The sequence below is a fragment of the Thunnus thynnus genome, chromosome 20 (genome assembly GCF_963924715.1).
Source record: "Thunnus thynnus chromosome 20, fThuThy2.1, whole genome shotgun sequence".
NCBI lineage: Eukaryota > Metazoa > Chordata > Actinopteri > Scombriformes > Scombridae > Thunnus > Thunnus thynnus.
The window spans coordinates 20,398,470-20,458,461 of NC_089536.1; the positions used below are offsets into that span (position 1 = coordinate 20,398,470).

General features: G+C 40.3%; 4 protein-coding genes across 7 annotated transcripts; 2 read left to right on the top strand and 2 right to left on the bottom strand.

The window, feature by feature from the left end:
- Positions 1-1,217: 1,217 nt before the first annotated feature.
- vps35l (VPS35 endosomal protein sorting factor like) lies at positions 1,218-12,104 on the bottom strand. 2 transcript variants are annotated; one of them, XM_067576567.1, is made up of 30 exons: positions 11,862-12,104; positions 11,078-11,177; positions 10,375-10,557; positions 9,987-10,109; positions 9,839-9,863; positions 9,411-9,490; positions 9,056-9,184; positions 8,805-8,889; positions 8,660-8,716; positions 8,440-8,536; positions 8,122-8,169; positions 7,728-7,821; positions 7,323-7,523; positions 7,139-7,185; positions 6,899-7,010; positions 6,565-6,681; positions 6,418-6,471; positions 6,227-6,307; positions 6,070-6,132; positions 5,873-5,958; positions 5,686-5,766; positions 5,463-5,526; positions 5,131-5,229; positions 4,959-5,036; positions 4,723-4,837; positions 4,340-4,479; positions 4,025-4,190; positions 3,793-3,911; positions 2,675-2,821; positions 1,218-2,482 (listed from the first exon to the last, which is right to left on the bottom strand). In XM_067576567.1, exons 1-30 carry the CDS (start codon positions 11,876-11,878, stop codon positions 2,384-2,386), a joined length of 2,907 nt encoding a protein of 968 aa, XP_067432668.1. In that variant the 5' UTR covers positions 11,879-12,104; the 3' UTR covers positions 1,218-2,383. The 2 variants fall into 2 exon arrangements, with proteins under 2 accessions (XP_067432668.1, XP_067432667.1); XM_067576566.1 differs by having other exon boundaries at positions 1,561-2,482; positions 2,675-2,824; positions 11,862-12,103.
- Positions 12,105-12,205: 101 nt separating this feature from the next.
- On the top strand, positions 12,206-22,998 carry zdhhc16b (zinc finger DHHC-type palmitoyltransferase 16b). Of its 2 annotated transcripts, none has more exons than XM_067576568.1 (10): positions 12,206-12,519; positions 16,380-16,696; positions 16,768-16,962; positions 18,214-18,302; positions 18,476-18,504; positions 18,662-18,795; positions 19,161-19,246; positions 19,346-19,469; positions 19,675-19,745; positions 20,539-22,998. In XM_067576568.1, exons 2-10 carry the CDS (start codon positions 16,427-16,429, stop codon positions 20,639-20,641), a joined length of 1,101 nt encoding a protein of 366 aa, XP_067432669.1. In that variant the 5' UTR covers positions 12,206-12,519; positions 16,380-16,426; the 3' UTR covers positions 20,642-22,998. The 2 variants fall into 2 exon arrangements, with proteins under 2 accessions (XP_067432669.1, XP_067432670.1); XM_067576569.1 differs by having other exon boundaries at positions 16,384-16,696.
- A 68-nt stretch (positions 22,999-23,066) lies between these two features.
- On the bottom strand, positions 23,067-38,590 carry mms19 (MMS19 homolog, cytosolic iron-sulfur assembly component). Its single transcript, XM_067576565.1, has 31 exons — positions 38,370-38,590; positions 37,746-37,794; positions 36,694-36,794; positions 36,266-36,351; positions 35,921-35,995; positions 35,422-35,491; positions 34,083-34,211; positions 33,849-33,910; positions 33,322-33,408; positions 33,153-33,227; positions 32,762-32,839; positions 32,021-32,159; positions 31,085-31,239; positions 30,785-30,863; positions 30,087-30,212; positions 29,914-29,995; positions 29,629-29,726; positions 29,286-29,441; positions 28,735-28,890; positions 28,454-28,553; positions 27,919-28,021; positions 27,681-27,758; positions 27,464-27,590; positions 27,246-27,352; positions 26,126-26,182; positions 25,745-25,931; positions 25,525-25,607; positions 25,247-25,411; positions 25,013-25,072; positions 24,630-24,730; positions 23,067-24,466 (listed from the first exon to the last, which is right to left on the bottom strand). Exons 1-31 carry the CDS (start codon positions 38,458-38,460, stop codon positions 24,436-24,438), a joined length of 3,093 nt encoding a protein of 1,030 aa, XP_067432666.1. The 5' UTR covers positions 38,461-38,590; the 3' UTR covers positions 23,067-24,435.
- Positions 38,591-39,000: 410 nt separating this feature from the next.
- Positions 39,001-50,374, top strand: ubtd1b (ubiquitin domain containing 1b). 2 transcript variants are annotated; one of them, XM_067576573.1, is made up of 5 exons: positions 39,001-39,330; positions 39,520-39,712; positions 46,574-46,801; positions 46,922-47,079; positions 47,657-50,374. In XM_067576573.1, the coding sequence occupies exons 2-5, from the start codon at positions 39,631-39,633 to the stop codon at positions 47,945-47,947; spliced, it is 759 nt and encodes a 252-aa protein (XP_067432674.1). In that variant the 5' UTR covers positions 39,001-39,330; positions 39,520-39,630; the 3' UTR covers positions 47,948-50,374. The 2 variants fall into 2 exon arrangements, with proteins under 2 accessions (XP_067432674.1, XP_067432673.1); XM_067576572.1 differs by having other exon boundaries at positions 39,001-39,712.
- The last annotated feature ends 9,618 nt before the right edge of the window (positions 50,375-59,992 follow it).

Sequence of the window (59,992 nt, forward strand, 5' to 3'; positions counted from 1 at the left end):
TCTGTTAAAAATGCTAATACCTAAACCAGCTGGTTGCACCACTATTTCTAGTTTAGTCTTTTGCCCCCTTTCCTGTTTTTTTTTTTTGTTTTACTTTTATATTTCTGTTAAACGATTCCTCTTGGAGGTGGATAAAAAGTCAGCATCAGCTCAGCCAACGCACAACAAGAAGTGTGATTTACATAATAGCTGCAGTACATCAGTGTTAAACTCCTCGGCCTGCTGACAACACTCATAATGCTTCTTCCTCTCGACTGCTTTCTTTTCTCACATCTTTCAATCTTCAGCGTCTTTTTGTCCTTGTGGTGACATTCGATCAGTTCGGGTCTTGTCAGTCTGCTGTTTTAGGATTTAAAAAAATAAATTAAAAAAAAAAAGCCCTAAATGTGCTTCAGATAATCTTAAGGGGTCAAATCCCCCCCAGTGAAGTCAGATTTTTCATTAAATTCTAGGAAAGTCCAGAGGTCTTCCAATGTAGAGTAATGTTTATTTACTTCTATGTAATTATCTGTGCGGGGCTATGGAACAGCAAAATGGCCAAAATTAAATAAGACATTATGAGTCAATAGAGTAAAAAAATATAAATATGAACCAATATATTGTGAAATCATTCAATACATTGTTTAAAACTCAACTCATTTCTGGGAAATGTTACTTCAACATTTTCAAGAAGAGACAAAAACAACAATGATGAATGATGTTTTAAAACTGATGTTGTTGGTTTGTGCAAATACTTTATCATTATTTGGTAATATTATTGATTTAATATTGGCCATTTTGGTCTTCCATAAGGGACTGATTGGCTTAATGTGGTAGTGCTACAGAGGGACAGATAGAATAGCGTTGAGGTGTCTGTGTACATGCTCTGCTGTGATTGCATCTGTCTAATGTCGGTGTTGAAGATACAGAGAGAGACCAGTGACAGCAGCAGTCATCAGAGTGCACATGAAGATGCATTATTTAGAAGCAAAGCTACCAAATCTCCTCTGAAAGAAAACTACAAGTAAATATTTAAAGATGACTCATAACTTTTAACAGTTTTCTAATGTCTCTGATGAGCGGCTCCTCCTGCAGGCCTCTGTTACACCACTGACGTCCAACATCTGAAGGGAAAACGGGCCAAATGGACTTTTATGATCCTTGAGAAAAGAACCCATTTTCCAAAGAGAAATGCAGTTATATGGTCACACAACTACATACTCTAGTACCCCACACTGCACAGTTGTGTTTTTTTATTCAGTGTTACTCATCATAACTTCATTTAGGCAAAGAAACATGTAAAAGAGGAGGCAGCGATGAAAACTTTAGGGCATTTTGTTTTTGCTAACCTGAATGTCACTTCTGTTAGAATTCTTGTTTTAATAATCTGGCAGTAAAAACAAAAAGGTGTGTGACCAAAGGCCCGCGTGTGTGTGTGTCAGTGAACTCCATCACAGCTGTTTGCTTTTGTTTGTGATTTTTTTTTTTTTTTTTTTTTTTCCTTTTGAGAACTAAAGGGGAGTGTTTTGCCTTTTCGATGATGATTCACTAATTCAGTAAATAAACTACAACTGAGAAGAGTTTGAGAATGTGTTGAAACAAACGTTGTCCTGTCCACTTTTTATTGCACAATGTGTAGTGCATGAAAGAACAGAGAAAACAGGTACATGGGATACCAGCGAGGAAAACAAAACTGTTCAAATTGTAAGTTTTGTAGCATTTTTAACATGTAAAAGTCAATAATAATTTGATGAGAAATAAGCAAAACATGAGTACAATTGAGATTAATAATGACTCCATATGCACACCTACTCATGAGAAAGCTTTGAGCTTTACAAATGCATGAAGAGGGCAGAATTAAAACATTAAATATGACATTATATAAATTACATGTGTGACATTATGTTGTAATACAAAGCTTCAGTCATACGTTAGTTTTATTACCACAGCTAAAGATTTGTTTTTCAATGTTTGAAGCAATTTTTACTTTGACATTATTAAATATCAGAACTGAGAAATGATTTTTTCTTTCTTCTGCAAACTTTAAATTAAAAGGTTTTGTAGCGTTAGTGTTAGCTGAAGTTTAAAGCTTGAAAAAGGCAAAAACATTGACACAAGAACTGTTTTTGACAACTTCAGTCTTAAAGTATTAATACTGTGTTTTTCATGTTGGTAAAACAATGAATATTTAGTAGTAATATTACTATTTAGTAATATTTCATATTTAGCTTTCTTATCCATCATATTCTTGCACATGTTCGCCATGTCTCAAGCTTTGCTCCTCACAAAATACATGAAGGCATTTTTACTTCTTTGTGTTTTCTAATTTTTTTTTTTTATTTACATAAATGTGACGTGTGATGGGGAAAACTTTTTTTTTTACAAAGGTTGTAGAGGCTGGTGTTCAGGTGCGGGACTGCAGTGAGAGCCTCTGGACTGTATCTGACAGGTGAGCCATGTCGTGCTGCAGAGCCTGGTGCTTGATGTACTCCAAAGTCCGAACCTGGAGCAGAAAAAAACAAACAGCAAGGCTATAAGTGTCTAATTCAGGTGAGAGTGAGGATATTTGAAGCCTGGTGGCACTAATTTATAACAAGACTTCTGAAAATGTACATGTCAGTCTCAGTCTGAGAATGAACTCTGTGAGGACATGAGAACTGGGCAGAGAGCTGAGAGTGTTTGTGTGTTAACTTACAGAGACACGTGTGTCGCAATATCCGTGTTTGTGGCTGAGGTTCCACAGGTTGACGGCCAGCTGGCTCAGCTTGTTGTTCCTCAGGTCACCGTGAGCCAGCAGGACACCAAACAGGGAGAAGGCCAGAGCGCCCTGACGGCGTGTGCTCTGCTGCAACGGGGACGGAAAGAACATGTTTGTATGTGTCAAAATAATTTAATGAAATCTCCCAAGAATCAATCCAAAAAATGAAAGCAAAAAAGTGACCTCAGATGCAAAACTTATGATAAAACTATACAAGGGTGAAACATTTGATGACAATATTCTCCACTTTTCTTTCACTGATCAGGATTTTCACTGCTGTCCTGCTGCTTCATTTTTCAGTTTTGCTGTTGAACTTTTCATTTTCAGTTGAGAATTTTTCAGTTTCAGTCATCTAGAGGTGCAACAAGTAGTGCTACTTTACTTGACCTTTCCCTCCAAAAGTAACACCCGCAATCATGAAAGCTTTGTGTCAGAACTGAAACTGAAAAGAGACCGCAAAAGTAAACTGTAAGTTTTACCTTTGAGGTCATTTTTTTGCTTTCAATTTATATTTATTCACTTTTAATTTAATTTTTTTTGTTTGACGCTTGAGAGATGATGTTCAATTATTATGACACTAATTGAATCTCATATGTTAGAGCAATACTGTTCAGAAAACTGCAAAACACAGGTGTTAGAAATTTCCACCTGCGTCTGGATGCAACATAGAATACCGTATTGGCTCGAAGATAAAGCGACCTCCCTTTTCCAACACCTGTTTTTGTAAGAAATACTTTTTGACGATACATCACAGTATAGTCACATATTCACATACTTTCCTGTCAGGCTCTTAGAAGCAGTCAAAATGATTTTCTCTGGCAGTTAGCCAGTAATTCCTGACTGACTGTTTGTCTTTTTGTGACAGTGGTATTTAGCTGTTTCTTCAATAAAGACGTCAGAAGATGCTTTGGGCTCATTTTCACTTGTCATGAATTTATTTCCTCCGTGACAGGAAAACACATTACATGAGCCTTCACAAACTCCTGCAGGTTTAACTGAACTAGTAAAGACTCTAACACACTCGCTAGAAAAGCAAAAGAACAAGATGGTCTCACCTCGTCCCGACCGAGGGCCTTCAGTTGATCCAGGACCTGTCCGATCAGGGTCTCACACAGCTTGTTGATCTCCGATAGAAACTTGGGGTCTCCTCCGTAAAGCGTCTCATTGGAATCCACTGAAATAGCACAAGAGAGAAGAATGAGAGGTCATAAAAGATAGAAGAGAGTAGAGCCTATAGTGTGCTAGAAATGTGTCTATTCTCCCAGCAGTGTGGTGGTGTGTGTGTACCTTTGGGGATGGAGTAGAGGTAGGTTTCTTGACTCATGGCGGCCAGCAGGGGCAGGGCGCTGACGTAGACCCGCACCTTAGCGTCGCTGTTGTCCTCCCAGGTGTAATCCTGGACTATATTGAGCAGACCGCGGACTAGGTAGAGCACGCCGTGCTCTGGGTGGTCCTGTAAACACATGCATATCTGTAAATCTGTACTGTGCCTGTTTAATTCTTATCTGGAAGAAAAACTCATTTAATGGTCTGAATGTTCATCTCTTTTATCTCTAAATTGATGTCGAGTAGCTAAATGTTGCCCCCCTATGGAAGTTTTACCGGGACAACCAGCAGTGTGGCCAGGAAGTTGTTAATGAAGTCCAGTAGGAAACTCTCTGAGGAGCGAAGTTTCCCCTCCACGCTTATGGAGCGAGGAACCTCCGGAAGAAGACTGACCGCTGCCTTTAGGAAGGCATCCGCTGGAGGAGTGGAAAGAAGGACGGACAGAAGCAGGACATGGGGGGGTGCGAGTAAGAAAAAGAGGGATATAAGGAAGAAACAAAGGAGGAAGCAAGGTAAGAAAGGAGAAAAGAAGGTTAGGAATTACTGAAAAAGGCAAGAGGAACTAACCATCATCTTTCGTTTGGAACACAAAATCCTGAATCTGCCACAAGTTTTTGGACATTTCCATTTTTAAAATGTGAAAGCAAGCAGCTGCTCACCCTGGGAGAGACACTGGTTGGCCAACGCAACCTGGCCAGACTGCAGATAGAGGCTGAGACGACTGAAGATGCTGCTGAGAGACGGGATGGTGATGAAACTGTAGGCAGCGCACGCCTGGAGGAGAGAGAGAGAAATCCATAAATTGGCAATTATCTGAACTGTGTTCTGACTGCAACATATGAATCCAACATCAGGCTCATTTCTCCCCCAAACATCGCTCTCTGCGCTGACTCACCCTGACGAATGCCGCCGTTTTTCGAGAGTGACTCCCTCTCATCACCCTCCTGGTCTCCATCGCCAGCTGGTTCACCGTCTAGAAATGACAAGCCAGGGTGATCATGGTGAGGGTGTGTGTGTGTGTGTTGGTGTGCATGAATAGATTTTGTTTTTTGTTTTTTTTTACTGACATGAATGAGCTGCACCAGCACTGGCTCCAGGTTACAGAAAGTAGCTCTGGCCTCCACACAGAAACTCAGCTGCTGCTCGAAGTCACGACCAAAACAAACCTGATAGACAGAACAAAAAGTGTAAAAAGAGAGAAAATAGTGCTTCATAAAAAAGTTTCACAACGATTGATGATTATATAAGAATGTAAAATAATAATAATGAGACGAGTGGGAAAGTTTTGAAGGAGCAGGAGGAAAATACACCAGCGTAGGTGAGAAGTATGAAAACACCAGATGTGAGAAATCAGTTGTGCAAAGTTATAAACTACAGATAAGAGTCTGAGGGGTCTCACCATGCGGATGAAGCCGATGATCAGCAGAGACAAAGATCTTTTTTCATCCTCCAGAGTGAGAGCGCTGCAAGAGAGCAGCAGATGTGTTACTGACGACTGTTGCCGGGCAGATCGCAAAAGATCAGAAGATAAAACTTGGTTTAAATCTGAATAATGAGGTTAAAAAGCCTCAACTGAGCACACACACACACACACACACACACAAACACACACTCTGCCTTACTTGACCGAGTCGTGCATGGTCTTGCAGATATGCAGCATGGCGTTGAGGATGACCGGGTCTCTGGTGGGCTCTAGTTGGTGTCTGCAGGAGACACAGCAACAAAATGAGACGTTTTGCTTTTACTTCACTGCTGCGCCGACAGGATCTGTTTGACTCAACATTTTAATTTTTTTTCCACCAAACGTACTTGATGAAGACCTCCATGATGGATCTGCAGACCTCCACCCTAACACTGTCCTTCTGGAACATGTCTAGAAAAGGCAGGAAACGCTCCTGGGAAACAAAAATATTGTCGACCATTGTGGAACTGTGGCGTAATAACAAGGAATTCAAACTGGAACTGGTCATTTTGAGCGTATGTGTTCATGTTATGTTTCAGCTCACCATGGAGAAGAGGACGGAGAAGTCGTGGAAGTAGGTGAGGATCTTCCTGATCACTGACTGCAGCTACATGTAGAACAAAGCAAAACAGAGTCACTATATAGCAGGTAGCAGGATGAGGGAGAATAGTTTCATTTTTAAGGCAGCTGATTCTGCTAACCTGAGGATAGGCGTCCTCGAACGCCCGGTCAGGGGTCATGTGTTTGATGATGTCAGCCAGGACGGTGTTGACCTCACGTTTCTGAGAGCGAAAGAAAAAAGTAAGAAGGGAGAAGCATGAAAAGCTAAGTTTCATTGTCCAATTCCAAACACAAAAAAGTGTTGATCCGCTCTCGGCTGTGCTTTACTCACTGTAAAGTGTCGGCAGGTGAACTCCACCCAGATCTCAGCGCAGTTGATGTAATCCTAAAAGCCACAAATGATCACACACACACAGTGTGCAGTAAGAATCTGGAATATTTTCATAGAAATCTGTGTGAAAGCAGCGTCTTTCTGTACCTGAGGACTGCGGACTTTGGTGATGACCTTCCAGGCTTCATTGAGGATCGTCAGCCTCTCAGATTCTGGAGGGTCAGCACAAGCCAGACTGCGACCCAGAGACCCAAACAACAGATGCTGGAGAGGAGACAATGATGTAGAAATTTTAGTTTCCTCACCTCCAATACTAAAGGTTTGTGTGTATTTCTCACAAATTTCTAGACTTTTTTTCCTCATTTATGACTGCAGGTGGCGTCTTACACATCTCCAGGGCAAGAAGTATGAAAGTTATTGATAAAAAATGCACATTTACATGTATTGGATGACCATGTTACAACTGTTCATGTCCTCTGACCTTTGGGAAGCCGGCCTCGTCGCAGTCTTTTATCATACCGATGAAGTCCGTGGCTCTGGCTGCGACAAAATCGGGTCTGAATGCCCTCATTACTGAATTCAGCAGCAAGGCACTGTGGGAAACAAACAAGAAAAAATCCTGTTTTCATCACTGCAGTCTGAATAAAACACTGAATGAATGCTTAGTAAAACCTTTGAAAATACAAGAAAAAAGCCTATTTGTGTTTTTAAAAGCGCTCACTTGTTTCCCAGCTTCTTGCATCTCTCCATCATCTCTGTTAGCAGAGGCTGAAGCATTAAAAACAGAAAGATTAGAAGGTTCACAGTGTTTGAGTATGACTCTATAAGGGCTTTTTTCACTGAAACTATTGAAAGTTGCCTTTGTTTGCCCTTCATAACAGAAGGCATGCCAGTACTGTACGTGCCTCCGGAGCTCTGTAGGCGATACACTGCAGGATCCAGTTGATGGCAGGTGAGTAAAGCGTCAGGTACTCTGGCACCTCCACCCTCTGCAGGATCAGCTGTTTCTGGACGCTCTCTCCGCTGATCTGCCGGAAGGTGCCGAGCAGGTCGAAGAAGTTGCGGTTCAGGCTGTCTTTCAGGTTGGGGGCCACTTCCATGCCCACCTGGAGGGAGAGACAGAGAGTGAGACCTCATCTTTTACTGTAAACAATTATAATTTTGTTTTTATTTGACTCAGTTATAATAGTGGGTTTGTCTGGATAGGTACATGCAACTCAGGAACATCCAAATTGTAACTGTAAAACTGAAATGTTATGCTACAAGATAAGAAATGGATGGAAAAAGGTCAAAAATGTCACATCTCTCACCCTGCAGAGGTAAGCTCTGGTGTACGCAGCCACCAAAGGGTCTCCGATCCCTCTGATCATGGCCGTCAACCGAGGAAGAGTCTCCTGAATGCCACTGTGGAGGAAGCAGGGACAGAAAGCAGAAGTTTGTCTTAAAAACACTTCAGCTGAATGGACTATCTGTTAGGTGCATTGTTACAAAAGCATCATACACAGCAGTTTATTCAAGCCTAAATTTCCCAAAGGAACCAAATATTTCATTGTAACGTAAAGGTAAACGTGCATGATGATGACACAAATCTAATAATGCTTTACTAAAGAGGTGGAGCAACTAAGGGCTGAAACAAGTTTTGCAAACAATGAAAGTAAATTCATAAAGAGACCTAAAGGGAAACTGATGGAACCCAAAACTTACGATTTGTTCAGGAAGCGGTTGCACTTGAGGATGGCAGCCTCTACGTATCTGTTCACAGAGGTTAAAGGTGCACGAGGAGTGTTTTTGATTATCAGGATTGTCGTCAAGACAACATCAGTCAAGTTTGTGTCAATTTCAAAGCCAGGTCCAAAAGAGTTTGGGTCCAGTCTAAGATGACCAAGCTCTATCTATCTAGATCATGTAAAAAGAATTGTCTATGTGACCTCCTACATGTAAAAACTATTGCTTTAATATATAATAATATTTGATAAGTCTGATAAAAAGCATTGTAGCCCTGCTGATGATGGTGAAGGATACAGTCTGGGCAGGAGCTCTCTGATGGAGGCGATCTTGAAGAACCAGTTGAGGCACGTCTCCTTGGCTGTGTCGTTCACGTCGTCAACTGTGAACGAGTCTGACAAACAATGAACTCATAAATGAAGTGTCACCTTGGAAGCTACAAACAAAGTGTAAACTGGTTCATACTGACAACCCTGAATGACAGAAATACCACTGCGTGTGGATATTCCCTCCATACCTGGCAAAGGTCGTGGGTCTGAACACATGGTCCAGATTCTGTCGTACACAAGCCGGCCTACGAAAAAAGCAAGACTGCAGTCAGAAAGCTAACTTAAAAAAAACACAAGAACCAAATTGAAAGAAAACAAGACTTCTTTACACACCGAAAGTGTCGAGGATATCAGTGATGAGAACAAACTTGCTGGGGTAGAACTGGATCACAGAGGTGTCGGACAGAAGCTTAGAGCACTGGAAAACACATCACAGATTAATCAGTGAAGGAAGTTTTGCTAAATTCAGGAGGTTTGAGTTTTTTTAAGGTGTCCCCATCACTCAGCTTTATTTCGTTCTTTTCTCTCCTGACAATATTTCTCCTCAGCTTCATCACTCATACAGATCAGCAGGATTACTGTACCTGGATGACGATCTTCAGGGCTTTGACCTTCTGGTCGGAGGACCAGGCCTCCTTCAGGGACTGGTTCAGCTCCTCGATGCGGTTGGCATAATCCTGCTGGGAGAGGTTCAACAGCTCTCTCTGGGAACCCTGCACACACACACACACACGCACACACACACATACACACACACGCATACACGAACAAAGTCAGTCCAAACAACATCCAAGGAGGAACTGTCATGTTGAGTTTTGCTGCTTCTTTAAGCACCATTGGAGGCAGTGGAAGTATCTTTAATATATAAAAGTGGATTCATACAAACACAAAAAAGCATGCATACATATATACGAGCATACTGTATAGACAAACATCTACCTCCTCCAGATCATCCAGCTCCTCCAGGCGAGTGCGGACCTTCTCTGACACAGCTGAGGATCCGGGACTAGGAGCTTTTCCTGCACAGACAACATACAGTGATCTGTTAACTTTCAGCCACAGTGACGAACACACAGCCTCTTTGTTTTTTTTTGTCTTTTCTTAAGATTGCATTTATGAACATTTGCCTGTTTAGACAGTAACAGTTGAGGAGAGAGAGAAAATGTCACACTGCCTGCTCAACACAGCATACTGTCAATTCTCTTTCACTCGTTCATAACAAACAAGATGGTATTTTCATATACTGTATTCAAATTAAGAGTCTCCTCTTAAGAATTTTATGTTTTTCTAAAATAATAATTATGGTTATTGATCGATATATCATTAGGTTAATAAAGTTTATTGTTAAATACAAACCCAGGTCTTACCTTTATCAGAGCCCATGAATAGATTCTATAAAAACAAAGAAACTGGAGTTAGATTTCTGTCTGTGTGCGCACAATTTGATTAAATGAACTTCTTTGGTTTAGTTTATGGTGATCTTGGTCCATGGTGTTGTGACGGAGGACGACTCACAATTGAGAGTTTTTCGGTGGTAGTGAATCTGGCCAGGATCTCTCCCCTCTTCACCGACCAAGGCTCAAAGTCTGGTCCCACTGCCTCCTCTACCTCTTTCTCCCGCCTCTTCCTCCCCAGGTCCTGGAAGCACAACATCTCACTTTAAAAATCAAGTTTGGTTGTATCCGTTACTGTGTGTGTTGAAAAGGATTCAACTGATGTTAGTTTTTACAGGTCGATACCAATAATTCTGTGATGAAGCTGCTCAATAGCTGATTTTCCCGCATTTTCTCTATATCTGCCATCCCAGAATAACCTCAACACAACACTAATGGTGGATATTTTCATGTTAAATATCAACCTCAGTATGCATCAGTTGCTCTGATGTATGAAAGTGTGAACTGACCCCTGCGGAGGTGCTGTGTGACGTGGCTGGAGTCTCGCTGGCCGAGGCCGCAGCAAACATGGACAGGGGGTCGGTCCCGTCCAGCATGGAGCTGAGGGGGTCCGGGGCTGCAGAGGAAGAGGAGGAGGAGGAGGAGGAGGTGCTGCCTTTACGAGCCCCACGGCGAGTCTTGGTGTCTGTCACCTGGGGGGAAGGAGAGGGCAGGTCAGAGCTGTTGAAGGGACATTAATGGACCCTAACAAACTGCATGTTTTAGCTCATTTCACACAAATTACAGTCTATATAGTCATCATCAGTTATTTTGGCTAGTTTCCAAAGCATGAAAATAAACTTCCAGAATTGAAACTTTTAGAAAGCTGTGTTGCCGTTTCAAAGTAATTCAGCTGAAAGTAAAACTGGTGAAAAGTCTGCTGGTGTGGTGCATTTGTGTACAATAGGAAACACCAACATCCAAGAACATTTTAATGCAAGAAACAACCACATAAACCTTTTCCCATCACCCATGTTTAAGTTTAATTTCTGCCAAATAACATAATAAAAAGTGTTGAAACTTTGGAGGTTTGTGTTAATCCTGGTGCATATGCTGCACTGTTGTGACAAGACTGACATGTTTGTGACTGTACGTGTGCATGGCTGATAGTGGTGGTGTTTGTGATGATGAGACTGAACAATAGGAGGACGGTGATATCAGCAGATGCTCTACCATGATTGGTTTGAGGGGATGGTAGTCTCCAAATTCAACAGGAGCCGCCTCAGGACGACACCTTTGCAGCTCTGCTTCATAGTTGCGCCAGCGGGTACGCCTGGATGCACAGAAGAGAGAGAGAGACAGTAAACCAACATTGCCAGTCTGAAGTTTCTCTGTGTGTTTTTAACATGTAGATTTACTCTTGTAGTGCTGCCTTTAATAAAGCACTGATTAAGCCACATTCACATCTACCAACTCTGCATGAACACATCTGCATGTGTTGATAACAGTATTCAAGATCTGGGCCATTATTTCATAATTAGATGTACTTTCTTACATATTGAGATGCAAAATATTTTTCGTACTTCACCTTTATTCTATTGTATTTGTATTCCATGTATTTACAATGACAGTAACGTTTGGAAAACCTTTGAGAGTTTGTGTAAGAATGCCAGGAAATCTGTGGTTTAAACCTCACCAACATGCATATTAAAGTGCTACAAAACCTGTGTAATAACGTTGGCACACCCCCGTAGACTTTTCTAGACTACAACATGACAATAATATGACCAAAGAGGTATTATAACACCTGATAATGTTGTATTTGACTAGTAAATCGAAAACCTGCAAAAAAGTTGATCATTCCATTCAGGATGCTAAAGCTGGTTAATTCAGCTCACGACACACGCATTTACAGAGCATGTTTACTCTAAAAATGAGCAAAATAGCCACAGATACACGATTTCACTGATTTACATTGTCAATATAGAGTATTTTTAATAAGAAAAGAGCATCTTACCACTGCACCGCGGCCATTTTTCTGCTATCATATGACAACTCAGTACTTCCTCGTTATGCCAGTTTTTTTGGAAAAGCGCTGTTTTTGGCCTAAAATGGACGGTTTGACAAATATCAACTATTATCGTGCTAAGGACTTCTGCTGTGTATATGTAAAGAGATGTTATTTTATCATGTGTATCAACGACAGCGTCAGTTGAGAGACGTTTTAATGAACTGTTGCACCAACAGAGAACTCCACATCCCAGAATCCATGGCGCGCTGGCGAGCTGCCACCAAAGGCGGTGCTTAGATGAAGAGGTCTCACTCTGGGATTATTTCTCAGTCACTGCACCCTATTGTAGCAAATTTCCTTTATCTACCATGTTAATGTCAGCAAATGCTAAACGTAGGGTGACTGCCATAACTAAATTGTACTTTCGGCAACGTTATCGTCTTCAAATGTTTGCCAGCTGTTCCTTTGGATTTTAGCCCGGAAGACGTATACCCACAACTGAGTGAATCATCTGTCTAATAGACGATCTTCGTGAGCAGCACATTTCTTTGCTGCGGTTCTACAGTTGTGCAGTCCGTGGAGGTCTTTTGCGGTAAAACCTGATCATGACCTGACCGTAGTGCTGCTGCTGCTGCTGCCTTGTCCGCCCATTTCACCTGACCAGGTATAGTATGTCAATGTCAAGTTTGGTCCGGGTGTGTGTGTACGGTGTTTATTAAAACGGCGGGTTGAAGGTTGCTGGAGGCAGCTAGCGGTTAGCGAGCGTTAGAACATGATGTATTGTTATAATTGGGAGGAGTGCTTTCACTTACTGTTACATACTGGCTGACTGTCAATATTGTATATTTATTAGACAGGATAATATAATTCAGTCGTGCGCAGGAGTGATGTTTTTATAGCTAACAGATTTGATCAAACACTCAATATAATTGGACAGTATGTTCTGTCTGACTGTTGGTGCTTTCACACAGTATTCAATCCTAACTATAGGGGTGGAATTGATCTGTAAAAATCGTTGCTAATGTCAATATAATGACCAAATAGAGGCATTTTGTGTTCATTTTACTCAGCGAGAACTGTAGGCGCATTACTGTAAAGTGGCCTTTTAGACTGTGAAAATCATTATTTAAGGTTCAACCTCCTGTTTTCATATTTATCTGCTGAAAGTGGAAAGTTTCTCTGTGCTCATTAAAAATCTGATTTCAAGAGGAAGACCTACGAGCAGGATTAGTGACATCACAACTAATTTGAACCCAATCCTGGTCCAATATTCAACTTAATGTGATGGAAACTTGAAGCCTCCAGTGCACATATACTAAGAATCGACTTCAATGAAGCATGAGACGTCTTTGTGTTCAGCAGTTCAACTTCTGAAATTAACAATATTTGCATATTCATGCAAATATTTGCATATTCATGAAATTTTTAATGAGGGAGAAGGAGGAAGGAGGATATGTCATTTAAAGGATTTTAACTAGGTAATTATATATTTTTTTGTGGGGGGAAAAAACCACATCAGACACATTATTGTTCCAAGCAGAGTATTTTTATGTCTAAATACATATCAGATCATTAATGTTACTTCAGTTGGATGTTTGTTTGTGCAGAATGATAAACTGTATGTTCAAAATTTGAATGAATTTTCCATTCATCTGCTGAAGGGGAACGTTTTTCTGTGCTCATCTTTTACCTGAGTTTAAGGGTGTGTGATTTATGACATCACAACTAATTTGGAGGCAGTCCTAGTCCAGCAGTCAATGTATACCTATAAGTGGGATGTGTGGATGAGAATAGTCTTTTTAGTGAAGTAGGAGACGTCTTGCATCCAGCAGTTAAATATTAGCATATTCATAGATTCTGAATTTTTCAGTAAGGGAGAAGATAGATGAGACAGGAGTCAGAGAAGAGTAGATGTCATTTTTAAGGATTTTAGGTAGTGATTTCACTTTTTTTTCAGAAACAAACTGTTATTCAAAGCAGAGTATTTCTGTATGTCTTAAAACAGGTGTGGAGGGGATCTTTAAGCTGGTTATCTCACAACATTAGAATTTATGGTTTATTTTCTATATTAATTGTTTAATCATTTCATATAAAATGTCAGAAAATTGTGAAAAATGCCCGTACAGAATCTGAATGTTGATTCATTTTCTTTTTTTTTTTCTTTTTTTTTTTAAATAAAGTCAATTTTTTAGACTTTGTGAAGACGCTGCAGGCAGCATGTTTGCTGTATTACTCTAAATATTACAGCCAATATCCCTGACTAATCCATGAATAAATTAAAAGTGATATTTTAGCCGCATGTTGAGATCTAAAGTCTGTGTAAAAGTGAAAACTGGCAGACACCAGACAGCTTCACCCTCTGCGGCTCTGAGAGGTGAAGGGCGAAGTAAAGCTTATTACAGTGAGACATCTTAGGCCAGCAGGTTGCCATAGAGACTGCGGTGTCCTGCTGCGTGCCGCTCTCTCATGTTCTCCCTGCCAGGTACAAAATATGGAGATGAGTTTTATGCCTCTTACAGACGTTATTTTATGAGCCGACAGCTCGTCTGTGCGGTGAGCAGGGCTGTGTAGCCGTGTGTGTCTGAAGACGGCCTTCAATTGTTGTATCCAAAAATAATCGATTGTACTAAAATCTTACAAAAGTAAATCTCATTATTTAAAAAAATGTGCTTAAACTAGTAAAAGTACAATAATTTAATGGAACAAATGTCCCTTGTTAGTGTTTTATTATATATTATAGATACAGCATTTTGATGTTGTTGGTGAAGAGCTAATATTTGCTACTTTACATACTTTTGAATAAACAAAACAATATTTTATCAGCCTAACTCTAATGCTGAAAGCTGTGGGATAAGTTAGAGTAGAGGTGACAGCTCTCATTTGTACAGAAGCCGATTTCCACCAGGAAAAGAAAAAATGTTGAGGATTAGTCAATCAACAGACATTTAATCGGCAACTATTTTGATTATCCATTAATCGTCATTTTCAAGTAAAATGCCAAATGTTTAGCTGCTCAGATGTGAGGACTTGATGCTTTTCTTTTTCATATATGAATATATGAATATATATAATAATATGAATATCTTCAGGTTTTCGTTGAACAAAACAAGCAATTTGAGGACATCACCGCAGGCTTGAAGAAATTGTAAATGGCTTTTTTTTCATAATTATTTCACATTTTAGACTGAAAGATAGTCAGTTGATTAAATAAGTGGCAGATAAATTTATAATGGAAATAAGTAGCAGCCCTAATTGCTTAATAGTTTCAGTCATTTCTCCAGTTAAAATGCTCAACATGCTGGTTCCAGCTTCTCAAATTTGAGAATTTTCTGCTTTTTATTGTTATATATGATTGTAAATTGAGTATTTGAACACATCACATTGGGCTCTGAGATATTGTGAAGCCTTTTTCACATTTTTGAAACATTTTATAGACTATATTAAGATTAATGAAATAATTGGAAAAATAATCAGCAGATTAATCAACAATGAAAATAGTTGTTTGATTTAATGTTTGGAATGACAAAAAAATGCTCCCAGTAAGTTAAAATAATGAGATACTAAACACAAATTTTAGACGTAGTATCTTATAATTTTGACTTTTTTATCATTCCTAACTTCTGTTTTTTTATTCTCCTTTTAATGGTGAACATGGGCTTCCATACATTTGTGAGCAGCAGCTGCACTAATGCAATAAAACAATGTCATGATTTATTAATGTTGCACCTTTTAATTAAGTTGGAATGGAAAACCCATTAGTGTCATCATCTGCAGCATTGACAGATGGGACGTGTGTCACATTTGCTGTTCATTGTCAGGCCTTTAAAAAATCATTTATCAACTCACAGGCTTTTTGAAAATATATGTGTGAGTACAAAACAGTAATATACTATAGACCAGAGTTCACGGTTCTCACCAGGAGAAGTCTGCTTTAGGTCACTGATTAGCATCTCTCATTATTAATGCCATCCAATTTTGGAGAGTCTGAACAGTCTTATCTGTGAAACCAATACTCACTTTCATGAAGTGATGCCCCGGGATCAGGTTGCCCCTTTATTTCCTCCTTAAGACATTCATCCCTTTACATTCCCCCCGGATAGAGTTACCACTTTGCATCTCCCCTGCAAGTTTCTAAGACGTTTTTTTGGCGTGGAGATGTTGATTTGCTGTGAATTATTAACAGGTGGAGTTTATTTGTAGGGGCTGATGGGCGTAGCTCATTACCTGATAGCCACTGCCCTTGTTCTCTTTGACTGACATGTGTCACACAGAGGATGCTGTCACCGAACTCCAAGTGCTTTAGTGCTTTCTAGGAAAGAGAGGGCTTTCTAGGAGTGGTCAGCTTCTGCTTCCTGTTCGTTACCTTCTCCTGCACACGAATGCACCAGCAGCTTTTACAGCTCAGGAACTTGACAATGGAAACTTCAGGCATCATCAGGCTACGCTACGAGGAGCTGCTGTTTTACGCGGCCTGTGTTTGTAACTGTTGGTCTGTGTGTTTGTGTGTTTGTGTGTGTCTGGAAGGCAGAGTGTGTAGGAGAGGAGGAGGAGGAGGAGGAGGTGGTGGTGGCATGCGTATGGGCAGCAGCTGGAGGTGGCAGCTCTCTCGGGCCATGCGACTAGCACTGCGCTGGTGCCGGCTGTGTCGTCCGCTGAGAGGGGGCCGAGGCTGGGGAGCCAAACCGTGGCTCAGTGGCAGGTGTTTGGAGCTGTGGAGCTACAGCAAGCTACTGCTCAGATCGCTGTATTTCAACAGCCTCAGCAACTCTGACACACTGCTGGACTGCGTGTTTGAACCCGTCTACTGGATTGTGGACAATGTTACTCGCTGGTTTGGAGTGGTGAGTAGGTGGATTTCTCTTCAGTTTTCTTTTCTCTCTTAACTCTTTACTCACCGTCTCTTCTCTCTCAGGTGTTTGTCTGTCTGGTCATCCTGCTGACGACCTCAGTTTTAGTCATCGTCTACCTGTTCGTCCTACCCATAATTCTCAGCACCTACCCTGTGTACTGGGTCATCTGGCACCTCTGCTGTGGCCACTGGCTTCTTGTCATGGTGGTCTTCAATTACTACAAGGCCACCACCACCTCCCCAGGGCATCCACCCAAGGTACCAAACTGCTAATCGGTTAACAGGAAAATCAAAATACAGACACAGTGTAGCAAGATGTAGAGTATACTGAGAATGTCAGGTGCAGTTCAATAAAGGGACTCTAATGCAGAATTCTGACTTAAATCTGAATAGAATTCTATTCTAGAATAGAACAAAAACTATCACAATCACATTCTAGAATGGAACATATGTTCTAGAATGGACTATATAGCATCACAATGACAATCTAGAAGGGAGCACAACATCACAATGGCATTCTAGAATGGAACACATAAAACAATGACAATCTAGAATGGAACATATCACAATCACATTCTAGAAGGGAACACATACTATCAGTCACATTCTAGAATGGAACAGTTAACCTCACAATCATATTCTAGAATGGAACATATCACATTCTAGAGTGGAACACATACTATCACAATCACATTTCAGAATGGAACATTTCACATTCTAGAATGGAACATATCATGTTCTAGAATGGAACACATGGTATCACACTCACATTCTAGAGTGGAACAAAAAACCTCAAAATCACATTCTTGAATGGAACATATATTCTAGAATGGAACACATACAATCACAATCACATTCTAAAATAGAACAACTAACCTCACAGCCACATTCCAGAATGGAGCATATGTTCTAGAATGGAACAACAAACCTCACAACCACATTCCAGAATGGAGCATATCATGCTAGAATTGAATGCATACTATCACAATCAAATTCTAGAATGGAACAGCGAACCTCACAATCACATTCTAGAATGGAACACATACTACCACAATCACATTCCAGAATGGAACATATATTCTAGAATGGAACACATACTATCACAACCACATTCTAGAATGGAACAACAAACCTCACAACCACATTCCGCAATGGAGGGTATCACGTTCTATAATGGAACACATACTATCACAATCTCATTCCAGAATGGAACATATGACGTTCTAGAATGGAACACATACTGACTTTTCTCTTAGAATTCTGAGTTTAAAGTCAGAACTCTGAGAAAAAAGTCAGAATTCTGACTTTAAACTTAGAACTCAAATACATTTTTCACATGTGGCCCTAATCCTCCTCTCTAATGTACAGCATGTGGTTAGATATCTATTGAATAAAAATCTGCTCTCCTGGTCTTTACTGCCACAGTAAAAGGTGAATTCTTACTAAAATTTGACTTCAATGTGACAATAATACATCTTCTCATCTTTGTGTTTTGTTTGTTTATTTTAGGACAAAGTTCACATTCCCTCAGTGTCCATTTGTAAGAAATGTATCACTCCAAAGCCGCCTAGGACGCACCACTGCAGCATCTGCAACACGTAAGACTGTCAAATTATTTTCAAGGGCTGAATTTCTTTTAAATATTAGCCCTTAAAATAGCTAGCAGCATTTGTTTTTGCAGAAATTTCTGTACCATTGGCCATTCATTATGTTTATTTTTCTTTCAGCATAGATTGTTTATTGTTGACTCTCAACTTGGGTTATATTACAGGTGTGTTTTGAAGATGGACCACCACTGTCGTATCCTTTTAACAAGCAACATGTTTAAAAAAAAAAAAAAAAAAAAAAAAAACCTCAAAAGAAAATGCACAAAATGAATTTTACTACTTGAATTTTACTGATTTTGAAGTGTTTTTAAATTCCCACTTTGCACATGTTGAACTGAACGTGTTCCCAGCTTGGTTGAACAACTGCGTGGGCCATTTCAACCATCGCTACTTCTTCTCCTTCTGCCTCTACATGACACTGGGCTGCATGTACTGCAGCATCAGCAGCAGGGATATGTTTATGGAGGCCTACAGTGCTGTCGAGGTGAGGCGGGATGAATTCCTCTCCTTGTACAGTCTGTCCAGTTTTAGGGAGGAGTAGTGATGTTTAGCAGCACCTGCTAGACGGTAGTAATCTTTACTTTCTGCTCTCATATTCACCTCTGATTCAGGATGCTCTTATCTCAAATGTGATTGTGTGCCAGCTGATAAATAAACAATTCTAGACTTTACATCAGGTTAAAAGTTTGGAAGTCCTCTGCAGGCAAAGATCACTTTTTAACACACCCATATTGTAAGCACCCTTTTGATCCTGAGCCAAAAAACCTTAGAAAGCAATGAGATAAAACCTCTTCAGGTCAGCTCACAACTCCATATTTCTATATTTACTCCATTTCTTGTCCCCCTCAGACTTACTATCAGACCCCTCCTCCACCCTTCACCTTCAGAGAGACGACTGCCCACAAGAGCATCATCTTTCTCTGGGTACTGACAAGGTAAGGAACACTTGGTCACTCATGTGCCTCCGTTTTAAAATCAAATGAAGGAACAGGTCAGGTTGTGACGTGTCTCCAACCACCCCGATCTCTCTGCAGCTCGGTGGCGATAGCTCTGGGAGGGTTGACCCTGTGGCATACCTTTCTCATCAGCAGAGGAGAGACCAGCGTGGAGCGCCACATCAACCGCAAAGAGACCAAAAGATTAAAAGCGAAGGGCAAGGTTGGTACTCAGTGTTGGACTATTGTTGGATCTGGTTTATATATACATGACTGCTTTTAATGCTAGACAGAACATATGAAATAGTTAACTTTAGGACAAAAAGCTTAAATTGTGTTGTTAATTCTGCATATGTGAAGTGCAAAATATAACTCCAATAATAGCTACACAGGAATGGCCATTAATGTTTCTTCTGTTTTGAATGCAGGTGTTCAGAAACCCGTTTCACCATGGTAAAATAAACAATTGGAAGATACTGTTTGGTGTGGAGAAAAGGAGGTGAGTTCAGTTCTGTGTTTTCCTAAATGGTGCATGTTATCATGCTAAACTTTCCCAATCCAACCACAAGTGGCTTCATACTGTATTTCAAAGCATTTTCACCCTTTGAAGCTGCTGCTTTAAGTCTTGGGGAGGTTTCAGTCTCACTTCAGTGTGTTTGCATCCCAGGTATTCCACTTGGATATGGATTATTATTATTATTAGGTTTTTTCTTTTTCTTTTTAAACATCCTTGGAGCCTCTTTAGCTTCCGACATGTCAAATGTGAAAATATTCAGTTTTTGACATACTCAAGTTTTGGTGGATACTCCTGTTTTTGCAGTTTGAATAAAACATGATTTTAAGCAAAAAATACATAAAACTTTAATGGTGACCACTAGTAGCACTATGGAGCACTGTTTTTACAAGTGGGTCCCTCAGGCCAAGAAAAGTATTAATGTTCTAACAAAGGCAGTGAAGAAGAAGACTGCTAGCTGGTAAACATGGATGTAAACAATGCATAAGTCAAAATATGAAAAAGTTTAATTGTTGAGGAAGTGCACTCCACATGCTGGTTAGACCTCCAGGATAAACACAATGGGAAAAACTCCACACGGCACCTTTGGTCCATAGAAAGTGGTATAATCTTTCATGCACAAGTACTACAAGCATACAGGAAGTGACTTTACCAATAGATGAAGTGACATTTTAAATTTTCCATGTGAAACATAAGTGAACAAATGTGTGAAAGTAGTTATAAAATGTCCTTTATTGTTTCCAGACAGATTTCAGCTTTTTTGTTTTCTGTTCCTTAGTCACTGGTTGACGCGGGTCCTCCTGCCCTCCAGCCACCTTCCCAACGGGGACGGTATCTTGTGGGACTGCACCTACACCAGAAGAGACCCCATGGCCATCTGACCCTCACGCTTTAACTCTTAACCATATCAAGAACCTTTAACCTGCATTTACACTACAAGCAACGTGGCTGATGTGTCACTGTTGTGACCAGCGAGGGGTAGTACATGAAGCTCTCACTGAGTCTGTCGTAGTCTGCTGCTACAATCACTTGATAAGGAAAAAGAAGCTTTGTAGTCACACAGATCAACATTTTCTTGCTACATTTTAGTTTTACTGCTAGAAATATGAACCACACATACATCAAGAAACCTTCATCCTCTTAGATCAGTTCTCATTTCCCAGACTATTGACCTTGTAGGTGTAATTGCACAGCTTTCCACCAGCTGACATCATCCTGCGACTGCAATGCTGTTGATTAAACTGATTTGTAAAAAGGTGCTGCTGGCCAGCATCTTTTTAAGCCCAGCCCTTTTTCTCCTTCACACAACTTTGTAAAGGCTTGACAAAAAATTTTGTGCATTTTTCTGGGCTGCAAATTTTGCACCAACACTACAGCCTCTTACAACAAGTGTATAAGATGGAAGGACGAGGCAGTATGGAAGACAATGGCTGACTTTATAAAGGCTCATTGAGTAGTGACGACACTGTAGCTGGTCAATAAAGGTGCTATGGTTTGCATTTTTAAATGTCAATAATAGCATACTGTAATCTGGTACCTGAGATATAATAAATATCAAATTAGGCCACATAGGAAATAATTAGTAGCTGCTGTCTTGTTCCAATATGTTAATATTTTTGTTTTAATTTAACCACGCTAGTGATGTGGCTCAGTGTCAGTCGGTTGGGAGACTGAAACAACTACGGGATGGATTTTGTACAGACATTTATAGTCCCCAGATGATGTAACCTAATGACTTTGGCGATCCCCTGACTTTTCCCCTAGCGCCACTATGAGGTTAACATCTGTGGTTCAGCATGAAATTAACAACTACTGAAAAGATTCAAGAGCCCTGGAAGATAAATTCTAATGAGCTTGGTGATTCTCTTACTTTCCTCTGGCACCACCATGAAATTGATGTCTTTGGTTTTGAGTAACAAATATCTTGACAACTATTTGGTGGATTGCCATGAAATTTGCTACAGATATCCAAGGTCCTTAGAAGATGAATAAATTCCAATAATTTTGATAATCCCCTTACATTTTATCAAGAGCCATCATCAGGTCAAATTTTTAATTTTGGTTTATGACTAATACCTACAAAACTAGCAAGCCTTAGCTGTACTTTGTGTTTGGTGCTAATTAGCAAATATTAGCATGCTAACAGGCAAAACTAAGATGGTGAACTTGTTAAGTATTACCTGCCATAATGTTAGCATTTATCTTAAAAGCACCTCAGTGCCAAAGTACAGCCTCAGAGAGCCGTTCAAAGTTAAGACTAAATTTCCCAGAAGCCCTGCTTGCTTCTTGATGCCATCAACGGCTATCTCTCTCCAAAGACATAATGATATAGTATTTCTTTTGCCTTTTACAACTTCTACAATCAAAAGCCTCTGGAAACTCCGTATCTGTGGCCTCTTGAGCTTCATGTCCTGCAGTGGAACAGTGCTTTACTGATTTTTTGGCGGATGATGACATGCTGTAACATGTAGATCAGAGGCAAATAGAGGTGACAGGCGTCTCAGGAATGGTCTCATTTGTTTACAGTTATAAATTGCTCATGATTCATTGATGATAAAAAGCAAAACATAGCACCTTTTAATAACTGACACTTGACCCTTGAAAAGATATTTAGTCAGGGATCAAAGCCTGGACTGACAGGATATCCTGCACTCTTATCCATGATAACTTCATGTGTCTTGAAATGAGGACAAATCCAAGTTAGTTCTCAACATATTTCCAATATACATTTCTATTTTTAGTTTTCTGTAAATACCCTAATTATTTATATGGTCATTCTCATAAATGTGGTTTTAAAGTTTACTACTCTGCATGTTTAATCCTACAGTGAGGTATTTCTCTGTGTTGTGGAGACACAGAGTACTGACATGGAGAACCACTGATCTGAACTGATGATCTGGTGCCAAAGAAGAGCGAAAAACCAACAGCTTGATCCACAGCACTGATTTTTATCATCTTTAACATTGTTGTGTGCCTTGTTGAAATGTCCAGCCTTTAAATTAAAGACACTTTTAAAAAAAAAAAGTGATACAAGGCACTGTGAAATATATAACTCCCGATTTTTAATTCCCTTTCAGACTTTTCACCCAGACATGTTCATACCAATATCTTAATGATGGATGAATTGTGGTTGCCATAGAAACATGACATACAGCTGTGATATGATTTGTAACCAATGGGAGCTGTGCTCTAGTTTGATTTGAAATTTTTTTTTAAAAAATAAAATAAGTGTTTGGTACTTCTTGTTTTTGTAGTGGTTCATTTAACGATGAGATTTAACATGTTTAAAAAAAGACATTAAACACATTTTGTATAATTACAAAGAAGTTTTAATGACATCTTAAGTTAGACATTTTAAATAGTCTATTTCCTTGGCATAAGTTGATGTGAGGTCCAAAGTCAGCCAACCTTAATGAAATGAACACTAACTATGATGAAGCGTCAATATTTGTTCAAATATTGAGTGAATACAAGGCGGATGTTTGACATACTGTTCACATAATTTACAATCTTAATCCATTAATGAACATTAACCTCAACATAGTTATTTAATTATGTAAAATGAATATTAAAATGTCACTCATGTCTGTGGAGTGCTTGATTCGTGTCACCCAGTGAGATACCGGACGACAGTTGGCACATCCACATTTTCCCCCACGGTCACACTCTGATCCACCCTGCTGGTGCACCAGAGCGACACAAATCGAACACATCGTTACTGCTCAGTTACACATTCGTCCTGATGAGAAGATAAAAGGCTATCGAGGCCTGCTGGGTTCAGTGCTGCTCAGAGGTTTGGTTTGGCTCTAAGTTCACATCTTTACATGCAGTTGAGTGACGTTCACAGCAGGCCACATTCTTAAAATTGGTCAAAAAGTTTGGAAAAGAGAAACTTCAGCCACCACAGTTCAGGAGATCACTCCAACGCTCCGCTCTGAGCGAGAACGTTTGTGCTGTAACTTTCTCTCTGTATAGGAGGTAACAACTAATCCAGTTTATACAGATTATAAAAATCTTTGCAAAGAAATATAACTTTTTTGTTGATTCATTGATTAACTGATGAGAAAATCCAATTATTATACTTGGTTATTTATCAAGTAATTAACCAATGAAAGAATTTTGAAGGTTTTATCTATGCTGATCTGCAAAGTATAAAATCTAAAGATAAAACTTTATAATTTGTAATGTACTTTCAAATTCTGCATGTTCAGCCATGAAACACCAAACAACCAAAACCTCGACGTGACATTTTCTCCCATACGTAGTGAGAAAAACAATACTGAACATGAGACGTGTTACATATCAACAAACTGCTCATTTTCAATCTTTAACTTAAGACAACGCTCCACAGTCAGTCCAGATACACTCATATTTGTGCGTTCATGAAGATACAAGCAGTCATAACAGAAACATTTCAGTAAGCGGGGGGGCGAGGGGTGGGGGAGAAGACAGAAGATGGAGGAATTGCAGTTGAGTAGGAAGGAGGGAAGGGTGCTGAACAATCCACAGAGAAGAGGGGGAGCTGTTGTGGGGACTGCACAGCTTTGATACTGGGTACCTGCTCCTGGAGTGAGTTTCCCCATTTCTCTTTGTCCCTTTTCTCATCTCCCTTTATTCTTCCATGTCGGGTGGAGGTTGGAAGATAGGAGACTTGGGTTGTGTTTGAGGTGTAAAATCACCTTCCACCAGGACTTCCTAAGAGGAACCTGTGGGTAAAATAGGTAAGGTAAAGGTAAAAAGGTATGCAACCACTGAAATAAAGAACTAAATGGTGAAATCTGTCATGACAAATGTGATATGTGATTTCAAATGTATTAAGCATTTTTAAATTTCTTTTGTTGGTCTTAAATGGCAGCAGCTGATTCTTACCACTCTCCTCGTGCCTGAACCGCCTCGCTCCTCACCATTCTCTTCTTGTCGTCAAGAGGTCGGGCCAAAGCTCGCAGCACCCGAGCCCGAAACGGCAAGATCTGAAACACAAACAGGTGACAATGCAAAAAAAAAAAAAAAAAAGAATTCTGTTACAGTTGTGGATTAATAATAACTAATGACAGTAATGTTACACAAGCTGCTTGAGGCAATTTCACACAGCCAGTGACATGTGACTGATCTGTAGTTTCGTCTGAAAGTGTCTCATCTGAAAGTTTCCTCAAAGCTTATTTTTACTTGAGTGTAGGTCAAGAGGCTCAGAATTTAAGAATTTAACAACAAACTTCTCAAATACATGAAACATGGACTATTTTTAATTTTACCTCGTGTACAGGGAAACAGGAAAGGGCATTGATGCACCGCAGTGAGACGATCCTCACGTTCTACAAAAGAGAGAAACAAGAAAATATTGCAAGGAGCTCTGGCTAGTACACATGATTATTCTATATGATGACCATCTTAAGGCTGATTAAGATATGGTTCACAAGAACTGCTTAGTTACTGGTTATCACCTAAATAAACAGAGAAAACACTCTCAGGTTTGATATCTTACTAACCATGGCTGGACTAGAGGTGAGAGCCAGCAGCCTGTTGACCAAAGCCTCCAGCTGCTGGATGAGTGCTGGTGGCGGGTCGATGAGGACGGGCTCCAGACAGGACAGGGTGGACAGCTGGACACCCTGGTCAGGACATGACAGAGCCTCCAGCAGCAGTGACAGGAGCTAGACAGGGACAAAAAAAACTTGACATTACTGCTGACTATTTTTATTTGATGGCCATGATTTCTATTTAAAAATGAAGTTGCAGAGTCCACAATAGTTTTCTCTTTACTCACCGCTGGTAGTTCAGTGACTTGGACCTGCTTGGGCAGTTTATTGACTATGTTGGACAGAGCCTTCAGGTAGTTGGGCTTCTTTTCTGGAGGAGAGTCACACAATGAATAACATGAATCAAATGTGATCAAACTGAGATTTGTAAATGCTGTTATAAACTTTCATTCTATGTAAGGTTAGAAATGTAACATAAATCTACTCAGCGGTGCTGTCGGCTGGTACCTTGAGGAGCTGCGTTGAAGCCCTGGACCAACTTGGCTGAATTCTCGCTGAAGAAGCGCTGGCGGTACATGATGCGTACGTCGGCATGGCAAGCGCGGTTCAAAATGTCGGCAGAGTCGCTCATCAGCAGCGAGAAGCCGTCTGCTGCCATCGGACCCAGATCAGCATCATCGAGCAGAGAGAAGAGCTTCGAAGTCAAAATTAAAAAATGATTAACATGGCAGCTGTGAAACTGTAACCGGAGAGAATAAAACTGAGAAAATGAACCGTTTTAAGACACAAGATCAATGTGTGTTTAATAAAAGGACAGTTGCATGTGTGTAGAAGTAAATCAGACCTCCAGTAACTATCGTGGGTACGTGTGCTGTTCACTGTCTTTACCTTGTCGGTCAGTGTTGTGAACAGAGGGTGGTATCTGAGGAGCAGAGCCTTCGCAACCTGAAGACAAAGACAAACTTTACTGCACTTGCTGCATCTTGTGCTAACATATACAGTAGATCTGTAAACACAACACTTAAAGCTACTGTAAGTCATGTATTTTAGAAGTATTTCTGTTATATTTGTTGAAACTCTCTGTACATCTCAACAGCAATCAATAAATCAAATGCTCTGACAAAAAAAGAAAAAAGAATCCAGTATGTGTAGCTGGTGCAGGCCTGTAATAAGTCTGTCCAATCATTTCGTTCAGCTCAAATGAAATAATTGGTGGGATTGCATGAATTGCAGAAGAAGAATGAGAAAAAGATGAGAATAATAGAAAGCAGGATGAAAAGCAATGTGTGATCATCGGACTGTTGCCTGTAGCGTGGGGGAAACTGAACAACGCATCATCTTAACAACACTGGAGTGAGAGACTTTCAATGGAAGTGAACTCGGCAGTGATACATTTTTTATGCATCACTGTGGCTTCAGGTCAGATAGTGAGCCGTCTGGTGCTGCTTGTTGCTCTGGGACTCGGTCCGGGTCTCTGATGGACTGGTGACTGAGGAGGTTTTGGAGGCGGACGATGAAAGAGACGTGATATCACTCGATTTCAAGCAGGGAGATGGGACACTTATTACTTTTGTGGCGGTGAGAGGGGGTTCTGTTTATCATTTACTGCTTACCAAAGGTTGTTGTGCCTTGAGAGGAAGTTGTGTGTTTGAGTGCGTGCATGTGTATGTGAGTGAGACTGAGTGCAGTAGTAAACACTGTTGTGTTGCTTATGAAGTGCATGCATATGCCTGTGCTTGTCTGGTGGGAGGGGCTTAGGACAGAGCGGAGGGTGGAGAGCTGCAGGAGGAGGGCTTTATTTTCAAATTCAGGGGGTTTTTTTGTTTGTTTTTTGTTTTGCCTTTTCCAGAACACTACCTACCCCAGCTTTAACTTGATTTACTGATTGACAGCTGAGGGTAAAAATGTGAGAAAAAAAAAAAAATTTAAATCACATACATATGTGCCATTTATCTGACCAAACATTTTGATACTTATTTAGAAAAAAAAGTCATTAGTAGTCTCTTACCCAGATCATGAGGGTGAATGCTTGAGTGCGCACAGAAGAAGATGTAGAATCCAGCTCGCTGCATACTCTCTTCATTGTCCTCTCAATCAGGCTGTCGAGAGAATCACCTGAAGAAGAAAACAAAAACCATCGCAACAGCTTTTAGTTGAAACAAGATGAAGCTCTCAGATTTGGAACCGAAACCTGCGACTGTGAAGAATTCAAGGACACAAACTGACCCTGCGGTCTTTTGTTGACCAGGCCTGCAAAGCACTTGGCGGCGGAGGTGTATGACAGCGGGTGGCTACAAGTGTAACTCATCTCCTCCAGCTCTGACAGCAGGCGGTCTATCTGCGGCACCTCCACCTAAACCACATACACAACACTCTCAGAATACAGCTTCGGAAACATTTGTGAAGATGAAAAGCAGAGATAAGCATTCAAGTTGAGACTCACGCTGCGAGGTAACGAACACACACAGCCCATCAGAAGACAAACCATCTGAGACTGGCTCCAGGAGTCCCCCTGCTGCTTCTGGGAAAACATTACACACCTCAGTAATCACAATTTTCAAGTAACAATCTTCAAAGACAAATGTATATTCTTTTAATCCTATTATCATAAAATGAACAGTGAAGCAATGATGAAGAATGTGCGGTGACACTCATACACACAAAGACATGTGCATACACACCTTGAGCAGCTGGATGTGTGAAGGGAAGGAGTTGTCGGGCAAAAAGGAGACGTCACCGTCCAGAAAGAGAGACACGGCCTTGGATGCTGTCTGGCCTGCCACCCTGCCAACATGACACGACAGAGAGGAAACCATACAAACCTCATGAAAAAAAAACTAAATCAAAGAGACTGACACAAAAAAAAGAAAAGAAAAAAAGAAACAGACAGGAACTGTTGGCTAATTCAGGTTTCTTGATCTGCAGAAGTGAAAAGAAACAAAAACGCATCTAGCAAGCTGAAAGGTCCCTGAAAGGCAACGTATCAGACGCATTTCCAGGTCTATATTTATCACATCACTTTTTTTGCATTTCTGTTGCTGAAGCCCTTGTGTTTGACTTTACATAGTGCCTTCATTTAAGACTTCAGATTCTTCTCCTCTTCTGTCTTCATTCCGATTTTTAAAAAATATGCATATTTCCTGGTATTGTGGCTTAGAAGAAAAAAAAACTCAAGAGAGCAAAACCAGAAACAAATAACAGAGATTTTGTACTGACGTGGGCTGCAGCCTGGAGCAGGAAGTACTGATGACAGGGACCATGGCAGACAGGACCGCCTCCTCCACCAGAGGACTACGACGACCAGATGACCCCTCACCTATGAATCAGTGGGATATCAGAGAGACACACAGCATGAGGTCACTATTTAATAAAATGATTTGAAATTAGATGACTGGAGATCATCAATATCTAAGGTAGAAGTTAAAGCTATTAATTGGTGAAACTGGAATATAGAATTACAATGAAATCCACAGGAAGAGATAAAAGCTTTAATTCACCCTGCAGTGCTGCCTGGAGCGCCAGAGACAGCAGGCGAGGGATGATGACGTTATGGAAGCATCTTCCCGTCTCTTCGGTGTCTTGAACCTGCTCTGCTATCCTCCGGAGGCTGCTGCACGCCGACACCACCTCCTCCACCGAGAAACCGACGCTACCTGAAACAACAAGGACTCACTGCGTCATTTATCTGAATCTTTACTTGCGTCAGTGTATTTCCTGTGTCTGTGCAACTGAGACGATGCCGTTAATTTCATCTGTTGAGATGCGCGACAACAGACACATCACCGCCTGTTATTTTGAAACTGGTGCGCTGCAGATGGGAGATATGAAGCAGCAGACACTTGCATTTCAGCATTTAATGAGTGATGTCACTGTCCTACTTCAACATCTGCATTTTATATTTGAAGAACTACTAATAGATTATCTACACCACAGTGTGGCTGGCTGTTGTATGTTTGAACATCCTTTTTCTGACTGTTTGGGAAGATTCAACATGTGATGAACACGTCTATACTTGAAGCCAGAAACCTTCTCTGTCCTGTCGGTTTACCTGTGTGTGCTGAACTGAGGACCTCCAGGAGGACAGGTGTGCTCTCCTGGACGACGGCGGGTTGGGTGGAAACTGCAGCTAGTGCGGACAAACAGCGCTGACGCACTGCATGATGGGAATGCTGCTCAGAAGCTGCTTTGTCTTGCTCCATGGGCTCTGAGCAGAGGAGAGAGGAGAGGAAAGGTATATTCATGAAGTGACATTCTACTGTATGATTGTAAATTTAATTAAGAAACATGAATGTAGGAAAAAATAGTATTTCGGTTGATCTGCATCCAATAAATCCTCAATGTGCTTAAGAAAAAAAAACACTTTTACATTTTAATTTATGTTTTTCTCTCACCAAAAAACATGTGCTTCTTTAGCTCTGGGATCATTTTAGTGATAAAGGCTGTTGGGTGCAGCTCTGCTAAGGATCCAGCACACTCCACCACAGCAAGACTAGAGGAAAAAATATAACAAGACATAGAGAGAGAGACAGGTTTTATGTTAAAATAAAAATCAAACATCTGACTCGGAATTTGTCTACTCAACGTGAGTGCATAGTGGTGAGAGCAAGTGTGTGTAGAATAAAACGGAAGAAGGAGAAGAGGGAAGACAGATGGAAGGCTGTCCGACGTGAGCTGACCTGACGCTGTTATCGTCCTCTGTCAGCAACAGTCTGGTCAGGTGATCTACAGCCAGCTCGATGTCAGAGTCCAACAGCAAACCTGGAAGAGAGAATGTCTTTCAGTATACAAATCAAAATACTGATCAAAACAGACTCGGAAGCGATAAATCTAAGAGTTTGTTGCGTCTCACCTGTTTGTTGCGAGAGTGAGGTGAGCGCAGACGTGGCTGTGATCTGCAGATTGGCGTTAGTCTCTGTCAGAGCTGAAAACACCATGCTGCACAGAGACGGGCGGAAGGCTGAAAGCACGCTCTCCTCTAATGTGGAGGGATCAAAGACACAGAAAGAAATAGATGATTTTTGTTTTAGTCTATCTTAAATCTCCACAGTCATGTACACACTGCAGCTAAACAGTCATTCTGGAGAGAAAATAATCATTTTTCCAAAATTAGTTCCAAAATTACAAATTATCTCTGTATAAACATATAAAGTGATTCAATTACATGAAACAGATGAACAACAGAACCCATGACAGCTGGTAAGTCTTAGATATCCAGATTTGGTCAGGATCCATGCTACAACTAAGCAATAATTCTGCAATACTGTTGATAATCTTTTAAGAAGATTATATCCTGAGGAAATAACGACATCAAGAAAGCCTGTGAGACATAGTGATTATAATCTCAAACAAATGTGGAAGTACAATTTAAAGACTAATAATAATAAAACTAATAAACTTTACTTATATAGCACAATTCGTGCGTAAAATGCAACACACACAGTGCTTCGCATAAAAGCACCATTACCAATGAACTATGACATTTTTTTAAGTAAAAACACGTGGACGCTGTAAGAAGAGGAAGTCCACATACATGACCAGTTCACTCACCGTTCTCTGAGGACCGGCTGGTTTTTACTGACTGGATGAATCGCTGCACCACCTCCAGTAACGTCCGCCGATGGGAGCACTGCTCACAGAGGAAAAAGTCATGTTTTAACCTTTATTAAAAAATTATTATATCATCACAACATAAAAACACTGAAATTGGTGCCTGAAACAAGAAAATAAAAATGGTCTAAATGTAAACAACAACAGTACAAGCCAGTAAAAATGCTATCATTAAATAGCCATAAAACATGCTGGTATTAAACTTAATCAACATCTGGATGTCAAGTCTTGCTCTTCTACCTCTGCTCTGTTGTTGTACTGCTCGATGAGAGTGGGCATGACAGCAGCTGCTATGATGTGGCTCGCCCTGTTGGAGGCGCTGCAGGCGGCCTGCAGCAGCTTGGCGCTGGGCCACACGAGCTTCAGGTCCGGCTCACACAGGTGATGCTTGCAGTCTGGAACAACATCATGCGCTCAGTGAAAATCAAAACCGCTGGACATGTCTCTTAGTGTCAGGCTGATATATCAAGGCTGAGTTTTATTATTGGAGGGTCGGTCCTGTTATGTACTTGTTAAGCTGTTGAGCTGTGGGTCTTGAAGTGTTAAAGTTGTATCTAGGGTTTCCCAGCCAGAAAGGATAGATTTCATATTAAGGTTACTTATAGTCACTTATATGTCAATGATCTAAACATAGAAATCTATAAAGATGTGTAATTAAATTTAAAAAAACATGCAAACAACAAAGATCATGAGGATGTTTGTTGACAAATCAGTTAAACTGCTTGGTTTGCAAGTTTCCATCTGAAGTCACACTTTGGCAGAAAACCAACCGCTGTGACTGTGACTGTGAGAGCTGCTGGTTAAAACTGAAGAACTGAACACTCACTGTGGTGTCAAAAAAAGATTTCCTGCCCCGCTTCACCAGCACTACTACGCTGTAGCAAAAACCACCCAAAACCACAGTCTTTGTACATATGTAGTTCATCTACACACCCTCTCTCTGACTCACTGTCACTTTGCTCGCATAATTTAAAAAAAAAAAAAAATTTAATTAATGTCTTTTCCTATTTTGATGTTTTTGTTTCATCTAAGTTTTATGCAACTATTTTTTTCTCTCTCATGTTCATTTTTTCCTCCTTCCTTCATGTTTTTCTACACTTCAGGGGTTTATTCAACCTTCTAATAAAATGTGCATTTCAGCTTTTGAACTAAATGTGCAAATAAGCTACATTTCACCTTTAAGAACAAGTTCCAGGAAGGTGCTGAGGGAGTCCTCAGAGTCAGAGTTGAGGACTGAGCGAGACAGACAGGATGTGAGTGCGGTGAGTGCAGTGAGGCCTGCAGACTCGATCCTCTCGCTAGATGTCTGAAACACCTGTGATGACACAACGAGAGAGGGAATGCTGTGGATGAAAAGTTCATTTTGATGCATTTATGGAATTGATTTGCTAGACTTCGTGTGCGATTTCACTTCCTGCGGCATTAGGAACTCGTCTACAGTCTCAAGAAATCAAGAAAAACTGCTGAATATTAGCATCAGGCCAGACTTGTTTTACTTGGCTTTCCAGGTGTCAGAAACTGCAAAACACTGCTTTTGGTCATTTCCTTTAGTTGGTTTCAATTACATTCTCAATTCTGATGCTCAGCTCTTTTGTTAGACAGCTGAGACTCAGATTTTCATATATTGGAGCCATAATATGGTGCCACCTGAGTTCAAATTAATGGAATAAACACTGCAGAGTTTCAATAAACTGATCCAAGTATAGGTTCATTTGAACTCAGCCTTAAAGTTGCTTCTTGTTTTATAGGGTGGAGAACATGTAGGTGAGAAAAGGAACTTTTAATAGACAGAATGCTTTAAGATGTTTAGTTTTCCCCTGACAAATCTTACAAACCACATACGCACATGATCAAAACACACATGCTCTTCGTACTGCAATAATATTTTCTTTTAGTATTAATTTGTTTGAAACAAACCTCTCTGCGCAGTGACATCCACAGTCCCTCCAGGAATTCTGCCAGGTCCTTGTGTTCATATTGTGACACAGAAGCAGCCTAAAAAATATTCAAATGTAGTGAGATAAGTGAGACGGTGCAACTTTTTCAGCAACACACTGATTCATCTTCATAGCTTATATAAAAAAACAATCTTCAGCCTATTGGTTGCAAATACATTTACCTTAAAGATCAACACATGAGCTGTTTTTGATCTCTTTTCCTGACAGTATTTTTAGTAAATACAGATATTTCATGTTTTTTTGTGGGTTTTTTTTTGGCAGAGCACCCAACTGAAAACATTAAACCTCATGTCAAATGTCTACATCTGCCTGTGGAACAAGATTTTTAGAGATAATTCAGGATTTCTCACCAGAGTCTGCAGCGAGTCCAGCTTTGCGCTCTGAACGTCTGAGTCCAGCTTCTCAATGATGAGAGGCAACAGAAACTGCAACAGTGAAGTAATAAACAGACAATAAACACTCTTTAAAACGCATCATGCCAAAAAGTAAAGTGTAAATGTAAACTGATAACAGTCCAACCTCAGCGAATTTTGGTGTCCCAGCGAGGACGTCCCTCAGCACCTGGATGAGTTCTTCTCTGGTGATGCCGTGGGGGTCGTTGGGAGGCTGGGATGGACGGAGAGTGGGTATAGGAGGGGGGGGTGAGGGTGGGGCAGGATTGTTCAAGAAAAGAGAGACACGCTATTAAGAAATAAAACATCATGAATGCACCTGGATATGTTTTAAAGATGTAATGATTAGATTCCAACGAGGAGCTCTGCAGTTAAGAATCAGACATCTTGCCTACTGTCTTATTTCAGGCGATTACACATTTTAACTAATACTTAAAGTCCAAAAAACAAATGAGCTAACCAACATCTGAAAGCGCAATAAACACACAATCATCTGTGACGTAGAGACGGGAGATGTGCGTGTGCAGACGACACTGTATTGTTGTTTTCGAGTTCATCTGAGGTCACAGGAAGTCGGTGATGACATTTCTGTCTGCTACGCTCGTTGCTTTCATCAGCTCTCAGTCTAAAACAGCTGAATAAACAAGGACTTACTGGGGTGAAGTCGATGGGGAAATAACAGGATGTCACTTCGAACAGCTCCTCGGTGAATTTACCTGAGACAGCAGACAGGAAATTAATGGGATGCTAAATAGATTCATACCTACTTGGTTAAAAATGTGAGCGCTCGAACTGTGCGTTTGGATTGTAACAGAGAGTCAGAGAGGGACAGACAGAGATACAGAAAGCGAGGCGGTATGATGTGTGTGCACCTGTGAGTGCTCTCACCTAGATCGTAACCTCGGTAGATGATGTTCTTGGCTATCTGGAAGGCTAACAGGAGGTTGCGAGGATCTCTCTCCCCGTCCATTGACTGCACAAAACCAAACACAAAGTCTGCCCCCAAGCCTTTCAGTTCTGTGGATGAAATTGGAGGAATTAGACCTGCAAAATATCTATATTCAAGATAGCTTCATCTAATCTAGCCTGACCAGTAGGTTAAAATCATAAATGACTCATTTTATTATATGAAATTGAGAAAAAACAAGTAAATCTTTGTGTTCTTGAAGCTGTAACCAGCAAATATTTGGTATTTGTACTTTAATTAATTCATTAATCAGTTGCAAATTTACTTTTATTAGATGGATAAATACTAACATTTCAGCTCTTTTACTGTTGAATAAAACAGAGAGACAGAAGTGAGGTGACACCATGTCAACCAACACGCTGCTGTCTGTCTCAAAACAACCTGCAGCTACACACAAACACTTCATTATCAGCCGTCTATTTGCATCCTATACACTATGTCTATGCAAAATTACTCAACTGCCTGACAAAGCACGAGGTGTGACAACTCTGTCCTCAACTCAACTCTGTCCTTTATTAGAGAGGTGGTAAAGGTCAGAGACGAGTAGTGATTACAGCCATTACTCAGCCCACTGCTGAGACTATGTATGTCCACACTAATACGTTTTCATTTTAAAACGGCGTTTTAAGGTGTAAACGAACTCTGTCCACATGAGCGTTTCAGAAATAATCTCCATCCATAGTAACGCGCCTGAATACGCATATCAAATGACCATTCACGTACACTGGGCATGCGTGTGACGGTGTTAACAGGAAGCAGATTGTCTTCTCTGCGATTGGTTGCTTAGTTGCAGAAAATACTACAGAGGAAGAACAGCAATGGCAAAATGTAAGACTAGAGATTTCTTTGCTTGAACAATGACGAGGTGGAACTCTGATACTTGATAGGAGCGTGACGAATCAGAAGAAGAAGAATGCTTTGTGACTGATAAGACCCGACCAGGAAGTGAACATGGGTATCTGCATCATCGTTTTCAAACGTCTCCGTTAGGTGTAAACGTAGCAAAAGTTATGCGTTTTAAAACAAAAATGTATTAGTGTGGATGTATTTCTGACTTTGAAAACTCTCTTTCTGATCTATACCAAGATTCAAAACTCCTCACCTTGCCTTTACACACACACACACACACACACACACACACACACACACACACACACACACACACACACACACACACACACACACACACACACACACACACACACACACACCTCTACCAGCAACTGCAAATCCCAAACATGCCCATTATCTGTCTCTTACCGGCCTCTCTGGTCTCCATGAGGTTGATGAGCATGTTGTAGACACATGCTCTCTCTCCCAGCATCAGCGACTGAGGGGGAAAAAAAAAAAAAACACAGACCCATGTGAGCTCTTTACCTGCCTGCCTTGGTTTAGAGACATGAGTCAAGTAGACTTACAAAGCATATTTAATAAGTGCTTCACAGAACGCAGAAAAACATGAACGGCATCAACACAAACTGTTAGAAGTGTGGTCAAATATTGCTATTACTGTACTACTGTGCTTTTATTTATTTTTTTGTGGATCAGAGGTCATTGTTCCTCACACATAAACTTAACAAGACTGTACGCTGCAACAATATGACTGTATGTACCTAATGGATCAAATTATATTCATCCCTGAAACACATTGCACAGTGCCTCCTGACACAAACACACTACACTGAATATAGAGGAGATAGAGGAGAGATATAAAGGATTTTTATATAAATCTTTATTTTAACACCATGTCAAGTCTCACCTGCACATGAACATCCTGGAACAAAGACCTCAGCATGGAAACAGCAGAGCCAGGAGGCAAGGTCTTACATTTTGTCTGGAAAAAAGGGCCAAAGCACAAATGATTACATCTAAGTTATCGTTATAAACTAAAAGTTAGACCAAAATAATACCTAAAGCCATAATAGTATAACCCTGTACTATAAACACACAGTGTGTATGTTGATCACTGCTTTCATATGTGGAACTTTTCAAAAATGATTCTCAAACCTGCAAGCAGAAACTTAAGTTATAAACTTAACATTCAGTTAATCTTACACAATGTTTGAGATGTCGTAATCAATGCAAATGCACCACAGACACTCACCAGCGCTCTGAGCCCCCGTAAGACGGGTGGTGTGATGACGTAATGGTCCTTGAGACGGTTTTCATAGAAAGCGATGAGAACTTCCACTGTAGAGAAGAGAGACAGGGAGACACGCTGCTAAAATACAACTTTACAGAAATATGTTCCACATGATTAGCGTTGCGAGACTCCAAAAAAATCTAATTGCTGTGATACATTTGTGATACGTAAAGAGCAGCGAGGTGAACACATAAATTTGTCAGCATTTCCAATTTATCACCCAACTTATGTTAAATGTGTCATGTCAAAACTGTTATTATATATTATATATATAATTTAGGTATGAAAAAAAGGTATTTGTAAACTGATAATATCTAGAAGCAACTAAAGAGTAGAGAAGAGAGAAAGATAAGAGTATAACAAAATGAAAGAGAGTGAAAGAGGTGTACCTTCTCTCTCAGTAAGATCTCCATAGCACTCCTGTAAAACGTCAGAGAGCAGCTGGACTCCTCTGGCTCTAGTGTGAGGCTGAGAGCTAGTCAGACTCAGTCTGTGATGAGAGGAAATGCAGAAGGAAATGAAATTCGTGAAGTGTATCTCCACATGAACTTAACTGATGCCTTTTAATAGTAGTAGTCTGAAAAAACCAAATGAAAATGTGACATTGCAAGTGTTTGAATTTAAAAAAGTAATGTACAACAACTACACTAAAATCTTAAAAAAGGCGTCATATCCAAGTCCAAAAAAAAAATACTATCACTGGTGGTGATATTGAAAAAAGAAATGCAAAAATAATTTGTTAGATTGGTAACTTCCTCAAACTAACAAAGCCTCTCTGCCTCCTGTTCACAAAACTGAACATTCCTTCAGTATATGACATAAATATCCATCAGATATATGTGTTTATATATATAAATATTTCTCTACCATCATCATATAGCAACTCCTTCAAATTGAATTCCAAAATTCATCCATATAATAACAGACAGATTGATCATCTTCATCTTCCTTTTTTAAAAAACGAAATATGGCCAGTACTCCCTCAGATATTGTGGTGTACAGATACGGAACGGCAAAGTACATGTTATCAAGACTTCATTATCTTATAAAGAAACTGTCATCACATTTAGTTAATGATGTCTAATTATTTCATGATGTATACACAGTAGGGTCCAAAAGTCTGAGACCACTTTCCCAGAATACATATATTTTCTTCTTTTTCACCGTATTATCTTTCATGCATTTCTTTGTTTTTATTGGATTGTTGTCATCTGATTGGTTAGTTTTTCTACTCATTTTGCATGCTTCTTCTAGTCATTTATTTTTTGTTGTATTTTGCTACATTATGTTAGCTTAGTGGCCTCTCCTGACACATCTCTTTAATTTTTATTATCTAGATTTTATGCAGTCTTCTGTGTGTGAAAATAAAATAAAAAATAAATGCTGTGGTCATGCTGTTGTTGTTTTTGCTATGGTGTTAGTGAACATGTGGGCAGCTCACCCCAGTGCTTCCACCAGCTGCAGTATTGTGAACTGTCCATCTTTGACACCTGAACAGAAAACCAAGTTTAGTGAACTGTAGCTATGTAGAGATAAGACAACTTAACACACACACACATACATACACACACACACACACACACACACACACACACACACACACACACAACTGACCTGACAGCACATGGACATAAATAAGTTATCTCTGGTAGTTATGTACAGATTAACTAGCAGCATCGGCGGGGTTCAAAGGTAGAGAGTTCATTGACAGGATGCTTTCATACGGACACAAACAGCTAACAAGCAGCATGCGCTTAAAACAGACCGGACTAGCATTAAAATTCACTACACTAATCGATGACAGTACCATAAAACGTTAAGGATATATTCACTGTGTGCAGGTACGGTCACTATATAAGCAGACTTGTGATATAACGTGTGTGTTTTTGTATTGTAAGTTAAGTAACACCACACAGGATGTTGTGTCGCTAAGTTAGCTCGTTAACCATCACGCTGGGTTGTGTTGCGCATCCTTCATTCAGCAGTCTCACCAGCGTTTATTTTTCATAACAAGCTATTCCAGAAACGTCTCGAGGAAAATATGATGAAGACTATTTTATTTTACCTGTTGCTGTATCTTTGGCCTTGCTGTCCTGTAGCCCCGAGACAAATTCCTCCACCAGAGACAGCAGCAAGGCACTTTCATCAGCCATCATGCCTCTGCGACTCCTCTAAGACCACGCATGCGCGAAAAGTTGTGAGGCGAAACGCGCAAGTGTTTTATTTTATGTAAACGTTTAACAAAATGCACCGCTAACCTACAATTCTTTGTTAAATCGAAGCACTTTAGAGTGCATGTGTGTTGCTTTAAATACACGTACTTTGTGTGTTATTTGTTTTTTCCACATGTACTTCGTGTTGAGGTTGAAATAAAAACCGCAACATTTAGTTTGTGGTGATGCCTTCAGGCACCGCCCGAATTCCCGTTATAAAAGCACAAATAGTGGAAATGTGGCATTTTCTGATATTCCTGACGGCATCCCTCTCCACCAAGGCTCAACTTTGTACTTTTAACTATTTCAAATGAATTAACATCGGCGTCATTAAAAATACACTTCAAAGAATCAGTATGGGTCATGCTGCTGTGTGTAAAACATTCAAAATTGCTTTTCGTCCTGACGTAAGAGAACGCAACACCTGTCTGCGTGCTCATGCGCAGGCGTTAAAAAAAGTTGGTTGTCGTTAGCTCCACCGCAAGTCACCTTTTACCAGCAGAGAGGGGAGTAACGTTTAGGGGGGGTTAAAGAGAAAAAAATCCGAGAGACAGTGTTAAAGTATTAGAGTGGTGCTCCGAGGGCTGCGGGAAGCTGCAAATTCACACTGTCACCGTATTTATAAGAAACTCAACGTGGTGCGCGGAAGTTTGTGTTTACTGGTGTCGTGGTAGCAGCTAGCTGGCTGGCCCTGTTAGCTTGTTAGCGAGGAAGCTGGACATCAACATTTACAGCTTAACAAGCAGCTGGATAATAGAAAAGCGTCTGGTTATGTCCTAACATTTGAAAACAAACTGTTTGGCAGATGTTGCGGTGAGTTGTTGAATTGGCTATCAAACTCTTGTAACCTGATTGCGGGACACGAGCTGTGAATCTTTGTGTAAACCACTAACAGCACTGATACAGAAAGACAGAAACTACGATCTAACGCGTAGAGATCAGCCCAGCACTATCAAACATATTATATATATTGCCGGTGCCGATGACCTCTCTGGCTCGCAGCACTGGACCTGCAACCCGTCCTCCTCATCGGACCTAGATCATCGTATCGTCCGTGATGGCTCCCCTGCTCAGCTAGTACGACGCGTGGAAACAATCTGCAGCCCGCTAACCATGGGAGGATGTGTGGGGAGATACTGGGAAGGCTGGGAGGACACACAGAGCCGAGGCTCCTCCAGGAACGGCGGACGGGGAGGTAAGACTACACTGTTTCAAGTGTGTGCGCTTGCAAATCAGAGTCAAAACGCCCAACACATACAAAGGGGCTTAAAGAATAGATCTAAACAGCAATGGAGAGACTCATTTGTCCAGGTGTATCCCCCCCCCCTTCCTATCAGACTGTGAGTCAAATACATCTCAAGTGACCACTTTTGGTTGGGTTTCACCTCCTTGCTCATATTTATTTTTCTGTGGGGAAACTGTGATTGCTGCTAAACAGGAAAAAATGTCATATGCAAATGTATAGTGTTTTGGTACTCTGCAGCTGTACAATGCTGTAGTCTTTCTATGTGGTCAGGAATGGATTTGCATTCACACTACATATCTACACTAGATGTAACTGCAGATTAGCACGGTTGGACCGTGTATACAAAACAAGTTCTCTCTTGCAGGTAAGAAATTGTACATCAGCCAATAAAGGGGAAGGATGTTGATGGTTAGAAGTTTGCATTTTGGAAGAGGGATAGACAGTCGGATTTCTATTAAAAATTGCTGAAAACAGGGAAATGCAGTGCCGTTACTCTAAGACCAGTGCATAGCCTGCAGAATCTGGTGTAACTGCTCTTGTGTTATCTAGCAAACACTGCTATCCCAGACCCACTCTCAACACTGACTACAGCCAAATTCACCTACACTACACCTACATTTGCCTGACATTGCACCCACAACGAGGCTGACAATTTTCCCACCTGGCAATTTGAAGCCTCTCTCTTAATCCCACAACAGTAAGCTTGTTGGGACAACTGCTACCTTTTAAAAGTGGTAATATGGTATGAACACCATATCTCAGTGACCAGGCAAGGCATCGTGGTTCCTGTAACAGGCAACACTGTGGTAGGTTACATTGATTCTTGAAAAGGCTGATATTCCAGTTATTCTCACCCAGGATTTGAGTTCATGTCCATTACCTTCTTGGAAGATAACATTCCTCTAAAGATAAACACTGGCAAACTGCCACGTTTTGTTCTTCTACTTTTCTTTGATGGTGATGGATGGAAGTTGGATTGCTGCTTGAGCACTTAACAAGACTAAATGTTATATTTACAACCAGACTAAACTGAATGACGCAGACACCACACAGCTGAATTGGCAGACGTTATGAATTTCTGCATAGTTTCGACCACAGACAACAATGTCGCTGAAATTTAGCGTGACCTTTTTAATAATACGGTGCGATACAGGAATGCTTATCGTTTTTTGGATGGTTTCAGGTTTATGAATGATGCTCTCGTAAAATGGCAACACACTCCAGCACAACCTAACAAGAGAGATTATAGTTATTTCATATAAAATAGTAAAAGTAGATTTTCTTAAATGATCCTGGAAAAAGTTCTGAGTCAGTTCCCCTTGATCAGATTCATGTTCAGTCATCGCAGTTACTGTCACATTCAGTATATCTGGAGCAGTGAAGTTCCCTTTTATAGTGACTGTTTAGTAATCTAAGTGTCTGTGATTCATTTGGATGCAGGCTCTGTCCCCTTCGTCTCCTCCAGACATACTGATGGAAAGTTTTTGAGTCAGTCTTTTTCCAGCGAAAATTGTCTCCAGTTTACACCAGAATGACAGGAGGTTTTCAGAACTGATTCCAGCATTAGTGTCAGAGAAGGAAGGTTTTTACCCTCGCCAAAATAGCTGTATCCCCAAAATGATCATCTAATATAGAGTTTTAGAGCAGTATAACGTCCACATGATTTGTCTTTTAGTTTTTTTTTTGTTTTACCTGCCACAGTGGCTGGAGGATAGACTATTAAGAACCGTCTCAGCCGAGATTTTCTAAGTTTTGGAGTGCTCGTGGTAATTTCCCACCCTGATTGGTATCAACAGACACTCCCTGCCAGGGTCCGATAATCAAGAACAAGTCTCATCATGTCCCGTTGCATCATTGACTGGCTTCTCTAAAGGGACTGACTCTACTCAGCTTGGCACACCCTTTTCACAGTCTGTGTTCATTGATTCCATTTCCTCCCATCCAGTCTTTATTTACTTTGGAAGAAGTAGCTTTGTGATTTGTATCGTACACGTTTTTGAAGGAGGTCATCATAGGGTTATAAAGTGGGAGCTGACACGAGATATACTACTACAGAAAATAAAATATTACATTTACAGGTAGCACTTAGGTAGCCATGTTTCCTGGTGTGTGTTGAATACCAAATGTGTTGTTATTTAAAAAAGGTGGATTGAAAGTGTGGGAAGAGTCCTTCAACACATGTCTGTCCTGACTGTGGTCCACAACCTGATGCAGAGTTTGCTTATTTACAAAATAACACATTATCATCATCACATCTTTTTAATGGCACTTTTGCTTTTTTTTGATAGTAATCTGTAGATAAGCTGCCACAAAGCATGTGTTGTTACCATGGTTACCTGGAATACACCTTTAGAATGCTGGGCCTTCAAGACACTAAACACAACATAATTCAACAAGTGATAGAGCAACGATTAGTTGATTCATTATTAATTTGACAGAAGACTAGAACCTGCAAATATTGTGATAATCAATTCATTGTTGTTTTTTTTTCTTTTGTTTGAGAAAAGTGTCAAAATGAACTGGTCCCAGCTTCTTATAAGTGTATATTTTTCGTCTATAGTCTTTTATGATAAAAAACATAATATTTTTACATTTTGCACTGCCTAATCAATTTAAGCATAGATTCATTAATAGTAAAATTGCTAATTACAGTCCTAAAGAGTTAACAATTTTGCACACTTAGTTAAATTTCATAGCTGGGTTTTCTAGCTTGTGATTTTGCCTTAATCAACAAAAGAGGCAGAAAATGTAACTGAGCTGACTGATGAATTCATCAGACCAATATATTGGCCGATATTAGCTTATTGCAGATATACTGGTGTTTGTGTATATTGCAGCTTGTAGCCACACAGAAATGCTAATGACATATCTCGGTCACCAGTTAAAAAAACAATTAAAGGGATCCTTATCAAAAAATGCAAAATGATAATGTTAAGTGTTTATCTAAATGAATATTGGCCTACATTATTAGATTTCTGGAAGTCTCAAATATCATTATTGGTTATCAGCCTCAAAAAGCGAGTATCAGTCGGGCTCTAGAGCTCATGATCAACCGCAATATCAAAGCATAGTTTTTGAGATGCTCTGTAGTCTTACAAAATAAAGGGACTTATGAGGACTCGTTTACCTCGTAGCTCGCACTGTTTCTGTTCACAAATGTCCCCTGTAGATTCACTCGTGAACAAATGTATGGGTCCTCAACGACAGAGGAAACTACACTCTCTCAGTTTTCAGAACTAGTATCGTGGATGCTACAGAGGACTTGTTAAAAGTACAGTGGCGGAGTTTGTCCCTGTGACTTTATCTTTAGTCGCACAAAGCCGAGCGGCAGTGTCTTGACAAGATAACAAGCTACGAGGATGAGACGGCTTGTGGGAGTGGATGTATATTTGCTGATGTGTTTTTAAGGAAATACAGTCATATATTCAGTCTGTGTCTGGTTGAGTAATGCACTTCCCTTCTTTCCTGTTGATGTGCTTCAGTGAACGTTCACTGATGTTCGCCTTTTAACGAGGAACACAGAAAACATCCCACATTTAATATTTTCCTAACATCAGGAGTGAGTAAGGCGTTTTGTGTTACAGCTACAGTTTCTTTCCCCACAATAAGGTAACAATTGTTGGGGGGGGGGGGGGTTGTTTTGTTTTTAATCGTGAAATACAGCAACAAGCAGCAGCTGCATATCTGATCGTCATATCTTTTTTATGACTCATTTCATTAAGACTCATAAACACAACACGCTTCACTGTAGCCTCAACACGTGGCAACTTCTTTTATAGGCCCAGTGTGATGAAAACACCCTGATATTGCTTCATGTGTCTGTAATGCATTGCTTCATGTCTCATGTTTTGTTTTGGTGTGCTGCAGTTCGTTTTTGATAAAACGAGGCTGTTCGTTGACTCACTTCCTAATCTTCCTGTTACTGCCTGCCTCGCACACAATCCACCAAACCACAGTTATTAATTCATATAATGTTATCTTTTCAAATTTTGATTCCTACAGTGCCACTCGACGCCTCTAACCATGGTGCACTTGGGTGGAAGGCGATGAAGAATTAAGAAACAAGATTAACATAATTGACATTTGTGAAAGAATAGATTTGGGTGTTATGAAGTATCATAGGTTAGTTTGAACTGACACAACAGAAACCAAAGGTTTCAGAGAGGCAAACGAGGGCCAGACAGGGAAAGCTCCTCTGCTTGTCTCAGATTCTCAGCTCAACTCGTTCCTCTGATCACTTTTGTCAGACTGCAAAGCCCTCAGCTGTCCTACATCTGCTTGTGCAGTGTTTAAACTCTTCAGAGAATATCCCCTGTAGATATCGAGCTGACTGACAGCGTCACCAGTCAGTCCTCCTCTCAGGAACATGGAGTAAAACACTAAAAACACAAATGTATTTATTGCAAGACATCCATCAATGTTATAATATTATGTTATATTTGTAACTGAAGATGGAAATATACAAAGAAGAGGAATCATACACAGTAGATGAAATGGAGTCTTAGCCTATCTTATACACACACAGCAACATGTTTCATTGTAGGGCTGCAACTAATTATAACTATATACTTTTCATTATTATGAATCTGTCTATTTTCTCAATCGTTTGGTCTATAAAATGTCCAAAAATGGTGCAAACGTTCATCACTGTTTCCCAAAGCCCATGGTTACATCCTCAAATGTCTCCTTTTCGTCCTGACCAACAGTCCACAACACCAATGATATTTATTTAACTATCATAGAAGACTAAATATACCAGAAAATATTCACATTTGATGAGCTGGAATCAGACAATTTGGACATTTCTTCTTCTTCTTCACATTTTCTGACAGTCGACTATCAGTTGCTCAACTAATTGTCACAGCTTTACATCATCATTTAAATGTCAGACTATCAGTTGCTCAACTAATTGACATTTAAATGATGATGTAAAGCTGTAACAAACAGCCATAAACTGTTCTAGAACAGAACAGTTTAGGTATCTGCAGAAAAAGAAGGCTTTGCTAGACTGGTGCCAGTGTTTTGGTTGTCTGTACTGTATATCGGACCAGCTGTGGCTCAGGAGGTAGAGTGGGTCATCCACCAATCACAGAAAACTCCAAGTTGCTCCCGATAGGCCAGCGCCTTGCATAGCAGCCCCACCACCAGAGAGGCAAAACATGTAAAGGGCTTTGTCCATTAAGGTAGAAAAGCAATATAGAAGTGCAGTCCATTTACCATATCATAAAACAATATTTTAAGATATGAATTATTTGTCACACATCTTTATATCACATCCTTATAAAACACTCTGTCACAGTCTCTGGAACTGAGTGTTTGTTATGGCCGATACTGAGATGATAACCTATTGTTATGGCAGTAAATATAGACTGAAATATACTCAGAGACTATATATATACTAGAAAATAGTAGGTGATTTAGCTCCTTGTCTGAGAAGAGGATCATATCAGGATAATCTGTTGCGTCTGCCCCGGAAGTGGAATAACATGTAGAGAGAGTGCTAGATATTACACTTTTTTCACAAATATCCACAGGGTGGTAATGAGGAAGGCCCTTTGCTTCACTCGGGATACTCTCCGCTCCACGTGCTAATCCTACACCACCCCATGTCCTCCTAATTACTCGTCCTAAGCCATCTGCATTATAAATAATTAGTTTGAAAGAAAGGCAACCTCTTGGATGTGTGCTGTCTCTTTTATACTCCTCTTCATTTTCCATGGCTCCGCTCCTCCTCGGTGACTGACATCTCTGCCACGGGTAAAGATGAGCTTAGGCAGGTTTAGTACTCGATATTTAAAGGGAATTGAATATGCTTTTTGACAACATGAACTGAAGTGGTTGGCAGTTAGCATCCATTTAAAAAAAAACATTTATCTGTTAAAGAAAATGTTATACCAGCCACAAAACAAAACTGGTATCCTAAATTATTGGTAGGTGTGTAATTGGCAGGAAACCAGGTATGATGTTTCCTGTCCTGATGCTATCTTATTGTCTGTGTACGCACGTGTATGTGTGACCCTCAGTGTTGCCCCCACTTAAATAAGTGCTCTCCTGGCCTAGATGAGCTTTGTGTTAATATTGAATGGTGGGAAACACAGGTAAGGTTACATAGACAGATATAGGCTACACATACTTCATGCATATTGCAAACTCTGGGTGACCTCCTAATTTTAGATTCGGATGACATAGTGGGGTGGGATGTTCTGTCTCTGGTAACGGCTAGCATTTCTCTCTCTCTCTCTGCTGCCAGCTCTGTTTTTAAGTAAGAGATGAAAGCATACTGTAGGATTTGTATTTTATGGGAACATGTGTGTTATTCATTTATGAATTCACATATTCTCTTCATTCTGCGGTGTCCCGTCGAGTTTTCTTGTAAACAAAAAAAAAGACATGTGCGTCCCTGGGGTCTAACAAACATGTTGACTGCATTTTCTTCCTCGTAAAACAGTCACAAAGCCGATTTTTGGAACATATTTACATTCATATTTACTTGTTTGCAGTTTTCTACTTCACTGCTTTCTTTGGCTTGTTGCTGCGTTTGTTTTTTTTTTACGTTACCACCACCAGCTGTAGTTCGCCAGTTTCATCCTTCTCTCTAGATCAGCAGAAAAGGGTGAACTGGCAGCAGGAGTGTGTGTTGTGTCAACCATGCATGTCCTTGTGCCTGTAGATGATACAAACCTGTAAAAATGTTGCACCAAAGCACCGTCAGTGGTCAAAGACTCCTTTTTAATATGATACTGTACTTAGCATACAAAAATTCACTATATCGCTGTAACAGTCTTCTATTATTTCTCCTCTGCATCACAGGACGTAATGAGCCTCTGAAGAAAGATCGTCCCAAGTGGAAGAGCGACTATCCGATGACAGAGGGCCAGCTACGGAGCAAGCGGGATGAGTTCTGGGACACGGCGCCGGCCTTCGAGGGCCGCAAGGAGATCTGGGATGCCCTTAAAGCCGCGGCTGTGGCCCTAGAGTGTAACGACCACGAGCTGGCCCAGGCTATAGTGGATGGAGCCAGTATCACACTGCCACACGGTGAGGACAGAGAACAAATAATTAACCAAATACAGAAATCACTGAAAATAACAGGCTGATCTAGGCTACAAATCAGGTAACTTTATTATTTAATCTCTTTTCCTCAATACCACTATCCAGGTACTCTGACGGAGTGTTATGACGAACTCGGGAACCGCTACCAGCTGCCCGTCTACTGCCTGGCCCCACCCGTCAACCTCATCTCAGAGCGTAGCGACGAGGACCCCAGCGACAGCCCTGAACCTCCTGTGGCCCCCAAGAAGGAATTCCAGCTCAAGGTGCTTATTTTTACTTATTTTATTGGGTACCAAACAACAATTATGTTACTGTAACAACCTTTTAACCTAAATTTGTTTGACATTTGGTCATTTTTTATATCAGTTTATAGTTTGAGCTGGCATATCTGAGGTATGTAATCTTGAGTAAAACCATGCTGAAATTGCAAGGCTAAAACAAAACAGTCAGTTCTTTTGCTTATGAGTCTGTGCACACGGGGTAAAAAATGAAAAAACACATGGGAGACGATGATAAAGCAGCAGAAATGTAACTTCACTTAGGTCATAGATCCAAGTTGTGGTGCTAACTTGTAAAGCTGTTATTGATGTTTAAAATTAGACAAATATAATCTAGTAGTTTGTTCTGGTATTGCCACACCTGTCGAATTCTGACAAAATTCAGTCTGTATCATTTTATTATGCTATTAGCCAGTATTATAAGTTACCATCATGGTTTATCCTTTGAAAGACTAATTTTACCAGCATCTACGTTTACTTCACTTTTGGCCGATGTTCATTTCAGACACTGTTGGCTTTTCTGCAGCTCTTGTTCAGTAACTATACTGCCTGTTCCCTGTAGGTACGTATGTCCACAGGTAAGGACCTGCGCCTCAGTGCCAGCATGGCAGACACCATAGGGCAGCTAAAGAAGCAGCTGCACGTCCAGGAGGACATCGACGCCTCCCACCAGCGCTGGTTCTTCTCCGGCAAGCTACTCACGGACAAGACACGGCTGCAAGACACTAAGATCCAGAAGGACTTTGTCATCCAGGTCATCGTCAACCCACAAGCCCTCCGAGGCCCCAAGCTGTCACCCACCACCACCACCACCACCACCACCACCACTGAGTCCTCCCCTGCATCTGAATAACTGACGACGAAGGGGATGAACGGAGGAGATGGCGAAGGGGATGGCAGACGCTGAAGGACCAGAGGTGCCTCCTAATGCTGGATAACTTTTTGAGAACACCTGCTGTTACTGAAATAGGTTTAAAAAAAGAACTGTAGAGGTACAATACTATATGAGGGAGAAACTCAACAGTGCTGCTTTCTTTCAACTACCATGTGTCATTGTATTTTTTGGTTCTGCTGGGTTGTTCTTAAAGTGAATCCAGTCACCACACTAACTCTGGAGATCCTCATCCCCTCGTCTTTTTGAACCACCTACAAAATGCGCACGTCATGCTACACATGCAAAGACTCTGCCTCTGCTCTTTCATCCGCACGAATGCTTATGAAGTGCCAACGGAAGAACCGCAGAGGTGTTTGTGTTGGTTCTAAAGCACATCTCTACTTTGGACTATGACGCCCATGGACTCTGCACTGCAATCCTTTTCTCTTCCACAGAAACTGAAAGGGAAGGCAGTGAGCGAGACAATGAGCTTTTTTCCTTTTTTTTCCCCCCTCTGCTTTCTTTTATTGAGGAATTAATGTAAACTGAGCTTTTTTGCACATTTGAAGATTACTATACTTTTGTGGTAGTTTGTGTGCCTTCTACAAGATGAAACAAAAAAGGGTTAATGTACTGAAAGATGCTAGTTTTCCCGCTAGGCTAAGCCTTCTGTATTTTTTTAGATTCAGGAACTCTTAGATCAATCCAAGCTATAACTGCTGCCTTTTTTTAATGATTTCATGAATATTGCAGACAAAACATAGTGAATGGGTGCTGGTGTGTGTGTGTGCGTGTGTGTGTGTGCGCGTGCGTGCGTGTGTGTGTGTGCGCAAACGGAATATGTATTACCCATATATTTCAGTTTGACGTAGCTCACATTGACAAGACTGTTTCCCTGGTGTACAACTCTTTGCAGTCAGTTCACCTATAATATCATATTGTTGAAGGAAAGTGAAATTCACACACAAATATTACGGTCTTCAACATTAGCATTATTGGCCACTGAATGACCCCCTGACCACCACGGGGCAGAAATATTCAAAATCAAACTCATAGCAACATCGCCCTGATATATCACTTGAGTTGCTTAGGGCTAGCTATCGTTTTTTTTTTTTTTCTCACCACCTGATGAATGTACATCCAGTATTTGCTCGCCTTTTATCCTCAGTGTAGTCCATAAGAAAACTTTAACATTTGATTGCTAAATGTTTGACTTTCTTCACCAGCAGGCTTGCACGAGCGCGTTTGTCGGAAACGGCAAGTTTTATGTGTGTGGAGAGCGTTGGATCAAAACAAGCTGTTGATTTGGGTGTTCATTCTCAGTGGGAGCGGAAGTACTACCAGCCCATTCAAATTACAGGGGGGGGAAAAAATGTTGGAAGAGGTTAAAAGCAAAGTAACAACAGAATATTTGATCTCTCTTCCTGACAAAACAAAAAACCAGTACAGTGAAGTTATCACCTTTTGTAGTTGACAGCATACTTTCCTCGAGCACTGTACCACTGCATAAACATTCGACTTTTCTTTGGAAGGCATAGAGGGTGACACTATTTGTTTGTAACCACTCTCCGAACATTTTGTGACGGTGTGGTATGTGTAACCTTTTGCTAAGTCCTTAATACAATCAGTCTTTGCAGAAGCCATTTAGCCTGACAGTTTGTGTCTCATGCCTTTTGCCTTTTGCATAGTTACACAGCTGCAGTGACTGTGACTTATTGTAGTACAGCAAAGATAATAGTTTTGAACGTAAAAGAGCCTCCAGCTAAGTCACCTACTGCACAGGACAGAAACATGTCAGCCACAAATGAAATCGCCCTGAATTTATACTTCCATTCACATTGAAGCTCAAATTGCACAATTTAGATATTGTCCCATCAAATATAATTTTTTTTTCAAAATAAAATCAACCGGGCCACGTTTGATTTCTAGCTCCAGTGGATCACGCAGAAATCGCTGCATTGTTGTCATTCACCGCTCTCGTCACACACCTCTCGAGCAGTGTAATCACGGAGGGAATAAAATTGAGCCATCAGTTTGAAACCTAACTGAGCCACACCTCACCACATCATGAACATGTTTTATTTTAAAAGAGAGAGAGAGAGTGTTTCATTATCTTGTAGCTTTTCTATCCAGTTTCAGCCTCGTAGCTCATCACAATCTCTTTTTTTTTTTTTTCGTTGACTTTCAGGCCTTTTTTGCTTTCTCTTTACCAGTGGTTCTTTTGGGGATATTTCTTAATCATTGTATGCAAACTTGAATAAGCATTTTTCTCTGTATGTGCAATACAATAGACATAGACCTCATATCATTTTTGTTTCTGACTATAGATTTCGTAGAGCACCAGCTATAAGTATTAAAGTTAATGTCAGAGTACAGGTACAAGCCTGCTACGATCTGATGCCTCTATCAACTGTTTCAAATGTTCACGTTTGTCACTTTGAAATGTATTCCAAGCTAACGCCTTGACCGTTCAGATGGGCGTTCATCTTTCACAGAGTAAAATATCAGAACATTAAAAAAAAATGCCTACACAACTTTTCTTTCCCAGTGTCCATTTAGCATTCTCCCCTGCTTCGTCTTAGCTGTGAAGGTTAGGGTGTCATTGAGCCTCAGGGTGAGGAAAAGCTCTGTTGACAACTTGATCGATAACGTCTCCCGTTGCACCATTCTCGCTGAAGTGAGACAAGGGTGGGTGTTTGTCCCTGTGCTTGTCCTGAGTTTCTCCTATTTCTTTTTTTTCCTCAACAATTTAAGAAGTAAAGGCTGAGCAGTGGCCGTTGAACCATGTCAAATTAACATGCATCTTATTCAAATGTTATGGAGCTTTTAGGTGTCCCTCAGGTTGCAACCTTCAGGGAAATCCAGATTTATCCCCATCATGTAGTGTAGAAATTACCAAAATCAATCCCTTCCTACTAGCAGTTCACTAGGAAGTGTCACCCCATGTGATGTCACAAGCAGAGCTAAGGAGGGCATAACAATACACAGCTAAACTTGAAATAAGCAGGAAACAGCCAACACAATGGATACTGATATATGCCTTCCTCACTCAGCAGTTGAGTGCTATTATTCACCTTTTCCCTGTAATTGTGTAACATCCCCTTAAACAATGAATATGTAATGTACAAAAGATTGTTTCTTTCTTTTTGGGAGAGAAAAAAAATGTATTGCATATATGGGTAGAAGGAAAGTCAAACAAATTTTGGGACAACGTAACATTTTTTCTTTTGTGTTTTCTAAACCCACCATGACAAGTCAGTTTAAGAAAATGTAGCAAAGACTTATCATGTGACCCAAATAATGTTTGAAGAAGTTGCCAGATGGAACCTAAAATTTATGTTTCCTCAGTTCTCCAAGGCCCTGCACACAGGTGTTCTCAATTATTCTGGCTGATTAGACCTCCAGTCAGGTTCAAGCTGAGTGGAGCTATGATGAGGTAATCAATGCCGCAGCCATGTCATATACGAGTTTTCATAATTATGAGTTTCCGATTTGAAAGTTGCGTTTGCGACAACGTCTAATTACGACGCTTGCGAGTCATTGACACATCCCATATGATGTGAATGCAGCACTATGTGTAGAATGTTGGCATGTGTCAAAAAAATCACTTTACTTCATAGTGTGCTTTATGTACTTACTATCAGCCATTTATGCTCTATGTAGTGCCTTCACATTTTCCCACAAATCTTAACTTTTAAATTATTCAGATGACCTAAATTTGATAGAGAATCCTGGTGTAAACAGACCTGCCTCAACAGGTGCAACAGAACTACCAGTAGAGTGATGGAGATGTCAGTTAAACACAGCCTGTACACACTCACACAGTCCTGAGAAGTGGAAACACCTGTGAGGGCCTTTTAGTAATCCACTTCAAAATACATCCTTGAAGTCCACTCATTTGTTTCTAATGCAGAGTGGAATAAACGCTTTTCTCCACCCTTAATTTAGAACAATGACCTCTATGTTCGCTTCTGCTGTGTAGCGGTCCAACTCTGTGGCCTTAAGTTGAGGAGGCAAAAAGCCAGACAAAGCCTCAAGGTTACAGTGCTAGTCAGATTCCCTTTAACAAACCAGATTCAGCGTCTGACTCATCATCAGATGCAGATCCCGTAGGTCCCCATCTGCTGTTTATCTTCCTGTTTCATGTGAAATGAAAAACGAGGAAACCACAGCAGAAGGTTCAAGAATTGATCCATTTTTCTGTTGCTACTTGCCTCGCTTATTCATATGTCAGACTTGTAAGCTCAGACACATCATATCACAGACAATGTTTCAGATTGTTCAGTTCGCTTAAAACTGTGAATTTCCCTCTAACGTCGCTCCAACCACTTCACCTCAGCCATGACTTCCTTTTTTTTTAAGGTGAAGGCTCACTGACTCTGTCGTAGCCTGCATCTAAGATTGACATCTTGATCCACAAGGAGCATCGGGCTCTTTCTTTATTCATTCGACACCCACAATCCATCACATTTTTAATGGTTTTTCACAGTCAGGAGCAGTGCAAATGGACATTGATATAAAATCAGACATCTATTGTCTTTCTTTCATTAGAATGTATGCATATTTCTATACATTTGTACACATGTAAGACTTACCAGTATGTAACAGGTTGTCTGCATGTGTCATCAGTATGTTCATGGTACACAATTAACGGAATTTAAATGCATATGAAGTTGTTTATTAAGATGGGAATAAAAGCCATAATAGGCCGGGAATATTTATTTTACACTTACATGACAACCAATACCACTCCATACATCACTAGCCTCTTTTTAAGGACTTACATTCCCAGAGGGCATTGCAGTTGAGTAAAGCTTTCTCATTGGTTTTACAAAGAAACAGCCATGACCGACCCACTCAAAGAAAAAAATGATCTCAATTATGTTTTTTTTAAAAATTGTCCCTTTGGATGTGTAAACAATTCTGTATTAGTCAAGAAGAAAAATCAAGATTTCTTGACAATGAATAACAACCACAAATTAATTTACACTCATAAATTCATTTGTATGCTGATTTAATTTTCAATCATGTTTTTAAACTCTTGAATAAAATCAAATTACAGTTAAAGTCTTGTTATACTTTCTCTTTTTCCTCTTTTTAAATGAATAAAGGCTGAAAATATTTTTTAAAATTAGCCCTTAAAATGGCAAAAATCGGATCCCACTTCATGCTGCAGCAAGTCAACCACAAGATGGTGCTCTTCTCTTGCACAAATACTTGAGTGAACCCAGGATTCCTGTGCAGTGGCAGGACTAACAACCACCAGGAGATGGAACACACACCGCTTTGTTTGGTTTTGCCGAAAACATATTCAGATTTACAGTATGTGTTTTCCTTGAAAGAAGTATTTCCAAACCTGGGAGGTTGAAGATATGGAAAGAGAGCTGAGGAAAAGTTTTAATACTTTTTTTGGTCTGTGTGCATACTGCTAAACCTTTCGCATATCCATTTAGTAAATTCCTACATTTCCCAAAATGCCTGTGGACTGAATTCTGATCAAAGATGGCTTTATGGGCATATAATTTGTTTGGAAGTGTTCATCTGTTGGCTATGTGTGTACACAGCCATTACAGAATTTAACAATGCTTAGCAATGTTTCTGCACTTCATTTCCCAGCAGCCACTTCTCAATCAAACAGCGTAGGTGGGAAGGTACTGAAAAGGTCACATTGTAGAATTTTCTGTCGATGAAGCCTCTACTGAGTTTCTGTAGGCGCTCTTTTATTTGGCTGCTGAACTTTGGTGTTTAATGATAATTATCAATTGCTTCCTCAATACAACAGTATAAATGTGTCACATCTTGTCTGTGTGGCATGATTCCTTTCCTTCTGCATATTTTTAATACCCTATCTGCATATGGAGAGGCGACTTTTCGAGCAGTGCAACTCCGTCTCTTTCCCCTCTCTCAGTCTCTGCAAATACAGTTAGCACAGGATCTCTGGAGGGATGTGGTGCACCAGGCCGGGAAAAAAGCCCCTATTGACGGTGGAATTTCACAGGGAGCGCTGTGTTTGTGGTCACTTGCCCAGTCAGCCTATTCTAAACTCTGTTCCCCCACTGACAGACCCAGGATGACCCTGCCGCCACAGTTATGGAGAGTTTGGACAGAGGCTGATGTCTAAGGGGTCATAACATTGCATTGTCCCCGGCTTGGATTGTTATTCCTCTTTGGATCTCAGTTAATACTTCCACAATGTAATATGTGTGCATGTGTCTAATTTATTTTCCCTCTGCCTCTTTTCTGTATAAAGCCACTCAAGTGGCCACTATAAACTTTTACACTTATCCTCCCCAATGAACTGCAAAGTCATTACTTGAAATTATATGACATGACTTCACAGTGCAATGCTCACACACACCAACTGGCAAAGTCTGTATGTGCAGTATATCATTCAATTCCTCATGTTTTCTCAGTTTGTTGCGTTAAATGCTTCTGTTTTGGGGCGTATTGCTGGTTAGTTAAACAGAGATTTTTCTAAGCTCCTCTGGAACAGGCCAAACAAGCTTGTGATGACAAACTGTAGAAGAAAAAAAATCTCCCCAAAAAACCCCAAAACAAACCTAGCTTGTCACACTGAATCACAAAGTAAAGCTACAACCCCGCCATACATTGGTCAAAGAGAAATTCTGTTGTCAGTGTGGTGGAAAGTCTGCCCCACAGGAAGTGGTGAATCAAAAATGAGAGTGAATTAAAAAAACATCCAGAGAAAGCTGGACTCACCAGCAAATCACCCCCACTAATCACTATGTTCACTTCAAACCTGGAAAATCCCAACCTATAGGCTGTAATTACAATACTACTACTGACCATTAGCTTTAGTGTGCAAAAGCTAACGCTAAAGCTAATGGTGAATAGGACTGCTTGCTAGTTCGGGTGTTCAGCCATAAAAGTATAAAATCAAATAGGTGAGGTGAAAGTGAAATAATATCTCATCTGTAAGTAAGCCATAAATTTGAGTTCTACTGGGCTATAACTTTATCTTCAGTGTTTCATGAAGATGTGCATTTCAACGTTAGCAAGGTGTAAAAGGATCCAACTAATGCTAACATTATTAGTCAGCTAATGTGCTGTTAAATAATCTATTTTTTTATACTGTGATATTGTGTTTTTCACTTAAGTTACAGTATCATTACCTTCTCATCCTGAGCCGGAAGAAGTTAAAAATACTGGAAAATCATTTTTGAGATCTTTGTATTTTATATGTAAGTATTGACGCTAACATGAGTTTGGCGCACGTAATTCCCTAAAATCAAACACTGACATTGACAACACGAAAGAGGTTATGTTCTCAGTTTAATTCCAGAAGATATATTAGATATATTATCTGTGACACATGGTTTTATAGTCCTGAACATGTTAGCTTCTCCAACAGGCTAACATCAACTGCACATAAACCAGGTTAGCTATGTATTTGTCTAGTTAATTTAGCATAGTATTTCTTTCACAGACACTCTATACAAGAGAAAATATGTTGCTATGTTTTGTTATTTGACAATAACATTAAATTAACGCTCCTTAAAGTGCTGAGCAGAAAAATTCTGAATGCTTTTTTTTTTTAAAGGCTACACACCTTTTACAATATCTGGGGAATGAATGCTCTTCCCATTGGCTTGCAGATGAGAGGTCTGGACCATCTTGGACAGTTTACCACATAACTGCATTTTGATGGCTTGTAAAATGGTGGTAGTGCTGTGTAATATTCATAGATATTCAATAGATAGCTGTGGCACGGAAAAAAGAAAGAAACATTGACTGTTTCCAATGTGGAGCTATAAACTGAATTATATTTTTCCCAGTGGTAGTAGTGGAATTTCCTACTATCCAAAATCCCACAATAGCACCAAAAGAACAATACAAAAGTTAGTTTAATGATACTGAACATATGATGTCTGAGTGGTAAAATGCTCTCACTTCCATTTATGTAATGGTGTCCTGTTCAAGTTCAAAAACACAGCTCTAATATGTACTGATTGCCTGCATTCCCCCATTGTTTCCCGTCACTGTGTGTTTTTCCATCTTTTATCACTTTGGGAAATATTTGCTGTTTTTCCCTCATCCAAATTTTTCTTCAAAGTAAATATTTTGATACAAATCTAGATTTAAATTTTGTTTTTCCCTCGCGATAGCTTGATTCTGTTGTTACAGAAGAAGATGAATTAGGGATGGATTACTTTGTTTGGAAGACCTTTCATTTGCAAATATGTTTTGTTTCATAGCAGCACTAAACAGTTATGATTTGAAACATTTTGTGATATATCTCACTTGTGTGATTTCACTTGGAGAACATATTTGGCTTACTTTGGAACAAAACTCACCATTATTTCTAATGCTTATCCCTTTCAGTTTAACACGTACTTGATGTTAGTGAACCTACAGTAATCTGCTGCGCTGATTTACAGGAACTGGAGGTCATACATGAGTCATTGGGATGTTTATGAGAAGAGTGTGTGTGCTCTCTGTGGGATAAATACAGGGGATTGTTATGCAAAGCAGACTTTTGTCCAGAATAACAGAGGAGTCCAACCAGAATAGATGAAGAAGTAAAATCCTCTCAGCCCAGAGCTGGGTGGCTGGTATGTGTGTGTGTGTGTGTGTGTGTGTGTATGTGTTTGCGTAAGTACGTGGGCTCGTAGGGCTAGTTATGGTGGCTTTAAAGCTAATCCCTGGACTCATGCTCTCACCGGACTCTCATCCACTTACCTAACGCTCACCTGGCGCACACCTAAAGCTCACCTAATACTATGGTGTGTGTGTGAGTCACCTAATACCTTCTACTGTAAACTACAATTATGAACCTGGTCACACCATGGCCTGACAGGCAACGTCAGAGCGCCCAGTGGGAGCAGAGCCAATGGAAGGTGTTACAAGACGAGGCAGGTTTCCAAGGCTTAGCACTGCAGAAAGGTGTATGTGGTGGTTGTATAAAAGGTTAAAGGTCTGAGGGTTGGCAAGTTGTTGACAAAGAACAAGTTTGGAACACAAGCAGCAAATGAATTCAATCAGTTATAGTTCCTGAAAAGAGACGCCATCTCTCAACCAGGTAGCTGTAGAATCAATTTACAAAATAAAATAAATCCCCTTTCACAAAGGCTGCATCACATACTAGCACAGCCCCAGAATGCAGTAACAGCTAATTCTTCCTGTTTTGACACTTAAATTCTTTCAATCCTGTTTGAGTCTGATTTTAAGATGAAATACAACGCACCATAACAGATTGACACACCGCCTCGTTTTAAGTCTACATTTTAAAACTTGAATATGTTGTACCAGTTCAACAAGGTCAATCCAATCTCATAAACTAATCTCAAAGCCTCTATGCCAAAATTTGCTGGGTTAGTCTCCTATTCTTCTAGCAGCAGCTGATTGCAATTACTCAAGCAAGCAAAACCTAGTAGTGACATAAGTGCTTACTAAGGCTGGAGATATACTTTCTTTTAACTAAGTGTTCACGTGCGCATGATGGCTGCCTCACATATCCTGTGTCTGTTTGGTTGGTTGTGCACGTCCTCTAAAACTTACTCTATGAGTTTGCAAGATGCAACACACACAAATAGATAGGGGCAGTGTAGGGGCAGGATGGGGATGTGACAGGGTCAGGGGTCAGTAGGCACATCAGCAGCGACAGCAATGGTGGAAAGTTTTGAAGACAAGTTAATAGACTTAATAATAAGTCTGCAATTACCAGCATCTCTACGATGTGTCATTGCTGCTGCACAGTGACAAATATGCTTGATTTGATAAAGTAGTAACCTCTATGTGTGTCACTATGTTTACTTTTTACATCATGCTTCTTCTTCTTCTTTGGGTTTTTTGGTGGATTTTACATGATGCAACTCTGAAAGTTCTACTTATATCCTTAGTTCTCTAGTGTGCCCTCTAGTGGAATCTTCCAGTTACACGTAAAGTACTTACGCAAGTATGCAAACAATTATGTTCACGAAGCGGCCAGTTGTCTATACAAATGCGTGGTTAAAAAGCAAGTATATCTCCAGCCTAAGTGGAGATTAATGCATCTCTAAACTTAAACTGGTTGCACCGCACAAACTAGTTTTTACTTTAATTTTCTACGTTAACTAAGTACATAGCTAGGTTCTGTAGCTAATTTAACTAGCTAGCTAACCAACAAATCTGACCTGACACTTAATCGAAATGCTTGATTAAATGAAATTTAATGTAATCAAAAGATTACATTAAATTTCATAAAAATAACACAGTATAGCTCAGATTACTAATGGTTATACTGGTGACATAAAACCAAATGAGGTCGGCTAGGTTGAGTAGTCGCATATTTCCCAATCACTCTAAACCACGATCACTACTTAATTTGAAACTTGTAATTCTCCATGTAAATTAAACAAAGGCTTAAGCCTAAATGTATTAGTAAATGGTTGGTATTTAAGATTAATATCACTTGTCCTCCTAACACTGTTATTTTGTTACAGATTGAGATGCTACAGGGACCTCCAGTTTACATAGTTGATCGCTTTTGATTGAATGGCACTGATAATTTTTCCTAGCAACCAATGTACATAGGATTACACACAAACTTAGTGAAAATACAAATAGCTGGTGTAACCCAATCCAGTTCTCTAAAGGATGCATGTTCATAGATCACAGCCTTCAAAGGTGCTGGCCTCTGCAAAGGAACACAGCTAGGAGATTGTCCTTGCTTCACCTTTTACATTTCAGATTTTATTTCAAAGAAACAGAAGTTCAAAACAGCTACAAAGAAAAGTGCAGTGACACCATGGATGTATAAAGAGAACTGGATACAGTGTCGGAGGCGCAGCCCTGTTCATTCCTATGAAAGTTGCTCAGTGGCGCATGAAGCAAAAAAGAATCAACTTCTGGGTATAAAAGTATTCAGATCTTCCGCATCTGTGCAGCCCATAGAGCATGCGCACTAGTGACAATCCCCAGCCGAGTTGGCTACTTCTGGTTTAGCCCTCCAGCTAACTTGAATGGGGATAAAACAATTCAATCATGCAGCTCTTCTAGGCTTTTGAAATGTGATCTGACCGAATGGATTTACTTCTGATAGTGAGACAAGTAATTTCGTGGGGGTTGTGACGCTCAAAAAAATGTATCCACTGATTTACAGACTTCTCTTTCACAATATAAGCCTATGGGAAAAAGTCTTTTTGGGCCGGTGTGCATCATGTGACGTTGTCATTACACGGTTTGGCCGCTATGTCAAATTGGCTTCAAAGCCCGGCGCTCTTCCTGGGGGCTTGAGTGACACACATCAAGTGCCACCTAACACTTTGTGTGTCACAGGGCAGTGGGACAGTGGCAGATGGAGTTAGTACAGGATGTATACCTTACAGATACACAGGGACACATGCACAGACAGCTAGGTTAGACATGTTTATTAACACAGACAGAAAACCAATTAACAGCAGGATCAACACACTGACCAGACAGACTCTTCACCTGCCAGAAGCAAGACACTGACTCTACATCTGAGATTTACGTTGGCCCCTGAAACCCCTGCAAAGCTGGCCAAGTGTGCCAGCCAAACCCTGAGACACTGATTCAATCCCCCACAGCCAAAGTAACATCTCCTCATTTCCAATCCAGCCAATCAGGAGGCTTCCTGGCAGCTCCATTCTAATCAGCAGAGCTTCTACTGTACCGGACTGTAGCTTAGGTGAATCTCCTGGTGGCCTACAGGGTATTAGACGCTGATATGAGCTCTATCAAAAGCAGATTTTCCCATAGCGAAGGGAAAAAATGAGTTTGCGGTCGCTTAGAGGTCAGAGAAATGAGTGTCTGATATGGAGGTTGCAGGCTTAAGGTCCTCAGAATGTCTAAGAAAGTGAATGAAAAACTGACTGTATTCATTAAAGAATGAAAGGACCACATTGGTGTTTTTTGCATGTTTTAGCTGATTTATGACAAACAAGATATACTCAACATTACTACCTATCATTTTCCAAAGTATGTCATTAAGTTTTAGATACTTGAATCCCTTTTTTCATAATTTCCAGGAAGCCACTAATTTCGGCGTGGTTTAAAACACAA

Excerpts from the sequence above, each read along its gene's own strand:
- mms19 (XM_067576565.1), bottom strand. The coding sequence starts at position 38,460 with ATGATGGCTGATGAAAGTGCCTTGCTGCTGTCTCTGGTGGAGGAATTT. Across the intron at positions 33,409-33,848 it reads TCCCCATCGACTTCACCCCA|CCTCCCAACGACCCCCACGG; the intron begins GTAAGTCCTTGT and ends CGTCCATCCCAG. Across the intron at positions 29,727-29,913 it reads GAGGACGATAACAGCGTCAG|TCTTGCTGTGGTGGAGTGTG; the intron begins GTCAGCTCACGT and ends TTTTTCCTCTAG.
- ubtd1b (XM_067576572.1), top strand. The coding sequence starts at position 39,631 with ATGGGAGGATGTGTGGGGAGATACTGGGAAGGCTGGGAGGACACACAG. Across the intron at positions 39,713-46,573 it reads CAGGAACGGCGGACGGGGAG|GACGTAATGAGCCTCTGAAG; the intron begins GTAAGACTACAC and ends TCTGCATCACAG. Across the intron at positions 47,080-47,656 it reads AGAAGGAATTCCAGCTCAAG|GTACGTATGTCCACAGGTAA; the intron begins GTGCTTATTTTT and ends TGTTCCCTGTAG.
- zdhhc16b (XM_067576568.1), top strand. The coding sequence starts at position 16,427 with ATGCGTATGGGCAGCAGCTGGAGGTGGCAGCTCTCTCGGGCCATGCGA. Across the intron at positions 16,963-18,213 it reads CCCCAGGGCATCCACCCAAG|GACAAAGTTCACATTCCCTC; the intron begins GTACCAAACTGC and ends TGTTTATTTTAG. Across the intron at positions 19,470-19,674 it reads GATTAAAAGCGAAGGGCAAG|GTGTTCAGAAACCCGTTTCA; the intron begins GTTGGTACTCAG and ends TTTTGAATGCAG.
- vps35l (XM_067576566.1), bottom strand. Across the intron at positions 7,524-7,727 it reads CCAGAGCTTACCTCTGCAGG|GTGGGCATGGAAGTGGCCCC; the intron begins GTGAGAGATGTG and ends CTCTCCCTCCAG. Across the intron at positions 4,838-4,958 it reads AAACGGCGGCATTCGTCAGG|GCGTGCGCTGCCTACAGTTT; the intron begins GTGAGTCAGCGC and ends TCTCTCCTCCAG.